The following is a 72089-nucleotide window of genomic DNA, read 5'->3' on the forward strand; positions in this document are numbered from 1 at the left end:
GATTGTATTTTGGACTTGTTGTATCATATTCTATATAAATAAAAGGCATTTGTTTTGGTTATTATACTTACTTGTATTGGTGCCAGATAAACTAAGTATAATAGCATCCTTGAGTAGAAGGTTCTCACCTATATCAATCGGTTAGTTGAACCGATAGTGAGATGATATAGGGAACACTATTCTTAATCATTCCTAGTCGAGTATTAACATTCAGGGATAATGTTAATGCAATAAGACTAGCATGTAGGTCAACTCGATGACTTGATCTCACAAGTCATGGATATAGAGATATCAAGTTGACACATGGGTATGCATTAGAGAATATATACTGAATGACCCGCCATGAGAAAGTATCATGGATCGTTATATGAGTGTCATATACTTTCTCATGTGGCTATTAGTATGACTACTAGTCCTTAGACCTGAAGTCACCATGGATCCCTACATAAGGAGTTATGTACTTTGGTTTCGTCAAACGTCACCCGTAACTGGGTGGACTATAAAGGCGATTACTGGGTATGTAACAAATTATGCAGAGGGATGTGAGTGATGTAGATGTGATTTATCCCTCCTATATGACGGGAGTGACATCGATATTCTTGATAGAGTGAGACCACGAAGTGTATGGCCATACCCAAATGAGTCAATATGAGATATTGAGCTCATTTGATTGAGTGAGTCTACTTGGAGTTCAAGATTTAGATTGGTCAGAGGATGACACGGTCTATGCCTCACATTGATCAATCTAGATGTCTAGGATAGAAGGACACTTGTCATATATTGTGAGGAGTCACAATTAGTAGTCACAAGGTGATATTGGATCTCAACATTCTTGTAACTTGGGTAGCAATGATGTATTGCTAGATGCCGCTCATTGCTTATGTTTTTAAAGGAGTTTAGAAACATTGCCAACGTTACAAGAACCTATTGGGTCACACACAAAGAACAAGTGGATGGAGATTAGGTTCATATGATGAACCAATTGGATTAGGTTCATATGATGCACCAAAGATTGGATTCAAATTAGACTTATTGAGTTAGACTCAATTAGATTCAATTGTTGAATGAGTTTAATTTAAATTTGATTCATTAAGTCAATTTATATTAATGAATTGAGATTCATTAAATTGAAATTGACTTGAATCAAAGGTTGGATTTGACTCAACAAGGAAGAGAATTGGTCAATTTGACTTGACCAAATGGAAATTGAAACATCAAGTTTGACTTGATGCATTGCCACATCATGAAGGTTGACTCATCCTACATGGCATGACTAACCTTGCCACATCATCTCCACCTCATGAGGTGTGCCACCTCATGGAGGTTACAACACCTCCCATTCCATTTAATGTGGCCGGCCACATTAAATGAGGGAGTTATGAGTGTGTGGCCGGCCACACTAAAGGGTGAGAATGTTTTCATTTAGTTGTATTGATGTGTGGTAATTGTCTCATCTTCTTCCTTGCTTCTTCCTTCTCTTCTCTTGTGGTTGCCGAGAGCTTTTGATGAAAAGAGAAGGTGGTTGAGTGGGTTCCAACACAAAGGAAGGGTGAAGGTCACAAAGGAGGATACTACTTCTTGAGTGTAAGAGATTCTTTTGCATCCTCTCTTTTTCTTCCTTTCAAATCCTACCCGGGAGCCTTAGAAAGTGCTAGCACACTTGGGGTGCTCTCCTCTCCATCCTTGAGTGTTAGAGAACACATCTTGTTCGTGTGGATATCACTAGAGAGTTGTCTACGTTGACAACTTCGAGATCCGGCGTACCTTGGACTTGCGGGATTGCGAGGGCACGCATCGAAGGTATATAACTCTTATCTACTGTAGATCTGGAGTGTGAAACTCGTATTCGTAGTTTTAGAAATTTTTCTTTGCACGGATCCGTTGGCTTTGGGGCTTTCGGGGTTTCTGCGACGCGAAAACACGGTTTTCGCGGCCCAAAAAACCCAACACATACTACAGCTATACGACTCAATTAATGGGACTAATTGTATAGCAATAGAAATGAAAGAATTCTATGAACAGAATCACCAATACGAAAAGTACAATTTCAGCAGAGCAAAAATTTAAACCATCTAAGCTTCCCTATCGCTCTAAATAGAATCTTAATAAAACTTTTTGTGAAATGTCCCAAGGCTTTCATTCATCATTCATCACACACCCATAGCACATATCCTTGTCGCCTTGCTTCACTATAGCTTTCCTTTTCCTTTATCTACAGTAAGAGGATATGCAACTATAAGCGGATGCTTAGTAAGCGCTGTCTACTCACAAAACTCAATGTGCATATGTAAATGCATCTACCACAAAACTAAAACTGAATGCTTAATAAAAAGCCAACCGAAATACTTAAAGAAAATCTGAAACTGAAATGCAACTACACATAGCTGTCTGCGTCCAGTAAGTTTCAAGAGAAACCAAATACAATATAAATTATAGAAGCCCTCTATCAAGCCCACAAACGGACACATTGAAACCAGAACACTACAACAAGATCTGAACCGAAATACTAAAGTTAACATGCATTTGGTGGTTGTTCTTGCTCATGGAAAAATACAAAAGCAATCTGTAATAGAAATGCTAAACTAGGCAACGAAGAGGTCTCAAACTGCATGTTACTGAAATAGTATCAAAAGATCCAACAACATGGTTAACATACAAGTTATTCCTACTAAAGAGTTCCACGAAAAAGCAAAGTTGCATGTCTAAATAATCTACTTAAGGTCTAATTGAACACTCCCGAACTAAGGCTGTTCATGTTTAATGCATAGCACCACAAAACTAACAGTAAGCTCCTCTGCTCGTGCTAAAGCCTGCTGGAATTAAAAAGAACCTATGCAAAGCTTGATCCATTTGTTCAAAACTTATACTTTTATACTTCAAAATAATGATAATTTCCTCTTGGGCCCATGCATAGTACCAAAGCGCGCTCCCTAATAGAGACTGGGGTGGCAAACTACTAGTCCTACGAGGGTGAAGACCTTGGTCTTACCAGGGCCGAGACCTCGGAACCGGTCACCTGGATTTGTTTAACGACAACCTCGGAAGTCGGGTACTAGCCTATTCAAGTAAAATACTTGTTACTTGTTAATACTTCTAATAAAAAGAATACTTCAGAATTTAAACAGTAAGCTCAAAAGGGTTGTTCGGATTCATGGCATAGCACAAACCGAACCAAGCAGTAAGGGCAAACCTAAAACTGAGATGCTACATACATATATATGTCATTTCTGTTCACCACAGTAACAATGAAACTAAGACCACCTGCTAAAAATCTAAACTATTTCATGCTCATTAAGGTCACAAACAGAAAAATCTAAATCAAAATCTGAAATACTAATTACAAGGCTGAGGAATCTAACCCGCATGCCTAACCTTTACAATTTATTTAGTTTCTTTTGAGATTCTCGGTAGCAAGCTCAAAAGCAACCCTCTTTACAGCATGCTTCAAAAATAAAGAAGGAGACAATGATCCGAGAGCTATTCCTACTGTAGGTGAGAAGCACTTACCTTTGTTCTTGGACTTACAACCGAAAATCGGCTTCTAGGGTTTCAGAGACTTGCAAATTTCGGCAACTTCTTCACGTCTACGCGTTCTCCTCGACAAGGTGATCGCGATGGTGTGGAAGGCTCTCGGAGATCACCCTGGGCCGGTCGCTGGAGAGAAGCCCTAGCTTCCTCTTTGGTTTTCGCCCAAGCAGGGGACGCCGCACGAAATCAGGGGAGGAGAAGTTTAAGTCACGAGAGAATAAAACCTAAACTTCTCTCTTAACTTATCCCTCTTTATACTTAAGATATTTCTGTTATCTACTACCGGTTAAGTTTACTTTCGCCGTTTATTTGATCAGCACGGTCCTGCTGGGTTCTTGGTCATCCGAAACAACTTAAGGCTTTGCTTAACTAGAGGTCTCCGGTTTGATCCTCGGCCCGACCCCTTTTTGCCTCAACTTTGTTTCTTTTGGTAAAAATACCAAACAAACTCCGAAAATTACATAAAAATACTCTAAAAATTTCTAAAAATCTCTAGAATATTTCTAAAGTATTTTTAATTATTCATAGTACTATTAGGACTTGTAATGAGGAAATTTGGGTTGTTACAATTCCCCATACCTTATAAAAAGTTCGTCCTCAAACTTAAAATAATTCTGGATATCTCTATCTCATACTGTCTTCACACTCCCAAGTAGTTTCCTCGTGCTTCTGATTTTGCCAAATGACCTTCACCAGTGGTATTTTTTTTATTCCTTAGTCTCTTAACTTCTCTGTCCACTATCTGTGTAGGTCTGCTATCATAGCTAAGATCCTCCTGGATCTGCACTGACTGAGGCTGAATCACTTGGCTAGGGTCGTGGAGGCACTTCTTTAGCATGGAGACATGAAATACATTGTATATTGCTGGCATGTCTTGCGGTAAGTCCAGCTTGTAAGCTACCTTCCCAATCCTCTCTGTGATCAGGTAGGGTCCTACGTAGCGAGGACTTAACTTGCCCTTTTTGCCAAATTTCATCACTCCCTTCATAGGAGTGACCTTGAGAAAGACTGAATCCCCTACTTGAAACTCAAGTGGCCTACGACGTGTGTCAGCATAACTTTTCTATCTGCTCTGGGCAGTCTCAATTCTCTGTCTGATCTTCTGGATAACCCGAGTGGTTCCATCTATCATCTCTGTCTGCCCGCCTAGTTCTGATTCCATCTCTTTTCTTTCTCCAGCCTCTAACCAGCATATGGGTGATCTACGCTTTCGGCCATATAGTGCCTCGTAAGGTGCCATCTTGATAGTGGCCTGGTAGCTATTGTTGTAGGCGAATTCAGCTAAGTATAGATACTTGCACCAACTGCCCTTAAAATCTAATGCACAAGCCCGGAGCATGTCTTCTAAAATCTGATTTACTCGCTCTGTCTGTCCATCAGTCTGGGGATGAAAGGCTGTGCTAAACTTGAGTTTGGTGCCTCATGCATTCTAAACACACTCCCAAAAATGGGAGGTGAAGCGCTCATCCCTATCAGAAACAATCGACTTCGAAACTCCATGAAGTCTGATCACTTCTTTAACATATAACTGTGCCAACTGCTCTATAGAGTGGGACACCTTGATGGCTAGAAAATGGGCAGACTTTGTCAACCTGTCCACTATCACCCATATCGCATCGTACCCATTAGTGGTCCTTGGAAGACCTGTTATAAAGTCCATGGATATTTCTTCCCACTTCCACTCTGGTATTGGGAGGGGTTGTAGGACTCCTCCTGATCTCTGGTGCTCTTGTTTAACTCTCTAGCATGTCAGGCAGGTACTGACATATTTTGCAACATCTCTCTTGAGTCCAGACCACCAGAATCTCTGTTTCAAATCTTGATACATCTTGGTGGAACCAGGGTGCATGGAGTATGGTGTACTATGAGCTTCTTCTAGAATCTTCTTTCTCAATTCCTCATCATTGGGGACACAAAGGCGGCTCCCCTGATAGAGGATTCCACTGTCTGATACCCGAAACTCTGAATTTTCTTCTTTTTGTATCCCTTGCTTGATCTTCTGGATATCTGGATCTTCACTTTGCTTTCTCTGTATATCCTCAAGCAGGGTTGACTCTAAGGTCAATGCAGAGAGTTGCCCATAAATAATTTCAACTCCAAAGTTTGACAATTCCTTCTGCAGTGGCAGTGCTAATGATGACAAGGGCATCAGGGTTGTACTGGATTTTTGGCTTAGTGCATCCGCCACTTTGTTAGCTTTACCTGGGTGGTAGAGGATTTCACAGTCATAATCTTTAACCAACTCTAGCCACCTGCATTGTCTCATGTTTAAGTCTTTCTGGGTAAAGAAATACTTCAAGCTCTGATGGTCGGTGAAGATTCTGCACTGAACTCCATACAAATAATGTAGCCAGAGTTTTAGTGCAAAGACCACAGTTGCCAGCTCAAGATCATAAGTGGGGTAGTTCTTCTCATAATCTTTGAGTTATCTGGAAGCATAGGCTATAACCTTCCCCTCTTGCATGAGAACAGCTCCGAGGCCCATCTTGGAAGCATCACTGTATATGTCAAAACTCTTGTCACTCTCTGGAACAGTCAGAATGGGAGCACTGGTCAGTCTTTTCTTCAATGCTTGGAAACATTGCTCACATTTGTCTGACCATTCAAACTTCTTGTTCTTCCTAGTTAGGGTTGTTAGTGGAGAGGCTATCTTGGAAAAGTCCTCCACGAATTTCCTGTAATACCCAGCTAAACCAAGGAAACTTTTGATCTCCCTGGCGTTCTTGGGTCTACACCAGTTGTTGACCGCCTCTATTTTGGCAGGATCCACCTGGATACCTTCTTTAGAAATGATGTGACCTAGAAACGCCACCTGCTCTAACCAGAACTTGCACTTTGAGAATTTAGCATAAAGCTATTTTTGCTGAAGGGTCTGCAGTACTATTCTCAAGTGCGTGTCATGCTCCTCTGGGGTTCTTGAATAAATTAGAATGTCGTCGATGAACATGATGACAAATTTGTCGAGGTATTCTCTGAACACTCTATTCATTAAGTCCATGAAGACCGCAGGTGTATTAGTCACACCAAAATGCATGACTACAAACTCGTAGTATCCATATTTGGTCCTGAAAGCTGTTCTAGGTATATCACTTTCTTTCACTTTCAATTGATGGTACCCAGAGCGCAGGTTTATCTTAGAGAACACTATTGCCCCCTTTAGCTGATCAAATAGATCATCTATTCTGGGAAGAGGGTACTTGTTCTTAACTGTTACTTTGTTCAGTGCTCTATAATCTATGCACATCCGCATAGATCCGTCTTTCTTCTTAACGAACAACACTAGAGCTCTCCATGGTGAATGACTAGGACGGATGAACCCTTTGTCAAGCAGCTCCTGGAGTTGTTCTTATAGCTCTTTCAGCTCTACTGGAAACATCCGGTACGGAGCTTTTGAAATTGAACTGGTGCCAGGAATCAACTCAATTTCGAACTCCACTTCTCTGTTGGGAGGTAGTCCAGGTAGCTCTTCTGGAAATACCTCTGGATACTCACAGACTACTCAAACGTCTTCCTGCTTGGGTCCTTTTTGTTCTTCTGTATTCACAATGTACGCAAGAAAACCAGCACATCCTTTAGCTAACATCTGGTGAGCTGTTAGAGAAGAGAGGAATTTCTGGGTCTTCCTCTTTGGGACTCTCGTGAACTCAAAGGATAGTTCACCTTCTGGACTGAAAATCGCTTTCCTTCTGCGGCAGTCCACTGAGGCACTATACTTGCTGAGGAAATCTATACCCAGAATAACGTCGAAATCCTGCATCGCAAGGACTACTAAATTAACATATAGCTCTCGGTCTGAAATTCTGACTGCTACAGCCCGAAGCCACTGGTTGGACTCCATGGCTTCTCCAGAAGGTAGGGTTGTCAAGAACTTGGAGTTCATGCTCTCTATAGGCACCTGAAATTCCTTGGCAAAGGGCACTGATATAAAAGAATGGGTCGCCCCAGTATCAAATAGTACCGTAGCTAAATGCTGAAAAATAACTACTTGACCTGTTACGACCGTGGAAGCACTAGCAGCTTCCTCTTTAGTGAGGGAGAATACTCTGGCACTGGCTGAAACTAGTGGGGCTTCCAACCTTCCTTGACTGAGCTGAGGTCCGTCTAGAATTGCAGGCATGTAGTGTAACTGAGGCTTGCTCCCGTATGGCGCTGCCTGTTGCTGAGGTGCTTTAAGCTTGTTAGGACATGCTTTAGCCAAATGTCCTTCTTGACCACACGAATAACATCCAGTCATACCCAAAAGATAGGATCCTGGATGTAGTCTCCCACATTTAAGACAGGGAGGGAACTTGGCCTGCTTGTCTACTGGACCTCCCTTTTGGCTGTCTCCTGTATTCCATCGTTTCCTTTTGTTATCCTTGCCCTTCCAGTTCTGCTTACTTGCATGTGGTTTCTGACTCCCTGTTGTCTTGTCCTCTATCTTGACTGGCTTGAGTTGCGTTTGTTGTGCCTTGATGCTGTTCAAATAGTGCTCAGCGACTAATGTCCTGCTGACCAGCTCTTCACCAGTCTGTAGCCGGTGAGTTCCACTACTCACATTAAGTGCTATTTCTGGTCTCAGCATTCGAAGCATCAGTCTGACTCATTCCTTCTCTGCACTCACTAACTCTGAGCAGAGCCGAGCTAGCCTGTTGAATATTTTGACTGCTTCTTCTACTGGCAGGTCACCTTGTCTGAATTCTATAAACTCCTCATAATGTTTATTGGTGATCCATTGGCGGAAGAATTCTTCGTAAAACTCTGTCTCAAAGTCAGCCCAACTCATCTGGTTGGCTGCTCTCTTGCTCTTAACTCCCTCCCACCACATACGAGCATCTCCAGATAGGCAGAAGGAGGCACACTTGACTTTCTTGACTTCTGGCCAGTCAAGAAGCTCCATTGTGCTCTCCAGTGTCTTGAACCAAGCCTGGGCATCACAGGGCTCAATCATGCCTGAGAAACTTTCTGGCTTCAACTTCAGCCACTGTATCAGGTATGCTTCTTGTCGTTTAGGTGTTGTGGCGCCTTCCAGGATAACTGGTGGAATCTCAACCACCACTGGGGTCTCCACATTGATAGTTGGGGGAGGGGGAGGAACTGGCTGCTGATTTGCCATCAGATTGGCGATTACTTGTTACTGCTCTGCTACTTGTCTCTGGAGTTGAGCAACAACTTCAGAGAGATTAGGCTCAGTTGTTCTGGGCTCTTTGTTCTCCTGAGCTCGGCCCTCAGTACGAGCGATACGGGGACGCTCTCTTCTTGCCATCTAGTTATGCAGTGAGAGAACTTGAAATTGTCCCTATACTCTCTAGACATATATATATAAACATAGGAAAACAAAAACAAGAACTTTTAGCTTACTTAAGCATATATAAGCAAATACTTCTAAGAATTTCTCTATACTGCATTTAATAAGGAAAGGCATAATAAATAAAAAGAATTTAAGTACTTTCTTACTTGAAGACGGCAAGGCTGATGCTGATGTGTGTGTGAAGCTGGAGAATGGGGACTGCTCTAATACCAACTGTAACGACCCCACCCTCCTCCTACTAGTCTGTGGGAGTGGTCGTTACTTAACTATAAACTTTACTTAACTAGTGTTGCTCACATGTTGGTAATAATACTTAGAACTTTCAGAAATTTGTTAAATATTGATTAGGCATGCAATTAAGTAGTAGCTGAAACATAAAGATGTAGATAGTTCATCTCAATGCTCTGATCGAAAAACCAAAGAGAGCAACTGAATACAAATCTGCACATGCATACTACAGCTATACAACTCAATTAATGGGACTAATTGTATAGCAATAGAAATGAAAGAATTCTATGAACAGAATCACCAATACGAAAAGTACAATTTCAGCAGAGCAAAAAATTTAAACCATCTAAGCTTCCCTATCGCTCTAAACAGAATCTTAATAAAACTTTTTGTGAAATGTCCCAAGGCTTCCATTCATCAGTCATCACACACCCATCGCACATCTCCTTGTCGCCTTCCTTCACTATAGCTTTCCTTTCCTTTATCTGCAGTAAGAGGAAATGCAACTATAAGCGGATGCTTAGTAAGCGCTGTCTACTCACAAAACTCAATGTGCATATGTAAATGCATCTACCACAAAACTAAAACTGAATGCTTAATAAAAAGCCAACCGAAATACTTAAAGAAAATCTAAAACTGAAATACAACTACACATAGTTGTCTGCGTCCAGTAAGTTTCAAGAGAAACCGAAAACTGCAATACCAAATTATAAAGTCGTTCCCCTCTATCAAGCCCACAAACGGACAAAACCTGCACTGCTACAAGAAAACTGTCCCCGCCTTTTTATAATCCAGCAAAGGATCTAAAGTTAACATGCATTTGGTGGTTGTTATTGCTCGTGGAAAAAATACAAAAGCAATCTGTAACAGAAATGCTAAACTAGGCAACGAAGAGGTCTCAAACTGCATGTTACAGAAATAGTATCAAAAGATCTAACAACATGGTTAACATACAAGTTGTTCCTACTAAAGAATTCCATGGAAAAGCAAAGCTGCATGTCTAAATAATCTACTTAAGGTCTAACTGAACACTCCCAAACTAAGGCTGTTCATGTTTAATGCATAGCACCACAAAACTAACAGTAAGCTCCTCTGCTCGTGCTAAAGCCTGTTGGAATTAAAAAGAAACTATGTAAATCTTGTTTCATTTGTTCAAAGCTTATAATTTTATACTTTAAAATAATGATAATTTCCTCTTGGGCCCAGGCATAGTACCAAAGCGCGCTCCCTAATAGAGACTGGGGTGGCGAACCACCAGTCCTACGAGGGTGAAGACCTTGGTCTTACCAGGGCCGAGACCTCGGAACCGGTCACCTGGATTTGTTTAACGACAACCTCGGAAGTCGGGTACTAGCCTCTTCAAGTAAAATACTTATTACTTGTTAATACTTCTAATAAAAAGAATACTTCAGAATTTAAACAGTAAGCTCAAAAGGGTTGTTCGGATTCATGGCATAGCACAAACCAAACCAAGCAGTAAGGGCAAACCTAAAACTGAGATGCTACATGCATATATGCCATTTCTGTTCACCACAGTAACAACGAAACTAAGACCACTTGCTAAAAATCTAAACTATTTCATGCTCATTAAGGTCACAAACAGAAAAATCTAAATCAAAATCTGAAATACTAATTACAAGGCTGAGGAATCTAACCCGCATGCCTAACCTTTACAATTTATTTAGTTTCTTTTGAGATTCTCAGTAGCAAGCTCAAAAGCAACCCTCTTTACAGCATGCTTCAAAAATAAAGAAGGAGACAATGATCCGAGAGCTGTACTGCAGGTGAGAAGCACTTACCTTTGTTCTTGGACTTTCAACCGAAAATCGGCTTCTAGGGTTTCGGAGACTTGCAAATTTCGACAACTTCTTCACGTCTACGCGTTCTCCTCGACAAGGTGATCGCAATGGTGTGGAAGGCTCTCGGGGATCACCCTGGGTCGGTTGCCAGAGAGAAGCCCTAGCTTCCTCTTTGGTTTTCGCCCAAGCAGGGGACGCCGCACGAAGTCAGGGGAGGAGAAGTTTAAGTCACGAGAGAATAAAACCTAAACTTCTCTCTTAACTTATCCCTCTTTATACTTAAGATATTTCTGTTATCTACTACCGCTTAAGTTTACTTTCGCCCTTTATTTGATCAGCACGGCCCTGCTGGGTTCTTGGTCATCCGAAACAACTTAAGGCTTTGCTTAACTAGAGGTCTCCGATTCGATCCTCGGGCCGGCCCCTTTTTGCCTCAACTTTGTTTCTTTTGGTAAAAAAACCAAACGAACTCCGAAAATTGTATAAAAATACTCTAAAATTTTTTAAAAATCTCTAGAATATTTCTAAAGAATTTCTAATTATTCATAAGTACTATTAGGTCTCATAATGAGGAAATTTGGGTTGTTACATGTTCTCTGGAGAAAGGTGGTCCGGGCGCCCGAAGGGGATCCGGGCGCCCAGAGGTGAATTCTATCCTGTTCACGGCTTTGATACGTGGAGCTCGCTGGTTGGGACTACCACGTCACACTAGAGCGCCCAGAAGGGATCCGGGGCGCCCCGAGCCTCCTATATAAGGAGGGTCAAATGCGGAGCTCAAATAACAACTCAGAACTCTCAGGCTGCTCTACTGTGCTCCTGCGAGGCCGCGAGGCTACTCCGACAAAGCACTGTCTTCAGTTTACTTCTTTTCAGTTTGTTGGTATTAATTTTTTATTAGCATTCCTATAATTCTTTATTGTAACATTCTTCGAATTGCTAATGAATTGCCCAACGAAAGTACCCTTGTGTGCGGGCCTTGGAGTAGGAGTCGCCAAAGGCTCCAAACCAAGTAAAATTGGTTCATGTGTTAGCATTGCATTGTTTTACTCTTCCGCTGCGTTTACTCGATGAATTTTTCGTAATCAATATTCACCCCCCCCCTCTATCGAAGGATCATGGTCCAACAGAATTCCTTGAGATCGCGCATCATGTCATAAACGGTAGGCATGGCCTGATGTTGATGTTGCAGCACATTTGGCAGAGAAGCCAAAATGTAACACCGTGCCATCTCATCTGCCCTGATCCATTTCTTATGATACTCAATCTTCTCTTCACTAGAATTGCTATTAGGCAGGCTTGGACAGATCTCAAAAAGTACGAACTTGTAATCTTCAGCAGTTAAGACAATGTCTAAGTTTCATTTCCAATCAATGTAATTGAGAGCAGTAAGTTTGATTTCTTTCAATATCACAGCAAGAGGATTGAAAGTCATTTGAAATCCTAAGAATCACAAAATATTTGGTCAAAATATTAGAATTTAAAATAATATTAATTCCTCAAACAATATCATTTAAATTCACCAACACCTCAAAACACCGTGAATTTTGTATGCCATGATAGTGTGGACGTATACAAATTCAAACATTTGTAAGAGGGGGTTTTACCCATTAATTTTATTATCTTGTCAACCTAACTTTATGACAAATAAAATTATTAGTTGGTTTTTCTTCAGTCACACAAATAATAGCAGTGACTCCGATGGGGAGGATACTATTAAATGCGCCTAAGTGTATACCATTACTTAATACTTAGTCCATTAAATAGGATTGTGCCCCTTCAGATGGAGAAGATCACACAAACCTAAATAATTTACTATAATCATCCATAGAGGAAGTTTGATCTAGTGATCCGTAAACAAGCTCATCCGATGTGGAGAAAGGCACTTAAAGCCAACACGCAAGTTTGAATGCATTACTTACAAACTAGTAATGGAGACCGTGGAATTTAAATAATTCATCTCCCACTTAGTTATTTAAAATGAGGAATTTTAATATGCACACACACACAACACATATAGACAGCATAAAAGGCAATAAATATGAAAAATAATTTTCCAACTATTATGCCCTCATCCATAGCTGTCCTCCGTGTGCCACCAACCCTAGCCGCCGCCAACGGATCATGTCGTTGCGTCTATCTTGCTTCCTTTTCCATTGTGCCTCTGGTCCTCAAATAGCACCATGCCTCGCAAGGATACGATCCACGACAAAAATAAAATTTTACATTTATCGATCACATATTCCACAAGGGAATGTACATGTAATCTAGATCGAACAGAATGTAAAATCCTAAAACTAATACAACTCCTGCTGTATTTAATAATTACAATCATGCACACACATAAAATGCCCTCGACATGCCCGAGGGTCCAATCACACACAAACACAATAGGGCCATAATAGTTGGAACTAGGATGTCTGTAATCACAGAGTTAATCTATTTGCACATCCTACTATTATCCTACCTAAATTTATGTATGAAAAGTGCATAATTTAACTGAAAACCAAACACACAGAGGCAAAAAACTAGCTTTGATACCAAATGTTGGGTGCTACTTGGAATTTCATTCTGTTTTCCATGTACAAAAATTTGTACAAGTACAGAACTTTTCCTAGCATCCCATGTGTTCTTCAAAAGTTAAACTTAGATTGCAAATGAAACTTAACATTATTAATCCAAGTTGAACTCATGTGTTCTTCAAAAGGTTAAACTTGGATTGCAAACGAAACTTAACATTATTAATCCAAGTTCAATCCATAAGTTCTTCAGAAGTTAAACCATATTACAGAAGTTGATTAAATATATATTTCAAGGATTGACTTCCAGGTCGTTGGCGAGGCACTTGGCCTTCTTAGTTATGGGATCATCCACCACTTCCAAGATAAAGCCTTTCAAAGAAATTGAATATTTAAACTCCTCACAGTAAACCCTAGGTTTAACTAAAGAGTCCTCAATCAAAGCACAAGATCGAAACACAAAATCGAAACACAAAATCGCTAGCCTCTTGTGTTGGTATTTCAGGATCCATACAAAGAAAAATTAAACTAGTTGCGGTGCGGAATAAAGAACTAGTTATACCTTTCTTTGTATCTAAAGACCTCTTGATCTTCTGCTGTATTCCTCTCCTCCTCTTGGGCATCGTGTGGGCGACAATCTACCAAGACGAAGACACCCGACCTTCTCCTTCTTTTCCAAGCTTTCGACCACCAAAGAATACAAAGTGAAGAGGCCTTCTCCTTCTTCTTCTTCTCCTCCAAGCAACCGGCCACAAGGTGAAGGTCCTTCTCCAAGTGCCGCCAGCCCTTATGAAGAGGAAAGGGAAAAGAGGGAAGAGCCGGCCACAAGAAAGTAGAAGAGGAGCCTTAGGTTATTTTTAGAGAGCATCCCCTCCTCCTCTTTTATAATCTTTGCTAGCGGCTAATAAGGAAAGTTTTAATAAAATTTCCTTTTATTTGCTATTGTAGATAGTTACAAAAAAAGGAAAGATTTTAACAAAATTAAAATCTCTCTTTTAAACTATTGTAAATAGTTATAAAAGGAAAGATTATAATAAAATTTTGTTTTAAACAAAATCTTCCTTTTATTCCTATAATGGTTGGTTACAAAAAAGGAAAGATTTTAACAAAATTAAAATCTCTCTTTTAACCATTGTAGATAACTACAAAAAAGGATGATTTTAACAAAATTAAAATCTCTCTTTTAACCATTGTAGATAATTACAAAAAGGAAAGATTTTAACAAAATTAAAATCTCTCTTTTAATCTATTGTAGAAAGTTATAAAAGGAAAGATTTTAACAAAATTTTGTTTTCAACAAAACTTCCTTTTCTCTTCTTGTATGGTCGGCCCCATGCTTGGGCACCAAGTATGGCTTGGCCGACCCACATCTTAGGCACCAAGAGGGCTTGGTCGGTCCCTTGCTTGGGCACCAAGCAAGGATGTGGTCGGCCCCTCATTTGGGTAAGAAGGAAAAACAAAACGGGTGAACGCGCGACTTTATAGAGGCTACAGCAGGGACTGAGAGGAGGAATTGGTTTTGGCCTCCCGATGAGCTTGAGCTTCCTGTATTCGACCCGAACACCCAACTTAAGTTCATCAATAATAACTTATACCACTAAAGAGTTATTATTGAACTACCGCACCAATCTCGTATTATATTATGGGCTCCTTCTTATCATGAGTGCATTAATCTCCATGTGTTTAAGATATCGAATGTTCATTAATTAAATGAGTTACTGACAACTCACTTAATTAATATCTAGCTCCAAGAGTAGTACCACTCAACTTCATTGTCATGTCGGACTAAGTCCACCTGCAAGGTTTACATGATAATCCTTATGAGCTCTTCAAGGGGACATCATCAACCTAGATAACTAGGACACAGTTTCCTTCTATAATCAACAACACACCATATAAATAATATTATTTCCCAACTTGTCGGGTCTATTGATTTAACAAATAAATCTCACCCGTTGATAAATCAAAGAAATAAATACTAAGTATATGTGCTTGTTATTATATCGGTATTAAGAGTACACATATCCATAATAACAGAGATTATGTTCTTTTATACAGTCAGTATAAAAGGAACAACCTAAAATGTTCCTGCTCAATACACACATAGTGTACTAGTGTACTTTTATAGTCAAGATAAACTAGTACCAAATTACACTACAACCATTCCAATGGTTTGTCCCAATCCATCTTGGTTGTGAGTTACTATTTATAATTTATAAGAAACTGATAACATGATCTTCTGTGTGACACCACACACCATGTTATCTACAATATAAATTAAATGGGCAACTGCATTTTACTAAATGTAGACATTTGACCAATGTGATTCTCATTTCAAAATAAATGTTCATACAAAAAGTTAGGTTTTAGTATACATCCTAACAGGCTCCTCTCCGTACCATTTTTCACGTTGCCTTGAAGTTTGTTTCCTCGACTCCACTCTGTTGCTCCTCGTCCAGCGGTCCCTCAAATGTCTTCCACACCATCCTTCACCGCATCAAGGATCCGAATCCTAGGATAAGCTTCCCAAACTCGGCCACACCAAGTTTCTCATGTGTTTCACTAAGTCCTGTATGACTCAAACACATATTAAATGCATATTAAAGTCTAACTTAAACTCTTTGATACACACATCAAAATCATGATTGTACCAATCAATCATAGGTCAATTGCACCAACAAGGTCATCCAAAGCAATCTAAAAGAAAAGAGATATAATCATAAGAGAGGTGGTGAGCAAGTAATTGACAAGGAGAGTATCCATTAGAGAGGGATTTGACTTGTGGAATCTTGAAGAGATTTTCGATTTGATGCGACTATGGAGGAAGACATGCCTGATATGGGGTCAATTACTAGGGTGGAGGTCAAAGTCAAGGTGGTCAATGCTCGGGTGCCAAAGGGCCGAGTGGAGGTCAATGGCAATGGTTGGTCGGACAATCATGCCCCGACCGTTGGGAGATAGGTCCGACCAGACCTCTAGTCTAGCTCGGAATGATGTGTAAAACAACCGACCCTCAATACGTAGCAGCAGGACGTCGAGGGAGGCAAGGTAGCTTGTCCGAACAGGGGGAGGCAGGTGCTACAAAGCCGTCATATAGAAGAGCCACTAAGGGTGATAAAGCGGAGGGGTCCCAACCGAGTGGCTACCCCGCTCGACCAAGTAGTGGGACCTGGCCATGGACGGAGTAGAATCTCATCCGAGCAGCTAACCTGCTCGACCAAGTAATTGGACCACTATAGCACCTCTCGACATCCTTTTGGGAAGTAGTGTCACTGACACAAGGCATGATCGACAGGCGGATCATACGATGAAAGTTTTTATTGTCTTGTCAGGGATATGCATGCCCTGCTAAGGTATGATGTCAAAGGTACTTTCCTAACAGACCCTTTCATGGGATGCATTAGAGAGCATGCCCATATCTCGAGAAGCGAACACGTCGCCGACCAGGGCTCTATATAAAGGGGGTCCATTACCGGCGGAGGTACGCGTTGTCTACTATTTACACATAGTTCTACAGTTGCTCCACTTTTCTCCACATTCTGGTGACTAACTTGAGCATCGGAAGGCCAACGCTGGGGATCCCTTCCCTGGCACGACATTGACGTTACTTGTTTTATAGAGTGGAGTGAGGTCTTCATCTGGTCAACGAAACCGCCACCTCCCTATCTTTCCAGCTCCCGCTTTCGGATAGGATCACGATTCATTCATGATTATTCTTCCAATGGCAAGCTATTATTTGATATCTTCTCCGATATTTTTCTCTGAGCATCACTGTGAGTTTTTCATTTTGTATGAAAGTGAATATCAAGATCTACTATAGGAGATCACTATGAGTTTTACAGATTTCATATTTCTATATTATTTATTGTTTGGAATCAACAATGGTATCAGAGCAATGAAGTTCTAAATTGGGTGAAACCCGTCATCTAGAAATCATGACTTTGTGTCGATTATTTCCTTCTGAGCCAGTGAGCCCCTCGCGATCGCCATAGGAACTGATGACTGCGAAGCACGCTAGCAACCACATCGTGCGGTGGCTGTGTTACATGTCAGAGACCGCGTTGGAAGGCCAACGATTGGCCATCGTGGTCGGCGACCTCATGTTTGTCGTGACAGAGAAAGAGTTTGTTTATTCGGTCAGCCTGGCTAGGTTGTTTCTGGTTACCCTGCCGGGTAGGTTAGTTTTGGAGGTGCTAGCTATTCTGGAGCCTCCACCTAAATTATTGATAATTTTATATATTTTTATTTAATTTATAGATTAGATTTAAGTTTTTAATTATATTTTAATTATGTTCTTTTAATGATTTATTTGTTTATTAATACAGTTTTTCATTTGGCTCCCCCTGGATCATAGCCTCGATATGGTCTATCAAGGTAATGTACTTGATCCTTGGGAACCCAATATTGACCAAGTCCAACTTGATTGACCAAGTTGGACTTGGGTACCCATGCTTGGACCACCTTTCTATTTGTTCTGTGTACAAGTGATAAATACGATATATACTTCTTTTTAGGCTTGAATCCAATTCCGGATCTGTTGTATACAGCCTTTTGTTTTCCAAGAAGCAGGTTAAGATTCTTGGAACCCAAAGTGATCCGTCCCAACGTGGTCTTCAAATCCTTGACTTGAATTTTCAGGTTGGAATTCTCTTCTCAAGCTTTTGGACTTGAGTTGAGGTTCCAGTCTGAACGAATTCAGACAAGGATTTGGAGTTGGTCACTTCTTTAAGGGTTGTTACCTCTTTCAGAAGTGACTTGATCCGAATGTTGGATTTTACTCATTTACGTAATAAATAATTGACCAAATTATTTAAACGTGGAATACTTACAGTGAGGTCAGGCCCTTCGGAAACGAATACGGATCCGTGACTTCTCTCGGACTCGGCTTCCGATTCGTCCTCACTTCCGGATTCGTTGGTGTAGTCCCGGGCTATCAACGCGAGAAAACTCGTCTATTCAAGTTCTTCGTCGTCAGACTCTTCTGAGGATGACTCGTCCCAGGTTGCCTTCAGGGCCTTCTTCCTTCTCGATTTCTTCGGATCCTTCTGGTTCAGACAGTTCGCCTTGATGTGCCCCTTCTGATTGCATCCATAGCACGTTACCGCGAATTTCACCTTTGAGCTTGGTTGGGCTTTTTTGGACTGGATGACTTTTCTGATATCCTTTTTGTTGAACCCTTTCTTTTTTCTATATAGTTTCTTCACCAGGTTGACAAGCTCGGTTGTGATTTCGTCATCGTCGTCGTCCGAAACTGGTTCTTCTCCTTCTGACTCTGGTTCGGTTCTGCACTTTGATTTAGTCTCGCGCACTCTACCTGCACCTGCAACCAAAGCCAAACCTTTCTCGGTCGGACGTGAGTTAACCTGTTCATGTAATTCAAACTCAACAAACAACTCATCTAATTTTATGGAAGAAAGGTCCTTAGAAACCTTGTAAGCATCTACCATGGATGCCCACAAGGTGTTCCTTGGAAAAGCGTTTAAGGCACACCTCAAAATATCCCAGTTCTCTACCTTCTGTCTGATTACGTGTAGACCGTTGAATAGGTCTTGTATCCGGGCGTGGAGTTGGGTAGCCGTCTCACCTTCCTGCAACTTAATATCATATAATTTATTGAATAATAAATCCCGTTTACTGACCTTGGTATCGGAGGTTCCTTCGTGCAGCTCGATCAGCTTCTCCCACAATTCCTTGGCGTTCGAAAAAGGGTCGATGCGGTTCAGCTCCTCCTTCGTCAGTCCGCATTGGAGGGTGCAGGTTGCCTTTGCATTGGCTTCTACCTTTTTGATGAGTGTCGGTTCCCAGTCCTCGTACGGTAGTAGCTTGCCGGTGGCATCAGTCGGTAGTTGGAGCCCGGTTTTGACGATCATCCAGGCTTCAAAATGAGTCTGGAGATACGCCTCCATTCGACCCTTCCAATATCCGAAATCGTTTTCGGAGAAGAGTGGGGGCGAACAGTGCTAAAACCTTCTTGGAAAGCCATTTAGATCTATCACAGAAAAAGACGAGAGAAACAATGTCCCAGGATTTGATCCTGGACTAGCAGTGCGATATTAAAATAATAAAAACGAACTTGAGTGGTGTTGCACCGACTTCGAGCAAAAACGATTCGAATAGTTAAAGAATTGGAATATAGCAACTATACTAATTCCAATTGACTCCGAAAAATTGAAAAACGCCATGAAAAAAATTACTTGATTGGTGGTTACACCAAATCAAAGCTACCCCGCTCTTATACCAACTGTTGAATTGAGATTATGCTAGAGGGGGGGTGAATATCACTCGTAGCTTATTCACATTTCGTAATTCGGGAATCATTCGAGAAAGCGCAGCGGAAATAATAAACCAAGCACACAGAAAAGATAAATGACACCAATATTTTACTTGGTTCGGAGCTTAGGGCGACTCCTACTCCAAGGCTCGCGATCGTTGATCGCTTTCTGTGAGCAAAATCTATATCGCGTAAAGATTTGTACAAAGATGTATTACAATAAGTGTAATGACAATAGAAGAATTATATCGACGACAGAATCGCAATCTCGGAGCTCAGGGTCGTCGGGGACTTGTGACAACACTTCAGGGTGTCTTTTGGAGCAACACGTTGTAGTAGAAGCACTTGTAATTCGTTTATCTAACTGCTACCTCGAGAGCTCCTTTTATACACTGCTAGAGGCGCCTCAATCACCATCCAAGGCACCTCCAAGCCTCCCGAGTCGCCCGTGTGGATCAGCACAGAACAGGTCGCACCTCATCAGCTCGAAGGCGCCTCCAAGCCACTCCAAGGCACCTCCAAGCTCTGGTCCAAGGTGCCTCCAGCTTCATCCGAGGCGCCTCCAGCACTGCTTCGCAGCTAGCTCCTGCTTTGCACCCGAGGCGCCTCCAAGCTCCATGGAGGCGCCTCGGACACTGTTCATCCGAGACAAACTTTGTGATTTTGGTGTCTGCAAATATGTTAGTCCCAAAATACCCTGCACCACAGAGTTAGCACATAACAATAGTAAGAATATGAAAGTGTGACAGTCTCCCGACTGTCTGGTTCTGATTTCATATTTCCAACCGGGAACCCTAGGTCGAACTGACGCCTACTGTTCCCTCTTCCGGGGAACGCGTCCTCACCTACTCCCCTCAGGAGAGATTACCTGATGCCAGTACGGTCCTCCAGACCTGACTGGGCTTTCCGCCTAGGGTTACCATCCCCTAGGACCTAGGGTTGCTGGCCCCTACGATTTTTCTCCGCCTAGGGTTACCACCTCCTAGGACCTAAGGTTTCCCCCCCTTAGGATTTTTCTCCACCTAGGGTTATCACTGTTGGTGCAACCTTAGGTCAAGGTTGACCTGGTTGACCTGACTCGAGTTGACCTGACTCGAGTTGTATTTTGATGTTTGACGAGAATAGAAAAGTTCTATTCTGATGTTTGACGAGAGTAGAAAAGTTGTATTCTGATGTTTGACAGAATACAAACTTGGGAGATTGTGGGTGCAATCTTTGGTCAAGGTTGACCTAGTTGACCCAAGGTGAGTCGACCTGATTCGGGAAATCCTGGTGAGTGAAGCCAAGTGAAAGTCCTGGTGAGTGAAGCCAGGCAAGGGAAGTCCTGGTGAGTGAAGCCAGGCAGTTGGAAAGTTCTGGTGAGTGAAGCCAGGCAAGGGAAATCCAGATAGGTCAAGGTTGACAAGACATCTGGTGAAAAGTCCAAGCAGGGAGCTTGGCACGAGAAAAGTCCAAGTATGGAGACTTGGCACGGAAAAGTCCAAGCAGGGAGCTTGGCACGAGAAAAGTCCAAGTATTGAGACTTGACACGGAAAAGTCCAAGTATGGAGACTTGGCACGGAAAAGTCCAAGCAGGGAGCTTGGCACGGGAAAAGTCCAAGTATGGAGACTTGACATGGGAAGTCGGAGAGGGCTTGGTAGCTCGTTCTCCGGACTAGGTCAGAGAGGGCTCGTTCGCTGGACCGGACGTAGAAGTCGGAGAGGGCTCGGTAGCTCGTTCTCCGGACTAGGTCAGAGAGGGCTTGGGAGCTCGTTCTCTGGACCGGATGAAGTCGGAGAGGGCTCGGTAGCTCGTTCTCTGGACTAAGTCAGAGAGGGCTCGGTCGCTTTGACCGGACGAAGTCGGAGAGGGCTCGGCACCTCGTTCTCCGGAGTAGCTCGTTCTCTCGACCGGACGAAGTCGGAGAGGGCTCAGCAGCTCGTTCTGGACTAGGTCGAGAGGGATCGGTAGCTCGTTCGGGACCGGTAGGGTTTAGGCCGAGTCTAACTCGGATCGATCCGGTGACCGATCGATGTTGATCGATGATTGGTTTTGGTGACCGATCGGTGCAGTGACCGATCGATAACCAAGCGGTGTGTTTACGTGGATTACTTGATCGGTCCGGTGACCGATCGGTAATCATCTGACGAAGAAGATCGGGAGAAGAAAGAGGGGGATCGGTCCGTGAGCGATGTCCCGATCGGTCCACAGACCGATCGAGATCAACTCAGTGAACATGCCGATCGGCGGGACCGATCAACATAGGTCCTGATCGGTCCCAAGACCGATCAGAGAAGGTCTGGACCGATCAGGGTGGAGCCTGATCGGTCCAGGCCCTAGCCGTTGCGACACAACGGCTAGTTTATGTGTCTTCTTCTTCGCAGGTTATATAACAGGTCGAGGGCTACAGGAGCTGCCTCTCTTTTCTTTCTGATCTTACTGCAATCAGAGCTTTGCTGAGCTCTCATCTTCCTGAAGCTTCGTGGAAGCTTCCTTCGGCTGGTTCCTGCTGTTGTAGGTGTTTCGTGAAGTTGCTGCTTCATCCAGTCAACGAGAAGGCAAGCTGTGTTTTTACATTCTTACTGCCTTTGTATTGTACTGTATCTTTGTACTCCTATCTTGCTGTTGCAAGAAGTTTGTGGCGAGGTTTCTCCACCCAGAAGGAGTTTCTATTAGCCAGTTTTCCGGGGTCTCATCCACCGACGAATTGATAGGCTTTGTCCACCTTACGGACACGCCGAGGAGTAGGAGTTGTTGGTTGCTACTCGGAAAACCTAGAGGTTCCACTGTACAAAAATTTTGTACAAAGGTCTGAACCTTTTCCTAGCTACCATGTGTTCTTTTAAATTAAATTTTGGATCGCCTGCGGAACTTAACACGTTTGATCCAAAACTTAATATATTTATTCTTTTAGGTTTTGACTTGGATCTCCTGCGGAACTTAACACGTTCGACCCAAGTCACCTTAAGTTATTAATTCCATTAAATATTAATTTCCATAATTGGTTCCCAGTACTGACGTGGCGAGGCACATGACCTTCTTGGATATGGGAGCAACCACCACCGACTAGACAAAACCTTTTATGGAAAGCTAATATTTAATTTCCTAAAATAACTTTAGGTTAACCGAAAAGAACAATCAAATCACAAGGAAAAGAAAAAACAAAAGAACACTATATCGAAAACAAATTCGAAACTCTAGAATCGTATGCCTCTTGTATTTAGTATTATTTCCAAAAATAACTAGTATGATGCGGAAAGAAAAAATACTAGTTATACCTTTTAGAAAAATCTCTTGATCTTCTACCGTATTCTTCTTCTAACCTCGGACGTTGTGTGGGCAACGATCTTCCGAGATGAGAACCACCTTTCCACCTTCCTTCTTTCTTCTAGATTTCGGCCACAATAAACTCCTCCAAGGATGAAGAATTTCGGCCACCACCAATGCTCCAAGGGATGCTAGAGACGAGGCTTGCTTTCTCTCCTTCTTCTCCTTCCTTGATCCGGCCACAAACAAAAGCTCCACCAAGAGATGAGTTTCGGCCAACAAGAGGAGAGGAGAGAAATAGGGCCGGCCACCAAAACCAAAGAGGAGAGGAAAGAAAAAGAATAGAAGTTTACCCCTTGAAGGCTCCTCTACCTCCTCTTTAAAAGTCTTTAAAAGAATAGAAGAATAAAAGTATTTAAGTTTCATACTTTATGACATGACATCATGACATTGGCACATGTTTTCACTTATGATATTATTTTATGCCATGTCATCATCTTTTGCATTTATAATCAATTAATTTGATTTAAGGACAAAAACATAATTTGATATGGAAATCAAATTATTGTTTAGAAAATGCATGAGAACTTAGATTAAGATGACCTAAACCATATCTCACATCAAAATTGACTTGGATGTGTTTGATACACCTTAGATGTGTGTGAGATATTAGGATCATGAGTTAGGATCAAGGTGCATAGTTCTTGTACCTAGATGAGCCTAATTCAAAATGGAAGATCATAGCGAAAGCTTGTGTACAAGTCATGTACATTTAGCCCTAAGATTATGGTTCTAAATTGAATAGTTTAAAATCATTTTAAAATTGATTTGAAAAACCTTGATGAAGCTTTTCTAGTGATAGCATTCATCATTGAGCAAGTTGATACAAAGTTGAGGTAAACTTGAACTATTTCAAAGTTTTTAAAATTTGTATCAAGATTTGAAAATGGAAGTTATTTTCATAGAAAACTATTTTTCCATGATAGTATATGTTATGAGGAATGTATCATCAAAATTTTATAATTTTTGGAATTTTCTGTAATTTTGTAGGGGTTTCTGAATTTCGGGAGGAAGAAATTCAGAAATCAGACATGTGTGACCGATCAGGAGGTTCCCTGATCGGTCCAGGGGATGCTGGATCGGTCACTGGACCGATCCAGGGAGATCCTGATCGGTCTGGTGACCGATCAGGCGTGCCAAATTCTGTCTGAAATTTTTGAAATTTCAGCTGGAAGTTGGTATTTTAGATTTCTAAAGGTTTGAAACTCTCCAAGACATTGTTGGTGCAATGGTCAAGGGGGAGTTGACCTTTAGGGGGAGTTTTACCTATTAGTCAAGGGGGAGTTGACTTTTAGGGGGAGTTTTTACTCTAAAGACTTGAGTGATATGGGATTATCACTAAGTTGATTGTTGACTTTAGTATCAAGGGGGAATTTAAGGGTTTCAATGAAAGGTATGAGACTTTCATTAGGAAGAAACTCTTGACCTTGATTCACTCTTTTTGATGTGTGTCAAAAAGGGGGAGAATGGGAGAATGTCCAAAGAATGTTCAAGGAAGAACATTAGAGTTTGGGGAGAATGTTCAAGGAAGAACATTGGAAAACCTAAGTTAGGTTATCAGGTTAACCTAACTTGATTATGGTTTTTGTCAAACATCAAAAAGGGGGAGATTGTTGGTGCAACCTTAGGTCAAGGTTGACCTGACTCGAGTTGACCTGACTCGAGTTGTATTTTGATGTTTGACGAGAATAGAAAAGTTCTATTCTGATGTTTGATGAGAGTAGAAAAGTTGTATTCTGATACAAACTTGGGAGATTGTGGGTGCAATCTTTGGTCAAGGTTGACCTAGTTGACCCAAGGTGAGTCGACCTGATTCGGGAAATCCTGGTGAGTGAAGCCAGGTGAAAGTCCTGGTGAGTGAAGCTAGGCAAGGGAAAGTCCTGGTGAGTGAAGCCAAGCAGTTGGAAAGTTCTGGTGAGTGAAGCCAGGCAAGGGAAATCCAGATAGGTCAAGGTTGACCAGACATCTGGTGAAAAGTCCAAGCAGGGAGCTTGGCACGGGAAAAGTCCAAGTATGGAGACTTGGCACGGAAAAGTCCAAGCAGGGAGCTTGGCACGGGAAAAGTCCAAGTATGGAGACTTGGCATGGGAAGTTGGAGAGGGCTTGGTAGCTCGTTCTCTGAACTAGGTCAGAGAGGGCTCGGGAGCTCGTTCTCTGGACCGGACGTGGAAGTCGGAGAGGGCTCGGTAGCTCGTTCTCCGGATTAGGTCAGAGAGGGCTCGGGAGCTTGTTCTCTGGATCGGATGAAGTCGGAGAGGGCTCGGTAGCTCGTTCTTCGGACTAAGTCAGAGAGGGCTCGGTAGCTCGTTCTCTGGACCGGACGAAGTCGGAGAGGGCTCGGCAGCTTGTTCTCCGGACTAGGTCAGAGAGGGCTCGGTAGCTCGTTCTCTGGACCGGACGAAGTCGGAGAGGGCTCGGCACTGTTCTCGGACTAGGTCGAGAGGGCTCGAGCTCGTTCTCGGGACCGGTAGGGTTTAGGGGAGCTCTAAACTGGATCGGTCCGTGACCGATCGATGTCTGTTGATCGATCGGTCCGGTGACCGATCGGGCGTGCTGATTTGCTGAATTACGGATCGGTCCGGTGGCCGTCGAATCATCTGAAGAAGATCGGGAGAAGAAGAGGGACAACAGATCCTAGACATTCACGAGAGCTCACGACGAGGATCGAGAGTTGGGCAACTCTATGAGCGTCTTGATCGGTGCCGGGACCGATCAAGATAGTCTGATCGGTCCCAAGACCGATCGAGAAGGTCTGACCGATCGGGTGGAGCTGATCGGTCCCCGATGCGACACAACGGCTAGTTTATGTGTCTTCTTCTTCGCAGGTTATATAACAAGTCGAGGGCTACAGGAGCTGCAGCTCTCTTTTCTTTCTGATCTTACTGCAATCAGAGCTTTGCTGAGCTCTCATCTTCCTGAAGCTTCGTAGAAGCTTCCTTCGGGTGGTTCCTGCTGTTGTAGGTGTTTCGTGAAGTTGCTTCTTCATCCAGTCGATGAGAAGGCAAGCTATGTTTTTACATTCTTACTGCCTTTGTATTGTGCTGTATCTTTGTACTCCTATCTTGCTGTTGCAAGAAGTTTGTGGCGAGGTTTCTCCACCCAGAAGGAGTTTCTATTAGCCGATTTTCCGGGGTCTCATCCACCAACGAATTGATAGACTTCGTCCACCTTACGGACACGCCGAGGAGTAGGAGTATCATCTCCGAACCTCGTTACATCATCGTGTTTGAGGTTTGATCTTCTCCACTTTCGTTTCTACATTGTATTTCCGCTGCGCTAACCTAAATTGTAGGAAGAAACGAAAATTTAGGGTCGGCTATTCACACCCCCCCTCTCTTGCCGCTATCTGAAGGTCCTAACAATCCCCCCCTAAGACCTAAGGTTCCCCCCCCCCCCCCCCTTAGGATTTTCCTCCACCTAGGGTTACCACCCCCTAGGGTTTTCCTCTTACCTAACCGCAGTTAGTACTTTTGCCTAAGAATACTTAGGACTTTTTTGCACGCTCAATCAAACATGTTAGATCACAAATAAGCTTAACTTTGAATTCCTTTGCCATTATCAAAACAAATGTTCGATTGTCAGATGCTTCCCACACCAACAGATTCCTCTTTGCCCCATTTATAACTCGATGGCACCTTCTGAGTTTTATAGCTGTTGTTCGGCTTTTATAGATACCATTCGACTTTTATAGTTGCTCGACTCTCCAATATCATTCTGCTCGAGTTTATAGTCGCCACTCGGCTATTTGTTATCGTCGATTCCTGGGTTTATAGCTCTTGCTTGGCTATTGTTGTCATCGACTCTCAGGTTTATAGCTGCTACTCAGCGGTTGTACAGGGTTTATAGTCGTCGCTCGACTATTGATACTAACTCTACCAGGGTTTATAGTCGCCACTCATCTTTTTAATTTTTTATTTCACAAGAATTTATAGTCACCGCTCGACTGCTAAATCGGGGTTTATAGTCACTGCTTGACTGGTTGAGTATCGAGGTTCAAGATTTTATAGTCATCTCTCGACTTTCTAATAACATTCTGCTCGGATTTATAGCAGTCGCTCAGCTATTGTTGTCGTCGACTCCTGGGTTTATAGTCACCACTCAACTGTTGTTGTCGACTCCCGATTTATAACCACCGCTCGACTGTTGTTGTCAACTTTACCGAGGTTTATAGCTATTGCTTGACTTTTTAATTTTTGTTTCACAAGAGTTTATAGTCGTCGCTCGGCTGTTGATTATTTGCTAACCTAGGATTTATAGTCTCCGCTCGACTTTAGTTGGTGTAGATTCTTGAGTTTATAGCCGCCGCTCGACTTTTTGACTTTTGTTTTGCAAGAGTTTATAGTCGCCGCTCGACTTTAGTTGGCATAGATACTTGGGTTTATAGTCGACACTCGACTGTTATTTTCTTGCTGACCCTGAGTTTATAGTTGTCACTCAACTATTAATATTTGCTTTACCCAGGTTTATAGTCGTCGCTTAGCTGTTGTCTTTTAGGCTCAAGGTTTTATAGTCACCGCTCGACTTTCTGGTGATGAAGCACAAGAGTTTATAGTCGCCGCTCGACTTTCTAGTGATGAAGCACAAGAGTTTATAGTCGCTGCTCGACTTTTATCTTAGCCGATCGACACAAGAATCTAGGACATTTTTCATTCATTATTTCCCTGCACTTACATAATAGATGCCTTTACAAGTGTATCTGAATTTAAACACGCACCTCCCACCAAGCCCTATAGAACTGGAGATGACTTGCACTCCAGGGCCACTCGAGCTTTCTCCTATCTTCATCTTGTAAATAGTGAACTTTCGAGCGAAGCTTCTGAATAACTTTATATGGTCCCCCCATGAAGCTTCTAGCTTGGTGACATCGTTGACCGACTTCTTGTTTTTCCCCCGAACGAACATATTTTTCGCTCGGTCTCTATAGCCGGCCTGCTCTCATGCTGCTGACGCCGCAGGTTAATTTACTTGGCGCTTGACCATCACTGGTTGTTGCTGCTCCACCATCTTAGCAGCTCGGGCTTGTATCAGCATGTCCAACTCCTCCTTTGTTAGTGTCATAGTCATGAGTCATCTAGCGTCTTCCATTTCCACGTCTCGGATACAAATTGTGTTCCCATGGACGACGCCAATATGATCCTGCCCGAAAATGGTGGAGACAACTAGCTAGGGATGTGGCTCAACGGTTGACCTTGTGAAAACTCCTTTCCGATTTATAAAACCAAGAATGTTAGTGCTAGACTAGGGAAGGGGTCCTCGGTATTGATCCTCCAACTCTCAAGTCAGTAATCGAAATACTAGAAAGGCAGTAAAGAACTATAGCAATAGCAAAAGATCTAGCACAAATAACGCATACCTCCGTCGATGTTTGAGCCCCCCTTTATATAGTGCTCAAGTAGTATATATGCATGCTTCTTAAGGCAGGTGCACATTTTCCTAACTGTCCTATGAAAATACACATTAGAAAAGTGTCTCTGACACCATTTCTTAACAGGGCGTGCAAATCCCTAATATGACAGTGGAAGCTTTTGTAGTACTATTTGTCTGTTGACCATGACTTGTTGTCAGCGGCACCAACACCAAGAAGGATACAATGAGCTAAGCAAGAGGTCTCACTATTTGGCCGAGCAGGGGAGCCGCTCGATTGGGATTCCCCGCCTGGTCAATCTCAACTATTCTTCTCCACGGTCACTCGGCTCTGTAGGTGGTTCCTTGCGTGACCGGCCATGCGGTTCGGTCGAACTAGCCTTTGCAGGGTTGTCATAGCTGAGCATCTAATGTCCTTTCTATAGTGGACTAGGCCAGATGAGCGATTTGCCCAGGTGAGCCTCCTGATCGAATGAACCCTTTTGGCCCACCCGGCTCGTTGTTGCTAGCTCGAACAACTTTGATGACCAGATGATTCTTTATCTTTAATCTTGATATTCATGTCGACTGTTGTTCTTGTCTTTAATTAATATTTGATAGGCTCCCTGTATTATCGCATCAGATGTTATTATGATTATTTGCCTTTCTTTATATTTGTAAAACTCCTTAATTATTTATATTATCAAAAAATCATCCTTCATTAAAAAAAATTATTAAAATATCGCTTCATTTGAAATTTGCTATCTAAAATATTCTTCGCTTCATGAGCAACTTTATCAAAATTGCATTACTTTAGAGTGGCTTCAGTACATGTGTCAAAAAATAGATCCGATCTGTGAATTCAATCCGAGTTAGTCTCAAAAGCATCGCGCTAGGATTGGCAGTTTTCATATTCGAAGTGAAATCAGATTAGAAGTTTTTAGATTGGTTTATATTTGGATCGAATTTTGATTAAGTTTGGATTGATGCAGATTGATTCATTCGAATTGGGGATTTAAGAGTTTTTTAAAGTTAAATTAAATTTTATTTTAAAAATGAGATATTTTATGTCTATAATAATAGAATGTTAGTATAATAATAATAAATTATTAAAATAAAAATAAAAAATTATAGAAATAGAAGGATTATTCAGATTAGTTGAATTATCTAAATTTGAATTTAGGATTTTTAATTGAGTTTGAATTCAGATTAGATTCAAATTATTTTTTTTTAATAATATTATGTTTTGATCCAACCCGAATCTTCGTTGAATTGACATCCCTACTTTAGTATGCCATATCATTTTTAAACAAAGATCATCCAATTTTAATTAAATCTATTTTAAAAGGGATAGAGATATTTTAAGTATCTTGTTATAAATCAAATCAATTAATTTGAAGACTATATCCGTTCTCTTTAAATGCTATATGCTACTAGGACATTCAGTGTCACAGTAGGGATTTATTATCATTTAGATATTCATGATTTGACATCTAATTATGAAATATTTATACGAATTTTTCTTTTAAATAGTGGTATAAATAAAAAATGTTGAACTTCTGGCTAGTCTTCACGTGCACTTCTCGATTTATCATGATGACTAATAAAAAATTTTTATGGGGTCAGATCGATCACCCTTAGGATGCGTTTAGTTGAAGGTTATCCTTGATAACCTTTGTTATCCATCGAAGTTTATCAACAAAAATACTATTTGGTTTAGGTAATTGATAATTCTAGAGTAATATTTCATGTCCGATACGTTAGTAAAAGAGGCATGCAACCCGAAATCGAAAAATCTCGAAAAATCAAAATTTTGCTTAATTATGGAGTTAACGAATTTTTTTTTATCAAAACTAGAAAAACGTAAAAAAAAAACGTAAAAAGATAGGAAAATGTAAAAAATATATATATAAAAATAAAAAATAAAAAACGTAAAAAAGTAAAAAATGTAAAAATTTTAAAAATATAAAAAAATAAAAAATAGAAGAAAATAGAAAAATAGAAAAAATAGAAAAAACATAAAAATAGAAAAAATAGGAAAACATAAAAATAGAAAGACGTAAAAAACTTTTAAAAATATATATTTTTTTAAAAAAAACTTTTAAAATTTAAAAAACATAAAAATAATAAAAAAATAAAAAATAAAAAATAAAGAGAAAAAGGGAAAAAACACATAAAGAAATAAAGGTGAAAAAGAAAAGTTAAAAGGTGAAAAAGAAGAGATAAAAAATATTAAAAAAAGGAAAAACATACCGTTTAAATAATAATAATAATAATATTATGTATAATTAGTTTTGTAATTGAGGGTAATATAGTAAACTATTAAGATAGATTATTTATTAAACTTTCAATAATAAATAAATTTTTATTACATTATTTATATTGAATCAAATAATATTTGATTATATTTTATTTTTTATAATTTTAATTATGTTAATTAAGATTATATATAATAATTTAAATTAAACACACCTTTAAATATAGCCAATGATACTAAATAGAATTATTATTTTTTTACATAGATAAATCCGGAACGTAAATGATTTTAATAATTAATTTTACAGGAGAGGACAAATATTGGTTTTTGCTTTTATTTTTCCATTTCAATAAAAAAAAATTGAAAATAAAAAAATACTTCGTATATCAAAACAATTCCGCTAACTTGGTTTTCCCTTCTCGACAGGCCTCGTTACCGGTTGCCACCTGACAATCGATATATCTCGTGGTCCCGTATCTTGTTACCCTAGTTTCCATCCGCCTCTGCCGAGGTAACTGCTGCCGCCCCTCGGCACTCAGGTTCGTAGCTCCTTCTTCACGGCCTCTTGTTCTCTCCTCTCTCTCCCTCCACCTGTCCTGCGCCTTCGCTTCACACTTGTGCTCCTCTCTGACACGGCATTCGATTTTGTGAACGAAATTGATAGCACAGTTTTAAGGATTTTTCCTCCTTATTTCTCCCTTGATAGGATTTAGATTGTAGTTCGTTATCTGTGTTTCCTCCTCCATTTTTAGCTATCTATGTTGGATATTTGTGTTTTCCCCATATGGGTGGACCGTGGGCCGATTTTGAAAATGCATGGCAATTCAATTTTCTCTATGCGAAGATTTGGGTTTTTCCATGCGAAATTGGTAGTTGGTTTGAGCAGATGAAAAAAAATGCCTTCTTTTGAGAAATTACTTGGAAGTCTCATGTAGAAGGATCCTCACTGGCAAATTTGTGTTCAATTTTTCTTAATGTAACACTATTTTGTTGCAATATGATCCTATTTCCTTCATCTGGCTTGTTATTCTTTGGTATTCACAGAATATATTGTGTTTCATGTAGAATTGAAGCCATGCGCCATAACTGACACAGACAATTTTCAACAGCAATTCAATGTTTCTATTACCCGCTTCTTGTGCCATACTAGAAGATTTTATTATGGGATGTGGATTCAACATACTAATTTATCTTATAACCATGAACCAGGACGTGATATGGATACAGAGGAAAATGCTATTGAAAAAGCTGCTGCTGAACGCCGTGAATGGCTAAAAACTCTTAAAATGGCCAAAGTGCTTCTAGAAACACCAGATGATGACACAAAAAAGCATGATAGAAATCTAGAAGATGCTGAGGAGACTGAAGAGGACGAGTAAGTCCTACTCGCCATTCATGACTTTGTTATTAGTATTATTCTGCTATAAGGATAAGTTATTTAGGGATCACAACCCTACAACATAGAACAAGAAATGTCTGGAGCAAATCATTAGGCCTCGTTAGTCTTCATTTGTTCAAACAGGGCATTCTGTTAGTAGGGAGCATGATAAACACTTTTTGACCCCTTTAGTGGTGCAATATATATTAAGGATTTGCTTATTCGTTTAGGAAATGATAAATTGTCAGAGCACAAATAGTTTATCATCCTATTGAACATAGTTGTGAAAAATGTGCGCCTAGCTGCTCCTAGGCGCAAGGTGCAGTCAGGCGTGCCATTTGCGCCTAGGCAGTGACCCAGGTGCAATACTTGAATGAAGCACTCGCCTTTTGAGAGGTAAGGTGCGCTGAATGTACAATTTTCCTCTCCTTATTGAGGTTTTACCTTGATGATAATGATATGATTGCAAAAGATGATGAAGGTTTTGATGATTTGAAATTTGTTTTTTCTTTAATTTGAAGTTTGATTTTGATATGAAGATAAACTATTTTAATATTTGTTTGTTAGTGAATTTTATTTTTACATTATTGTTTAATAGTTTATGAAATATTTGAATTTTAGTAGTGAAATATTTTAGCAGAAATTGTTTATATATATTTGAATTGTAAAAATTTATACCTAAAACGTCTTACTTCGGTAAGGCTTGCGTCTCACCTTGCGCCTAGCGCCTCAGGCCACACAACACCGATACACTTTTGGGCACCTCACGCCTTAAATAACTATGCTATTGAATAAGATCAGTTCAGTTACCACCATGACAATTTTATCATACAACACATGCACATGACACAATCTGTAACTATATGCTACCATAAAGCATGCAGAAAGATAAGATAAACAAACACACGTTATTGATAAATGTTTTTATTGAAAGCATTTAAAGACAAACTAACATTATACCAAAAGAAAATCAATGTGAAAAGAAAAGAGAAAAAATGAGGCCTCAAAAGATCAGTGTGAGAAATCCTATGATGGATGGATATGCCTTAGAATTGACACCTGTCTTCTCAATTCAACACCCTTTGTATTTGCCTCGGCAAACCGAGAGGCAAAAACAAATGGATGTCAGCTAAGGAAACAGGTGAGATTAATGTAACATAATGTATGTGTTGGGGAAACAATGCTTATATGTGATCAGATTCGACTAGGGTATTTTAAAGTGTTAGTAAGAATTTAAGTTAGGTTTTGTCCGTGTTACAACACATTGCATCAAGTGTACAGGGACTTGGAATAATGCATATGGATTTTGCAAAGCTGGTTAACAACATGGTCAAGTTGGTGTTTACTCAATGACTTGATGACCCAGAACAAGGTGGAGTTTTAAACATGGAGGATTAGATGACATAGAACAAGATCAAGGAGCGTGTGTATTTGATGGATCAAAGATATGACATGTGGTGAACTCTAGGCATGGAGCATTTAGTGGTTATAATTGAGATTGACAATCCAAAACAAGGTGAACTCATAGGCATGGAATATTGGATAGAGGAGTGAACTTAGGGAGCTTGGTGCATTTGATAAATCGAAGGCCTGGAATGAGATGAACTCTAGGCTATAAAGTGGACTCTAGGGCATGAAGCATTGGATATTGAGGCATGAAAGCTATTAAAGATTATTAGAGTAATTGTAGTCTTAGAGCTTTTATCTTTGGGGAACATCATTTTAGACAATGTGTTTAGCTAGTGATTTAATTGCAATTTGATGGAGAGTAATTTGTCCTAAGTCATGGCTTGCCGACTTAGTTCCGTCCTAGGACTTTCTGTAAACTATGATAGATGTAAGCCAAGTGAAGGAGGGACTATCGAGGATCCAATTGATTTCAATCAATTAGAGCATGTCAATCTACTATTGAATTGACTAATCGTGAGGGGTTTCGTAAAGAAAATGATTCTGTTTGAGCAACAATCAATTGAATATGATTCCAGTTGACTAAAGCATCGAATAGTTGACTGGAGGTGAATTCCAATTGAATGACAATATAGTCATTGAATTTCAATTGGTGGACTTTCTCCCTCTAGTCGATTAGAGGCGAATTAAATGGAGTCATTGGAAAGCTTGTTATATAAAGCTCTTGTGGAGCTTTAATCTTGACAAATTGTAGAAAAATTAATCTCTATTCTCTTGTGAACAAGTGCTTAAAAGTTTCCAAGGGCTTGAATCAAACTTGAAGACTTAGACTCAAGATCTCATTAATCTCTAGCTTTATTTTTAATCGTCTTTGAGAGAGGAGAAATCATTGTAATCATGTTGATTGGAAGAGACCATACTTGTCAAAAGTGCTCGCTTCGCTCGATTAAGTGCGAGGCGCAAGCTTCACGCTTTTGTGAACTCGGCAGTGCGACAAGTATAGGAAGCGTGCGCTTTGTGTAAAAGCGAAACGTTCGCTTTCGCGTGAAGCACAAAAATTTCCTATTTTGTTTGTTTTTTTTAAATAAGTTTAAAGCCCTAAACCTTTTTAATCTTCATCTGCTTCAAACGTTGCCTCTTCGTCTGCCTCTGCCGATCTGCTTCTTCGATCGCTTTGAAGGTAAGTGCTTTGTTTTTGTTATTTTTGCTCATCAGACTATGAATTTTTCCAACGCGCATCTCGCGAGTATCCCGCGCCACTTCCGGTGGCTTCGGATGCGTCGCGCTGTTGCAGGACGCTTCTGGTGCCGCCGGAGGCGTCCGATGACGCTTTCGGCACCTTGGGACGCGTCGTGGCAAGCTTCTGGCAGCATCGGAGGCGTCCTACGACGCCTCCGGCGGCGCCGGAAGTGTCCAACGCCTCCGGTGTCGTGGTCGCAATCGCGATCATGACGCTACTTTTTTTTTTTAGATTTATTAAATCAAATAATTCCTAACTTAAATGAGGGATTAAATGGGGTATTTCAAATAGATTTTTATAAAGCCTATTTAAATTATTCTAATAAAATATATAAAAATATATTTAAAATAAAAAATTAATAAATCTTATTAATTAACATAAATTAGATATAAAATTTCTATAAAATATATTTAAAATTAAGAAAACCTAATAAATTTTATTAATTACTATAAATCAGATTTAAAATTTATAAAAAATATATTTTAAATATAAAAAATCTGATTAATTTAAATAAATCAGATTTAAATATATAAAAAATATATTTAAAATTTAAAAAATTAAAATTTTTATTAATTCAAATAAATCAGTAAATCAGATTTAAAATTTAAATATATAAAAAATATATTTAAAATAAAAATCTAATAAATTTTATTAATTCATATAAATTAGTAAATCATAGTTAAATTTATAAATATTTATTTAAAATAAAAAATTCTAATAAATTTTATTAATTCATATAAATCAGATTTATATTCTATAATTAATTTTTTTTCCTGTTTTATATTTGTTTATTGATTGATTTCAGTGGTCTTGATTCTTAACCATGTCAACAATTCCATCAACTTGAAACGATATTGCTTGGAATTATGCAACATTTTCAGATCCTAAAATTCTAAATATTGTCAATTGCATTTTTTTTTGGTAAAATAACAAATGGTGGCATTTATCGATACAAGCTACGTTTAGTTGGGGGCAATAGAAAGAGGTTGAATGAACAGGCGTTGATGGTGAATGATTATATTTACAACAGACCACAAGTATTGAGCATGATGAGAGAGTTTACTGGACAGAGAGACATGGTAAGAACCACAAAGACACGTTTCGCAACTGTTTTTTTGACTTTAAAGCGGTTTTATATACAACAAGCAAACCTGAGAAAAATGTTTACATCTGAAAAGTGGGCAAATAGTCAATTTTCTAGAGAGGCTACATGAAAACGTGTAGCAGATGTGATATTGATGCATTCTTTTTTGGAAAAATATGATTTTTTTCATTAAAAGTTGGTGATCCATTGGTGAAAGTATTATAGCTGGTAGACGGTGAAAAAAAGGTCTCCTATGGGTTATATTTATGAGTCAATGGATAGGACCAAAGAAGCTATCACTGCATCATTTAACAATAATGAAGAGAAATATCGGAGCATTTTTGAATTTATTGACAAAAAATGGAATGTTCAACTCCATCAACCTTTGCACGTAGCCGGATATTTCTTGAATCCAGAGTGTTTTTACTCAAACCCACAGAAAATGATACAGAAGTGATGGAGGGTTTATACAAGTCCATATCTAGACTGGTGAGAGGTGAGGATTTACAAGATAGAATCACAAATCAATTGGAAAAATACAAGAAAGCAGGACTTTTTGGTTTGCCAATGGCTATCCGACAAAGAACTTTAAAATCACCAGGTAAATTTATAAATAATATATTGTTCAATATTAATATTGGATGGTAATAAAGTTAATCTTATAATTTATATGTTTTTGTATTTCAAGCTGATTGGTGGTCTTCTTATGGTGCATCAACGTCTGAATTAAAAACATTTGCAATGAAGATTTTAAACCTCATACTCTTCTTCAGGCTGTGAACGTAATTCGAGTATTTTTGAACATGTAAGTTGAAGTTTTTTTGTTCATTTAGGTAGTTGAGTTGCCTTTTAGTTGGATTGAACGACCATTTCTAGGTCATTAGTTATGAAACCACCTATGTTAGTACTGAAAAGAAAATCGCTATGAAGTATAAATTAGATTACCATCAGTATATTCTTTTTCGATAAAATCTAATATCAGGACTTGCATTTCATTTCTGCGCCAATAGTGGCTGCTCAAGTTCCATTTTCGGAGGCGTGGCTTGGAGACGTAGAAGTATGTAAAGAAATTAATAGAAATAAGGAGAGAGATGACAAGAGAACTCACAGATTCTATTAATTCGGTAGATTACACAAGACCACAAGACCCCAGTAGAGCTCGGGTTATGCCTGATGATCTGCAAGGGGAGGAGAGGAAGGGTTACTTATAGGCAGGGAAACGATGAATTGGGTGCTCATTGGGCCCCATTGTTATTCATCACTTTCCTTCCTGATAAGAACGAATCCTCTTTTTAGATCACGAATATTTTTCTTTAATTCGTGTTTGCACACTTGTCCATTAACATAGTACTACAAGCCTTTTTATAGGTTATGAATCTTTAGCTCGTGATCTTACAATGCATGCTTTATTGCTTTATTGGACTGGTGATGGGTCCACCACTTTCGCCTGTCTCTTAATGCAAGAAGTTTGCCATTCTTTGGATTGAGTCTTTTGTTAGGTTCTAGGCTGCTTCCAGCTGTTCATCAATTTGTTTTGTAGTAGGGTACCACTCTCTCCAGTAACTATCCCTGGTGCTCCTACTTTTGCATTCTTGTAGTTTTGCAGCGTGGAGATTTCTGAGTTGTTGTATGGCCAAGACGGCTTGCTCTGAGGCTTTCCTTTGGAGTTGTATAAGTTTCTCCATGATGTCGTCATGTTCAGCGAGTTGTATTCCTTGTCGTATTCATTGTCGTAGGTAGAGCAAGAGGCTTTTGTATCGTTCATCGAGCCTGTCAATGTTAATAATATATGGATCATTTGTTTCTGGGCCTCCTTGTTGGGCTTCCTCTCTACTTCTTGTAATGTCATGGCTACTAGGCCCAGCTTGTCTAGTGTCTCTGCCTGTTTCGGCCATTCTGCAAGAATAAGGGAATTAATTAATCTTGAAAGGGCATCGACAAGCTGATTATCCTTATCTTCAATATGTTCAAAACTAATGTTTATGCCCATTCTAGTGATGTAGTTGTGAAGGCTAGCCACCTGACTCGAGAGGGTTAATTTGTTGTGGATTTTCCAAAGAAACTAATGATTGCTAGGCAGTCTGTTCGAATGATTAACTCCTTTTTATCTAAGAAGTAGATTTTGAGGGCTTCAAGGGAATTCATGACAGCATAAATCTCTGCGTCTATTATGGATTTTGGGGGATTATATTTGCCACTAGCATAGGCATATATCTTTTCTGAGCTTCTTGGGTCATGTTTTTGTAGTTTCCATTTGCATATTCCACCCAGCCCTCCATTCAGCCGTCTACTTCTAGAAGAATAAAGCATTCTTCTAGGGGTACTTCAAGATCTGGTAGGTTCTTGACACTCCCCTTACTGCTTTTTACTAAGGCCCAGTCTTGGTCATTCATCCGTTTATTTCCCGTTGGGCTTATTTTTGCATATAGCGGACTTAGCATTTTGCCCAGGTTAGGAATGTAGTTCTTTGCATAATTTAATAGCCCTAACCAAGATCGCATTCCTTTGGTAGATTGTAACTCTTTTTTCTGGAAATCAGCAATCTTTGAAATGATATGGGGTTGTAGCTTTATTCGTCGTTCTCCGAGAATAGCCCTAAGGAATTCTATTTTTGTTACTGCTACCTTCATCTTTGTTGGACTTAGGATTAGTCCATTTCTTTGGCATATATTTAGCATAATTTTTAAGTGATGTGAATGTTCCTTTGAATTTTGAAAGAAAACCAGGATGTCATCAATATATATCGCAATGAAGTCTTCAAACAGTTGCCCATTTTTCTTTGGAAAATGGCAGGAGCATTTTTCAAACCGAATGGCATTATACCTGGGACCCAAAAAGCAGTCTATTCAATGGATTCTGGGTGCATGACTACTTGATGAAATCCGCTTTTGAGGTCGAATTTAGAATAGATTCTGCTATTGCTGACCTTCTTTAAGATGGTATTAATTCCGGGCATGCTGTATTGATATTTATGAGTGAGATCATTAAGGCGCTTGTAATTGAAAACCATGCGCTTCTTGCCTTTGATTTCTCTGTTTGTTTTTGGATCTATAGTTGTGCCGGAATTAATTATAATAGCGGTAGTTCTGTGACGGCTCTTGGTTGGACGAATTACCCCAATATTTAATAATGCCTTGACATGTTTGGAAAAAGCCTCCTACTGTGGGGTTAAATGCTTAAGTGGCCGATCCTCAATAATAAAGTTTGGATTTTTGATATCCAGATGACATACTACTTGGTTCTTGGACCAGTGTAAGAGAAGATTTTCCCCGATAAAGCCTTGTTCTTTAAGATCTTCTAATATAGAGTGGAAGTCTTCCTTGAATTCTTGCGAGGATTTTTCCGAATAATGAACCATTTCCCGTATCTGGATATATTCTTCTTCTTCAAGTTCTAGTTCTTCGATGGCTGTTGCAGATGTTATTGAGGGCAAAGTATTAATTATAGTAAGATTTTTATAGAAAGTTACAATGTTATCCTCGATGCGTACTCCACCATGCATTGCCCTGATAAAGTTGCAACCCATAATCATTTGTATGTTGTCGCCCAAGATCATAGGGAAACTATATGTGTAGGGAATTCTCAATATGTTTTCCCCAATATACATTCTTCCTTGTCTCAGCTTTTGTCTGACAGTTTGCTGGGAATTTATACCGCTGAATTGTAAAATGAATGTGTTTTCTTCTAATGCTTCTTTAGGGACCGAATTTTGGTCAACACAGCACGTGGTTGCTCCCGTGTCAAGAATAGCTTTGAGTGAGAACCTGGGAATACCAGAAATTTCTATTTCAATAGTTAGGTTGTAAAGCATGTTCTTTACTAACCTTGATCCCCTGACTTATTGAGCAGTTGTTATTTTGCTTATGGTTTCTTCATATAACATACTGACAACCTCGTCATTGGTATCATCTTCAATTTCTAATGCCGCTTTTCCCTTTTCCATGGATGCCAAGTCTTCCTTTATGTGTTTCTCTAGCAATAGCTCCTCATATAGTGTTTTGTAGTATTTGCTTCCTTTTGTAGCCGCTCTATTTCTCCCTGACACTATGTAATATAGTACTGCTGCTCTTGTATGAGGTTTTGAGGGAAGAAAGGTGCTGGTGCAGCCGGTGCTACTGGAACCTCTTTATTGAAATAATAAGGGCCACATAAGTTACATACAGTGATAAGACACTCAGGGCAGTGAAGCCTTGCCCTTTTTACCGTGGCTCTCTTGCAGCAGGTACAGTTAGTCGGCTGTGGGGGGTAGATTGGCTCATTTGAGTGTCAGTTATGCAGGCAATTCAGTTGTTCTTCTGTTACCTTTACCTGCGGTCTGTACCCTCCATCCACCTGTTCTAACATAAACATAGATTCAGTATAGTTTAAGGTTTGGATTGACCTATGTAATTCCCCAAGGTCATCTTCTCCTTCTGAGATACTAAATATAGCGCCACTTTAAGCTTCTCCTTCTTGGACAGACATAATGTTATAGTCATCCGGAATTTCTAGCTGTTCAAATACAGCTACCCTCTTTATGTTTCTTTTGTCATTAGGGCATTCTCTGGCAAAATGGTCTTCTTGCCCGCAGAGGTAGCATTTGCATTTCTTGTCTCTAAGCAAGTGTTTTCTCTTTTCTATTCTAGCATGTGAATCATGGGGTTTACCTTTGTATGTTCGGCTTCTTCGAACCCCGTATTTTCGCTATTCCTGCCCTCGATAGTACCCTGGAATGGGTATTTGACTGTAGAATGATAAATTCTTCAAAGATCTTTTGAAGGCTGCTTCTTTGCATTCCTGTTCAAGAAATTTGTAAGCAAATAATATTCTTGGGAATACTCCAATGGTGAGACCTGAGTATTTTTCATCAAAAGATGCTTTAATTCTACTGCCTAAATTACTCGGCATTTTAAACCAAAATTTTTCTGAGAGTTCTACTCCGGTATATAGTGTTCCAATTTTTGATGCTAATCTCATGTAATCATTCATATATTTGACAATGTTCTTAACATTGTCAAGGAGAGTTTTTCTAAGTCTCTGTATGTAGCATCCTGAATAGTAGTTGATCCCTGGGTAGGGTCTTCGGAGGAAAATACCCCTCATTTGTGAGAGAATGTTCAGTGTTCCTTCTTGTCCGTCCGCAATATTAATTAAGGCATCATACTCATTTGGGTATGTCATCCTCCATTGGATCCATGCCAGTTTTTCTGTTTCACCAAGTAGATTTTTCATATATACTCTGCTTTGTCTTTTGGGTCGGTAAAACCTTGAATTGCAACATGGTTCTTGGTGATAGATTCCCATCTAGAGAATACATCATGGAACAGTCCCAAATTTTTTGGAATAACAAAAATAGCTCCTCCCTGCTATTGTGCTGAAGGGTCCACATTTCATCATTGGGTTCTCGCTTAAACCTTATGTTGGTGGTTGGTCTTTGTTCCGTGATAGGCCTAGATGGGCCTTGTTCGTTTCGGGCTGCTGGTGGGTATCCTGGTGGCCCCATCATTGTTTCCTGCGGTGGATTATATGGAGAGGTTATTGCCGCGCTTGTTGTGGAATAAACTTGTTGACTGTCTTCCACTAGTCTTCTGAGGCTCGGGTAGTCCATTTCTGTATCAAGGCCTACAGCTACAGCTTCTGTATTAAGGCCTGTGTTAAGGCCTACAGCTACAACAATAATATCAGGGAGACGTTTGGCTGATAAAGAAACTACATAAAAAAACCTTGCTGATTCTTCTTTCTGATGTCACTATGCTCAAATGCCAAGAATGTAATGTACATCATCAGATTCGTGTATTGCCTTGTACATCATTTCTCTCTACTGATATGCATGCTATAGGTAATAAGAGTCACATGGATGAGGGGTGTTAAGGTAGATGTACAAATATATAAGGATAAAATAGGATAAAAAATATGAATATTAGAGCGAAAGTCGGAGTTGTACCTATTAAAGGAGAACTTTGAGAGATACATTTAAGGTTGTATGAGCATGTACTTAGGCAATTAATAAATGTCTCAGTTAGGCAATGTGAGACCATGATAAATGCAGACATTAATAAAGAAAGAAGATCATAGAAGAATTGATTAGCAATGATAAAATAGGATAACATTTATTTAAATATAGTAGAGGATATACTAGGAGATCTAGCCCAATAGAATAGGAGGACCCATATAGTGGATTCCACTTAATGAGATAAAGCCTTAGTTTCATCCAAATAAGCTATTCCACTGTTTCATGCCTTGCAGTTTTATATTCATATTCGAGATTTATATTTCAACATCATTAACATTTTCATTAGCTGGCGTTTGTTTGCTGTATTTTTATTTTTATGTTTTACTACACAATTTATTTTAGTTTTGTGACAAGATATCTTGTTTTCATAGGATCAGAATTCTCTCATCTCCGGTTTAAAGATTTACTTCTGTAATTATATTCTTGATAGGGTCCCAAGTATGAAGTTCAGAAACTACCTTCCTCACGACAAGCAATTGCAAGAGGGCAAGTTAACTCCAGTTGTGCTACTGAAATTTGAAGATCCAATTGTTGCTGCACCTTTAGCACCTGAGAAAATCGAGGTACTATGATAGCAAACTAGATTTCATCAGAAGACTAAAGTTGCTTGTATTTCAAGAGTGTTGATCAAATCTTTTCACTGTTTAGGATCCTTTTCTAAATATCGCCCCAAAGAAACCTAACTGGGATCTGCGACGAGATGTACAGAAGAAACTGGACAAGCTTGAGAAGCGAACGCAGAAAGCTTTATATGAGCTCGCGAGTAAGTGATTGGGTATATATTGATGGATTACTTGTGCTACGCCCCCATGCTTATATGATTTTGTTCTTCTTTGATTCAGAAGAGCAAGAAAACTAAGTAATCTCGGCTGGTGAAGACTGATATGACAATTTACTGCATTCCAGTAGATTGCATAGATAATGGGCGAAGTTAGGAGTGAATGGAATAGCAGTGACGAGTATTTTGAAGTTCGTATGTTAGAAATTTGATTCTCGATAGTTGGGAAGTGTAATGTTACTTTTAAACTATATATTTATATATATATAGTTTTGATATCATGTGCATTTCATCTTGAATTTGGATTTGAGACTTTTTTTTTAATGCTTAATACTATAGTTTAATCTTTAAATCTTAAAAGCAAAAGTTGATTGGTATAATCGACATAGTCAAAAGTTTTAAAAAAAATTTAAAAAAATAACATTTCGCATGCTACTAGAGGTGTTCACGGTTGTCATTTTTATTTTCATATATGTATCTTTTAAGGCTAAAGAAGTACTTGTTTTTATTTTTAAAATTTTTAAGTTTAGGGTTTAAGGTTTGGTATTTAGGATATAGTATTAATTATGTGTAATTATTTTTTATTTTTTAAAAAAATTTAGGATTTAAGTATAGTATTCAGGATGTGTAATTTTTTTAGCATCAGATTTAGGGTTTATAATTTATAATATAGCATTAATTTTGTAATTTTTTATTTTAAGTTTAGGATTTAAGATTTGGGGTATAATATTTAGGTTGCGTAATCCTTTTTAACATTTTGTTTAGGGTTTAGTGTTTATGATTTAATATTTAGGGTGCATATGTTTTTTAGAGTTTAAAGTTTAGAGTTAAAGATATAGTGTGTGATGCACAGGATATTAGTATTTTATATATTATGTAGTGAATCTTATTTCGTGTACACCTAATTTTTGGTTTAAATTTAATTTTTAAATATTATAATTTAACTTTTAAATTTTAAAATGGTATACCTATGAGTTAAAAATAGTAAATAAAAAAAATTAAAGAAAAATCGCACAGATCCCATCATTTGTTCTGTCACTGACTGTACAACACCTAATAATACTTCTAACAAGGAAAGTATGACTTAACATACCAGGGATGACTTGACTTATTCCTATCAGAGGATATGAATTTATGTTTTCTGAATTTATACCTCACACTACAACAATAGTCCGACTTAATTACCAGAATGCCTCCTTAATTGAACACTAGAAATAATAATTGATGATGTTGATTTTTATCCGGTCATTGATAAAAGATGAACGATAAACTTTGTCGAAAACAAGTTTATAACATATGCCTATAATAAATTTTTAATATTGTCATTCCAACAACCCAGTAGGTACGTGGCAGTACCCAAAATGTTCTCTTTAAAACTAGAGTATCTATTTTGGAAACCTACCAGTCTTAAACAACCTCCTACTTTTTCCGATGGTAGAAAAGGCTTGGTGATCAATGAATCAATTTCAGACTTAGTTTTAATAAAAACTCCCAGTATCTGTAACATAGGACGAACCATAAATATAAGAGTTCGGTGTTTGATTAATATTCATGGATATGAATTCATCTTACACATTTTTTTTTTTATAGTGGAGCCACTAATTTCACTATTGACAAAGTTACCATTTTCTTCATTTTACCTCCAACACTTATTAAAACTACTACTTCAATATCTAATTCGATGACAAAAAACTCTCATACACAGTTTGTTACCAACATTCATTTATGATTCTTTAATTACTGTGACACTTTTAGCTCTCCTCTTCCTTTGTCCAAATTATGGATTAAACCTCTCCTTCACCCTAACATCCACTTAATCTTAGAACTTAATTTCCTTATTACTCTTGACCGTGCTTTATTATTTACTAGACTATTAATAGATGTTATTAGGTGTTCCATATATAGTCATGTTATGCTAGCCCTTGCATAACAAACCTCTATATATATATATATATATATATATATATATATATATATATAAAAGAAATCTATACTGAAAAATATATTGGCCAAAAGACATAAGAATTGTTTTCTTTCCATTCAAATATTTTATTCAGCATCCTATCCTCCATCAATACTATTATAAGAAAAATGAAGAATGTCCCTCGGATGGGTCTAGTGACTAGTACATGAGGTATTGCCACAATAAGAAAAATAAAGAATGGTTGCAAAAAAACAAAGATAGCCCTGCACCTTCTATTGAACCATCAACTTTACCCCCTTCATGGGGACAGCTGAAGAAGCTAACTCATAATAATATGATGAAAATTTAAAAGCTTACTTTTGACAGCACTAACTATCACTATGACATGACCAACACTAAAGCAGATGCTCCTTATCTTTAGTCACAAAAGAAGATGCCCTAGCTTCTCCACCGAAAAGATTCATTCTTATTTGATGACTCAATTTAGTTGGATACTTTTCCTCCTTTTCTCCCGAAGCATGCATGCTTCCTTTTCTATAACCCCGAGGCCTGCATACTTCAAGCATCGTTGATTGCCCACACTTGAAGCATCCTCCATAGCTCTTTCCCCTCAGTCTGTACTTATAAGTCAATGTGTATATTTGTAATTTCCTAGCTTAGATGTTTGTAATTTCCTAATTTGTATGGTTTCCTATAATATCCCTATGACAACTTAATAAAATTTCTATTTCTTAACCACAATTTAGAAATCGAGTGGAAATAAATTTTCGTGCTACACTATTTTCTCAAGTACTCGGGCAAGAGTCTATTCCAATTAGGATGAAGTAGAAATGGCTATCCTAGAGCAGAAAAATCCTTCTTATAGAGGTTTTTACTCATTAAACAAAGCTTGAAGCCGCTAGAAAAAAATTAGACCCTAATTTCGTCATCGACACTATATTTGAAGATGGAAAAATTCAACCAGAAAAGACTTATTATATGGCAACCATTGAATATGAGTCTAGTGGTAACTACTTCCAAAGTTCTTCCAAAATGGGTTATAATCCTTTAATAGAAAACTTTGATGACATATTACTTACTCCAACTAAAAAGACACTACAAAGGCTAATGGATTATCAATAACTTGAAATCCTTCAAGCCAAAGTTGGAAAAACTTTAGAAAACATCTTTTATAGGAAGAACAATCTATCAGACACTGCAACAAAAACCCTCATAGACATCGGTAGAACAACAACGATTTTAAGCAAAAATCGATGTCTTTGAGTATTTTACACCGGTTTTTTCAAAAACTGGTGTCTATGAGCGCAGATTTTCGTTCATAGACATCGGTTTTTTTAGCCGATGTCTATGAACGTCTTTTTTTCGTTAATAGACACCGATTTTAACATCGGTTTTTAAAACCCGATGTCTATGAGAAATAAAATAATTTAGTTTTCCCCCCAATACTTAGCCAAAATTTGTAACACTTCACTCTTCCCTCCAAACCTAAATCTATATCGCACCGTCCTTCCCCTTCCTAGATCGACGCCCCTTCCTCTCACTACAAGAAAAAAAAGTCTATTGTGACATTTTCTATATGACACTTATTAAAAAATATCATTATAAATATTTTATAATGACATTCTTTACCATTAATTATTTTTTTATAAAAATTATCATATTAAACTTTGTATGGTGACATATTTTATAAATGTCATTATTTTATAAACATATTAACCTAAACTTTCCTTCCCACTCGATCATTATTTCTTCCATCTCCTTTCCTTTCCTCTATCACCGCTAGGTTTCCTCTCTCCCACCCCTTCTTTCCTTTCGTATTTGCAGCGCACCAGGTTCTTCCCTCTTCACAGTAAGCAAGGAGTTCAAAGGTAACCCTATATCTTATTTCTTCCCTCTCCGCAGCACCGTGCGTAACCTCGCCAGGCGATGAGAGGATGCTTTAGGTGCGACCACACTCAAGGGGGTCGCAGCCTCTCTAGACCACTAGTTTACTAGCAGTCGATTTGCGAATGGCTACACGCGAGGGGGTCGATGCCTCACGAGGCAGCCCGTTCACAAACGGTTGCACACGAGGGGGTCTAAGCAGTGGCCTGTAGCGAGGCAACGACATCGTTATCTGCTTCTGAAACTCTCGTGTTTTTCCATCTCCATATACTGGTAAGCTTTTCAAGAAGATGGAATTGCACAAGCTAGCAGATATGCTACTGAGGATTCAATTAAGTCATGGCTTAATGAATTACTTTGCTTGGATGTTGCAAGTTACATTCCAAATATCACTATGTTAGTATTCTTGATGAAAAGTAAATAATTGTTTTTCAGGTCATTCTCTAAATGATCTTTTATTTGTCTAGACTTCCACATCCAAGTGAATGTGCCCTTTACTATGTCAATCGAGATATACTTTTCTAATATCACAAGGAGAGTGAGATATGTTTATAGGTACTTTTATTTGGTTAAATTTGTGCTATTTTTTCATTTATATTACAGGGCATGATTTCCCTTTATGCTGCTTCTCACTACAAAAAGTCACCTAATGACTTACAAGTTACAATTGATGGTTAATGCTCCATCCCATTACTTGTTTGTGTTAGTTTGTATTTTATTTCTTAGCTGTAGTTACAAAAAACAAATTGGACTCCTGGATTTAGTAGCAATCTTGACCATACTTATTAAGTTGGGTATACCAATGAGATGTTCTATATGTTCAAGCATTGAACTCATTTATTGTTTATGTCAATTTTCAGGTTTGTCTCTCCATTGTGGAATTCAATGATATTTTTTCTCCTCATAGAGAGAAGACTACACTTGAGCATGAGCCTAGCTTGTAAGTACATGTACAAGTTATAGGAATTGCTATATAGGCTTCAAATTGACTCCTTTTTTTCTTGAAGTCTGTACTATTCCCATTCATTCTTTTCTTTCATTTCATTTGTTTTCCTCTGTATTGTTGAAGGATAGTTCTTGATAGATATGATTATTCTCTTGAGGAAATTTGTTTTTTTACTTCATAAGTCTAAAACATGTTATTATTAGCTTTATGTACCATGTCATGCTTATTTACTACATGCAAATCGAAGTTTGAGAACTCATGTTGCACAAAAGCTTCAATTTAAATAAACTTTGGAAATTTCTGTTGGTAGTCATCCATAAAACGTTTACATGGTTTGATATGATTTTTAGGTGTAACAACTCTGCCAGCTTCAAAAATCATGCCATATTCCTTTTTAATTTCTTTTGAGAAAGAAAAGAATTATTTGGAAAAAAGGTCTTGTTATTTGATGTTTTTCGTTTGTGTTTGCAAGCTTTATTGGTTCTTTGCCTTGAAGGTTAAAGATTGTAAGATACTTTTTTTGGAAAGGTATGTTTGCCATGACAAATCTTTTGTGGAGTCATTTATATTTTTTATAGCAGTTACTTGTTTTGATTTTATGTGCTGGGAATCAGAAAATGTATAGTAAGTTTTTAATGGACATCTAGAAGGATTTTCATCTTCTAAATGATAGTCAATGTTTCTTTTTTTTCAATCATTAATTGTCATTCTAGTCTGTATTAATCAGTCTTCTATAGCATATTCAGGATTAGAATATGGATGTTCTCAATCTGATAATTCACCATCTAAGAAGCAACAATCAAAATACAAGCTTACTTTTATCGACCTATTAACATGGCCCAAGATTGACTTTGTTAACACTTTTCCAAACACTGGAAGCATCTACCTCACCATCCACCATATCCAAGCTTACTTTGTTAACACTTTTCCAAGCTTACTTCTATGCGTGCAGTCACGTCATGCCGTATGGATACACAGCTGGAATTAATTAAACAAAATATACTCTGTTTACACTTTGAACATGCTAGCTTTTATCTTAACTACATATCTAAGTTCTTCAACATAATGTTGCCTTGGCCTTGAGGTAGGCTCCACGAGAATGTACAAGATAATTATTGAACTATTATTACTTTGTAGGTTCATGCATGACTGAAATTTGCTCATGTTGTTATAGCTAGCACTATAGATTGCTTATCGTCAGATTAGTCAATATAGTCAATCGACTAATCTAGCAGTTCTAGTCCAATGACTTTGTATTCCTAGGAAGTCAGGATTTCACTTGAAGCATGATCAGTCATATCACCTATGTATAACCTTAGTGTTCTCACCATCTCTTCACTGCTATAGGACAGTCATTTCATGATGTTTGCTTGTGCAGAAACTACTGAATCAGTCATATCATCTATGTATAAGCTATTCATTTTCTTGGAATTATTTACCAAAGACTTGATGGATGTTTCTATCTTCTAATATGTAAATTTGCTATTTTGTGATGCGACGTTAGCTAAGTATGGATTTTTTTTCCCTCTGATACCATATTAGTCCCCTTACAATTATTGTACCAGTTCCTAATATATCATTCTTTCACATGGTCTACTTTTCATGTTTGCCATGTTTTGTGGTGGCTCTTATCTTTCAAGGAAATTTCATGCCGTTTGACAACATATAATTATAAGAGACTGTTATCATATCTAATTTAACTATCATTTCATTCTTGATGAGCCAAGGAAATCAAATCGGTTGCAAGGAATAGCAGTACAAAATCTAAGATATATAAAATTTCAGACATATTTGATTTCATTTTTTAATTAGTCAAGACCTTACCCAACTCTTCATCACAGCATAGTCAATTTCATTCTTGTTGTCATTGGGCAACATGTGTATTCATTGTGGTATTTTTGTGTGAACATTTCAGACTGGCAAACTGCTGAAGGAGGCAGATAAAGAAATTGGTCATCAGAAAACGATTACCTCCCTATCAAAATCTGCAGATGACTCTCATTTTCTAACAGGTTCATCAGATAAGTTTGCCAAGGTGACAACCACTTTTATCTAGAGTTTTTTTATCTCACACTTCAATTTTTTGTTTACTTCATAAATTTCATTTATCTCACACTGTTACATCTATGCCGAATTTAGAAGAATTAGTGTTGTTTGTACGTTTCGACTCCACTTTTTCTTTGTCCATTCTATCGCAATCAATAAAATCTTAGAAATATGAAAGGAGTTTTATGTGCTGGTGTATGCATAAGGTTTACTTTATTTATCCATCACCTTTTTGAGCAATTCTTGTTCTTTTCTTCTTATACTCGCCCATCAGAGTAGTCTGAGGATTGAATTTTGTTACTTAATGAGGGCATTTCTAGGATGTAGTTCTGCTGCAGATAAATATCTGGAATTTCTTAAGATGACCTGGGGACAAGTTCTTGTTCTTTGTTTGGTGAATTAGTGTATTTTTCTTTGATCATATTTTAAGTGTTGCAAATTTGTTGTTTCAGAAGTTCCAGGTACTGAAGTTTTGGTATCTGTTTATATTTTGGGTTAAGTTTCTAATATGTATATATGTATTTTTCCAAAAAAAATCTGAAAGACATCTAAAGATTCTTGTCAAAAGTTTAGTTTTTTTCTGTAGTTATTAATTCCTGTCAAAGTTTTGACCATTGAACTGTGGTAAAGGAAATAATAAAAGAGTTATTTTGAGAACTTGCAAGATGCATATATACACTAATTATATTTCTTTGTGTAGTTTTCACTGGATTTTGACTATCATTAATGTTGAGAAGGAGATTAGAAGGAGCAAATTACTTGGTGGATAGAGAATGCCTCAATTGACAATATGGTGGTTCGCAGAATCTAGAGTGTGGACAATCTGTTAAGGTTGTCTTTAATCAGATTTCGATTGTGCTACTAGAGATTCATAAATGAATATTTGCCAATCTAATCAGATGGTTTGGCTTAAGAATAAGATCAGCAATAGCCAACCAAAGTCTAGTAAAAATGCCCTCAAAAGTAACTAGAGTGGACGAAAAGAGGGAATTAGAATTGGAGAAAGAGATGGAGATTATTAAGGATATCAATGTATATACTAGTCTCTTTCTCTCTTTCCTAACAACTTAGCTTTTAGGATAAATAGTCAGCCAATCAAATTTGAGAGAAAAAGAGAGGAGAACCTTCACTAGTGCAATTGGTGACCATGCACCACTCTTGTTGTCCGTTGTGCTGTAAGGCAGAGTTGACGGATGTAAGTGAGATATGTTAGGATCTTTATGTTCTTGAATTTGGGATCGTTTCCAAGGTTTTTCTGAAGTAAAATTGCTGCTTAGGATCTCAGCGTCCTATCATAATCGATGTTTCTGAGTTTTGTGACCTAGTGCCCTATGATTACAGTAATTGGCTAGTTTGCATCAAGAAAATTCCCTGCTCTTGATAAGAAAGAAGACCATTAAATAGCTTCCTGATTGTGAATACTTCATTACTTGTAAATTAACCAGATATACACTTTTCAGTTGATCTGTTACAGTAAAAGCCAGTAATAGAAACTACTTAACCATCCAAATCTTCTGTACAGAGATTTAGACCCCCATCTTCATGCACATGGCTAACTGTACTGATGATGCAACATAGAAACAGGTAATTTGCTGCAGTTCCACTTAATTAACACTTTCACTGCATATCAACCCACCTTGTGTTTGTCTGCTTCATTGATTGCGTGGTGATGGTGAATTTTATAGCTTTTGCTCCTTATTTTATTATGTCTATTAGCCATGTGCATACAAAGGGCACAATTGCATTCTTGCTTATGAGATTTGGAAGATGGCAGCAGAGGTAGTACAATAAATAGTATATCTCTTCATTTGTTTGTTAACTATGAACATTTTCTTTGTTCTTCTATGCTTCCTTCACTGGATTTGTTGTGTAGTCATATTTCTTTGTTCAACCATTATCATGCCTAGTAATTTGTTGTATGATGCTATCGGTTCTTATCAATCTCTACACTTTAATTAGAAGGAGAAAATTATCTATGTTATATTCTAAGCAACATATACTAAGTGTCATATATGAAAGTTTTAGATTTTACAATGATTTTTTTGTGCTAAATTGCATATGTATATGTGTATTGGTGTGTATGCGGATGCGCGCAATTATCCTTCAATGAATTAAGCATTATGAACAATAGTCTTCCACAACAACCTTTAAAAACTCAGTATTCTATTTTATTTGATACATGTATATATTTGTTTTAGTTATTTGACATATGGTGGATTATTGGGTCCTGATCATGAATTAACTTTGTATAAAGTATTGTAGATTATCTTTGTTGCAAGTATCAATTAGAAAGGGACTTTCTTTGGTTTAGATATTTTGCATTCCAAATTTAGTTTATTGGTAGTTCTCATTGCAAAATCAGACTGAAAAGCTTTCAAAAATGCTTGATTTGAAGTGTTAGAAGGATAGAGATCAGAAAAACTAGACTGGCCTCGTTAGAGCTAGAGTAGATATTTGGAAAAAAAATAAATAAATCAAAATTGCATCTTTACCATTTTCAGCTTTCGAAATTGCATCTTTACCATTTCCAGCTTTCAAAATTGCATCTTTACTAATATATTATTTATGTGTTTTTACAGTTTACAAATCTCAAGTACTCCAGAGTTGAAATTGATGAAGTGCGGTTTGAGTGGGCTGAATGCATGCTAGATTACATTTGAAGTGCGGTTCTACCTTGATGTGTTGTTAAAAGAATGTTCTACCTTGATTCTGATATCTATTAGCTTTTGATATAAAAAGAATGTTTGGGTATTTTATGGATACTGTTATTATTTATGTAATTTGTGAATATTTGTGTATTTTATGGATACTGTTGAATGAAGAATATTTGTGTAATTTGTGAATATTTGTGTATTTTTTTTTGTTACTGTCGGTTTTTCATTCTTTCGGAAATCAAATTTGTGCTGTTAAAAAATACTCATATTACATATTACATCGGTATTCCATCGCTGCAAAACCGGTGTTATTAACTAATATTACATCGGTCGTATACCGCTGCCAAAACTTGTGTTATTAACATATAATATTACATCAGTTTTACACCGTTGATGAAACAGTGTCGTTAAGTGATACTACACCGGTTAATAACCGATTCGAACACCGGTGTCGTTAAGTGATACTATACCGGTTTTAACCTGATATCTAAAATGGCAGACCTTTTACATCGACTTCATAGACATCGATCGAAAATGTAATAGACATCGGTGGAAAATCGATGTCTATGAGGATTTTTGTTGTAGCTAGAGCATATTTCAACTTAATTATATTCGAACTCTTGGAGAAAATTCTACTTTTCAGAACTTTGTAGAATTATGTGAAGCCCTTAAATAGTTGTATAATAATCCTACTCCTAGTATTCATATTGTCTAAGTAGAAGAATAAAACTATAGATTACAATGAGTAAAGGTTTTCCTCAATGTGACACTCTAGACACATTAGTACTAGGATGCCGGTGTCAACTTTCTTATACTTTTCAAAAGGCTAATATTCATTTTGAAGAATTAAAAAAAAGAAGCAAGATTAATAATGTTTAGTTTACAATATATCCAATCTCTTTTCCAATATTTAGTGGTATTTTCTCCAATAATTTTTAATTTTTCTAGTTTAGAAATTAAGGAATTTAAGTCTCCTTGCGTGTTAATCAAGGTTAGTAAATAAGTAGGATTTATGAAGTCATATGGTACTTCACTTTCCTAGTCTGAAAGATCAATAAAATCTTTCGGGCTGTTACAACCAACTTCAACTTCTAATACGAAACACAAGCATAAAAATATTTATGACTATCAAACTATGAAGTTCAGAAATCAAGAACTTCAGTAGTTCTCTAAAAAAGAAGATACTTTCCAATTTGAGCTTAGATCACAATTGGATCACATTCAATGATGTCTAATAGACGATGTTTGGAACATCCCTACAACTCTGGGAATTTCTAACCACAAAATATCCATTATAAATACACTTTTTAATGACAATTGTCATGAAGATTGTTACAAAATATCAGACAAAGACCAACTTCTTAACAAAATTTAGAATTCAAATAGTATTCCAAATTTGATATAAAATTTAGATTTTGGCAAGTTAGCATGCATCCAAACTCCATAGAATGTATTGTATTCTCTTGTCCCGAAGGTCACTTTGAATGGTTAGTAATGTCATTTGGACTTAAGATAGCTTCTTAAATCTTTCAAAGAAAGATGGATAATATATTCATAGGAGTCTCATCTTTTACTTGTATCTATATAGATGTTGTATTAGCATTCTCCAAAACCAAGGAAGAATACTATACACATCTTCATAAGATATTTAACTTATTTGATAAATATAGGTTAATAGTTTCCCGAAAGAAGATAAAACTAGCTAGTAATTATATAGATTTTCTTGGAACTTAAATTGTACAAGGAAAAATTTCCCTCCAAGCTTATATCTCCACCAAAATACTTGAATTTCTAGACAAAATGGAAGATATAAAAATCCTTAGATTTTTTCTGAGACATTTGAATTATGCAAGACCATACCTTAAGAATATTGGAAAAATAAGTGATCCACTGTATAATAAAACTTCGGCTACCGGACAAAGATACTTTAACCACCAGGATATTGATATAGAAAAATAGATCAAAACTATGGTAAAACAACTTCCAGGCCTTACTTTACCCCTTGATTCTAATTATTTAGTCATAGAAACATATGATTGTGAATTAGGATGAGACGTTGCATTATTTATAAAAAGTTCTAAATATGATCTTAAAACATTTAAATCTCTATGTAGATATCCATTAGGAAAATACAAAGAAAAAAGACACCACACTTCTTTGTATTATGAAATTTTAGCAGTGACTTACTATCTTGAATCTTTTATACTATTTATCTATAGTAAGGTAAAAATTGCGATAAGAACAGTTTGTGAAGCAATTATCTAATACAATCAAGAAATTAAGGGAACCAGAAAAGATTAGGTTAAAAAAAATAGATTAAGTTTGTCGATATAATTTTCAATAGAGGATTAAAAATAAATTAGGAACATATAAAAGACACCAATAACTCTCTAGCTGATATATATCTGATTGTGCTTCTATTAAATCAAGGTTTGTACATCCTACCAACCTGGCTTCTTTGCTATAGATGTTTTTCCTAATTAGATAGGTAGAGGATAAATGTCTTGGTTTATTGCATGCAAAACATGTTATAGTATTTCTTTGGTTTGAATCTTCTAATATGTTTCTCTTTATTTAAATAAGGCTTATTTTCTTTGATATGGTGTTCACCTCCCTGTGCACGATTCATGTGCGACTCTCAGCACTTCGGGACGTCCGAATCATTTTTGGGTGCCCCACACAATACAAAAATATTCAAGGCTAATGATGGAATATTCCGTTGTAGTTCCGTCAGTAAAGTGGTTTAGGGATGGATCAGAATTACGATGGAAAATAGCTTGTTGGAAGTTGATTCATCAGAAACGATATTACCGATGGAATTTAGGGTCCGTCGGTAATCAGTGACGAAACGAAAACTCTATTTCCAAAGGTAGAATTTACTATGAAACTTTTTTTTTCTGTTGTAACCTTTACCGACAAAAATACTGTTTCTGTCGATAATAACAAATGAAATTACAGACGGAAATAGATTTTTCATCAATAATTCCGTCGACAATTTCATTTGTTATTACTGACGAAAATAGTATTTCCATTGGTAAACTTTTAATATTTACCGACGAAAATAATGTTTCTATAGGTAAAAAGTTTCGATATTTGCTAACAGAATACTGATTCCCTCGGTATTCCATCGCTAATATAAAAAAAAAATCTAGAAACCATTTATATTCACTATCTACCCTATTTACAATTTTCATATATACAAGAATCATCGTAGATGATGACATTTTATACATTTACATCCATTTCACACAAGCCACACATAAAAATATATTTCATACATCTTAACAATCCATCACAAACACAAATAAACTAACATTTATACAAAAAAATATACTAAATTATAAAAACACTATAGAAAGAATCTAAATATCCAACAATCACAAGGATCTAAAACAGACAAAATATAAATAAATCATAATAATAAATAAAACTAAACTATCCAAATATTCATGAATACATCATATAGTAATAGAAAACATATAGAAAGTCAAATACGAAGATTTATATCAGATTTATGTATAATTAAAAATTTTACATATACATATAACTAATTTTGATACTTGGATAGAAATGAGCAAATGATGATGATTATCAATATGTCAATAGGCTAGGACTCCTGAAACATATAGTAATATAATAATTAAAAATGAGCATATTAGAATATCAAAATAAAATAAATATATTTTACTTGGATAAATAAAAAATTAAGTTATAGTTGAACAAATATCTGAAATAGCTAATCACCATGATTTGATGGGTCTTGAGTCTCTTGTGACTCAAAACTATGTGGTGTCTGGGTCTGAGTGAAATTAGCCATGACCACTCATATATGGGCCATGAGAGCCTCATGATCAGCTCTTCTCCGTTCGTCCTCGACTCTCCTTTGCTCATCAACAACCTTTCTCCTTTGCTCCGCAGTGGCTATTCACTGATTGATCCTCTTATCTATTTAGGTAATATGAGTGCATAGTTCTTGATTTTTTCGTCTTAAAGACTACACCTTAGTAGAAAAAGAGGAAGAACTATCACAATCCCTAGGAGTCCTCAAACTGTTAAATGTAACTTTGGCTTGGGAGCCAAGGACGTAGAGGATAGAGTTTTTTGAGTTAGATTTTGAGGGATGTCCTAAGGCAATCACCTTATGATTTTTACTATTTATTTTATAAATATAGATTTACTATTTGAGTGCATATTATATGTTTGAATAATCTTAAACTCAGTTACTGAATGTCTGCAATATAATTCATAGCATGAGAGAATTTATCATTGGATCACATCTTGTGATTATCTCTACATGTACAATTATGAACATATTAGAATTTCCTTAGTTATCTAATTTATGCATTTAGACATCATCAATTCTATAAAACTAGCATGGATTATACTCCATAGTTCGGCTAAGAAGCTGTTTCTCACTAGCTTGAGATATTGGAATGTCGAGAGTTAAACGTAGATGCTAATTATGGTAACTATGTTGGGTTGCAAGGTTGCAAACATAGTTCCACATTAAAAACACATGGGAAAGATCATGATTTTATATAAAAAAGATATCTCCATTGGTATGAGGCCTTTTGGGTAGAGTCCAAGAGCAAAATCATGAGGGCTTAGGCTCAAAGTGGATAATATCATACCATTGTGAAGATATCTAAATTCTTTTCTATCCAACAATTGATATCAGAGTGATGCCACTCTTCATCGGACTAACTACCAGAAGAAGCACAAGCCAGAGTCATTATCCAAGATTGAACCATGTGGGTGAAACCTTGAACGAAGTAGGGGAGACCCTGAGTAAGTCAAGAGTGACCCGATGCTTAAGGGGGACCCTGTGGTCCTTTGTTTGGGGGGGGGGGGGATTGTTGGGTTGCAAGGTTTCAAACATAGCCCCACATTGAAAACACATGGAAAAGATTATGAGTTTATAAGAAAAAGATATCTCCATTGGTATGAGGCCTTTTGGGTAGAGCCCAAGAGCAAAACCTTTAGGGCTTAGGCCCAAAGTGGACAATATCATATCATTATAGAGATATCTAAATTCTTTTTGATCCAACGGCTAGTTTATTAGAGTGACTTGCTGTAAGACTTTATATGGTTCTCTACATATATGGATATGTTTGTGAAGTTCTGTGCAAGTTTCCTTCAACTTGAGGTATAGAAGTTATCTTAGTCATGAAAACTTATACTTTGACATCTTAAGTAAGCATATCTTAGAGGTGTGGACCCGAGATGATTAGGTATAAATCAAAGTATCCGAAGGTATTTGGATAGCCCACAGAGGATTCACCTCTCCTTGCGAGGAGACGTATACCCTATGGTCACTCGTTAGGATTATTACTCAAAGTCTTTGGCCAAAGCATCATATGTTAAGAGTATGACTCTTGTATACATGTATGAGTAATTTGAATCCACAGAATGAGGAAGTATTACTTGGCCTAGGTGTGACGTAGTCAGCCTAGTGGGGGGAGGGGGGGGGGGGGGGGGGGAACACATAGACTATGTCCTGAATCAAGTAGGTATAAGACTAGTGAAAGGAATGAGACACGACTCACTATAGCTGTTGAAGGGTTCAAAATTAGTCCTGAGATCAACTATGATTTTTTGATTAATTGGAGATTATGATGTACTATTTGGTGTCACTCATGATCGTTCCATAATTAAGTTATTAATTATGGATGACCAAGATAAACTGGGAGCCTATTAGGTGGCACACACTATGAGTCTCTAAAATACGTTAAACAAATTAGAGAATAGGATTCTCATATTAATAAATAAATATTTGGTTGGACCATACATAAGACAAATATGAAAATATTTGTCGGAACGGAAGCGTAGATGTGCCACATCTTTTATAAAAGAGTTGGACCCTATTTAGTTTAGTCATGAACCAATTTAGTTTACCATGAACTAATTTGATTTAGTTGTGAACCAAACCAAGGCGTTAATGAGCTAATTTTTAGTTAAGGCATAATGGGTTGGATTTGAGCTTTCTAATCTAACTCATTAAAGAGGATTATATATTGATATGGTTAAGAGAGAGTTAATACACAATTCATTATTGCTTGATTAGGTTTTGAAAACCTAAACCCAATACCTCTCTGTCTCTCCCTCTCTCTCTCTCTTGCTGTCGACCACAACAAGAGGTTCTCCTCTTATTACCGTGAGTTACTCAAAGAAAGAAGATCTTCCTTTTGCTTCTTCTTTATCTTCTTGATCCTTCTCCTTTGATTATCACTAGTACCTTCTAAAGGTGAAGTTTGTTCTCTTGGAGTGTCTTGAAGAGTTCAACATGGATACGAATAGAGGCGATGTTTGATAATGTTGTAAAAGGTTGATGTCCTTCTTGTTACAGGTCATCCGTAAGGTATACCTAGAATAATTATTATTCAATTTTATTTTATTTTATGATCTTATCTTTGCGATTGTATCTTGTATGTGTGTGGTATGTGTGATGTAATAAATTAGTTTATTTATTGTTAAGTATTTCGCTATGTATGTTTATGAAATGTGTTTTTAACACACACCGTATCGGACATATCTCATCAGTGGTATCAGAGTCTGATCATGCTTTGACATGATCATAAAATTATTTTATGATTCATAATTAATTTTGGAATTTTTATAGAATTATTAAGAATGTTCTATTTTAGGAAGTTTTCTAAATTGTTAGGAAATTTTACTTTTAGAAAGTTTCTGAAATAATTTTGAAAAAATAAATTTAGAAATATTCTGTTAATTTAGAAATTATTATTTCTAGAATTTTCTAAAATTTTAAAAAATATTCTATTTTTGAAAATTTTCTTAATTTGTTAGGTAATACCAAATTTAGAAAGATTTCTAAATTCTTTAAAAATCTACATTTTAGATATTCGGAATTAAATTATAGAAATTATCTTTTCTGAAATTTTTAGATTTATTAAAATATTCCTTTTTTAGAATTATGGTTGTTAATTATGGTGTACTACTAGGTGTCACTCATGATCGTTCCATAATTAAGTTATTAATTATGGATGGTGAAGATAAACTGGGAACATATTGGGTGACATGAAATACGAGTCTTTAAAAGACGTTAAACAAGTTAGAGAATAGAATTCTCAAGTTAATAGATAAATGTTTGGTTGGACCATACATAAGATAAATATAAAAATATTTGTTCGAACGGAAGTGCGGATGGACCACATCTTTTATCAAAGGGTTAGTTTAGTCATGAACCAATTTTGTTTAGCCATGAACTAATTTGATTTAGTTGTGAATCAAATCAAGGGGTTAATGAGCTAATTTTTGGTTAAAGCATAATAGGTTGGATTTGAGCTTTCTAATCCAACTCATTAAAGAGGATTATATATTGCTATGCTTAAGAGAGAGTTAATACACAATTCATTATTGGCTTGATTAGGTTTTGAAAACCTAAACCCAATACCTCTCTCTCTCTCTCTCTCTCTCCCTCTCTCTTACCATCGACCACAACAAGAGGTTCTCCTCTTATTGTTGTGAGTTACCTAAAGGAAGAAGATCTTTCTTTTGCTTCTTCTTCCTCTTCTTGATCCTTGTCCTTTGATCATCGCTAGTACCTTCTGAAGGTGAAGTTTGTTCTCTTGGAGTTGTCTTGAAGCGCTCGGCGTGGGTACGAATAGAGGTGAGGTTCGATAACGTCGTAAAAGGTTGATGTCCTTCCCATTACAAGTCATCCGTAAGGTATACCTGGAATAATTGTTATTTAATTTTATGATATTGTCTGCGCGATTGTATCTTGCATGTGTGTGGTGTGTGATGTAATAAATTAGTTTATTTATCGTTAAGTCTTTCGTTGTGTATGTTTATGAAAGGTGTTTTTAACATACACCATATTGGGCATATCTCATCAGTGGTATCAGAGCCTAATCATGCTTTGACATGATCATAAAATTATTTTATGATTCATAATTCTGTTATAATTAATTTTAAATTTTTTCTAAAATTATTAAGATTTTTCTATTTTGGAACTTTCTTAAATTGTTAGGAAATTCCACTTTTAGAAAGTTTTTGAAATAATTTTAAAAATTTAATTTAGAAATATTATGTTAATTTAGAAATTATTATTTTTAGATTTTTTTTAAAATTTAAAAAATATTATATTTTTAGAAAATTTCTTAATTTGTTAGGTAATACCAAATTTAGAAAGATTATGAAATTCTTTAAAAATCTAGATCTAAGATATTCTGAATTAAATTATAGGAATTATCTTTTCTAGAATTTTTGGATTTATTAAAATATTCCTTTTTTAGAAAGTTTCCTAAATTATTAGGAAATATCAAATTTGCAAAGATTTGAAAAATCATAAAAAAAAAATCTAGATTTGAATTATTATGTAATAAATTAAGAAATATTAATTATTTATTTCCTAAGTTGTTAGAAAATTAATTTAAAATTTTGTTTCTAAAATAATTAAATATTTGTAATTGATAGAAAGATTCTAAATAAGATATGTTAATTAAATTTAGAAATTGATTTCCTAATTTGATTAAATAAATATTAATTTATTAAAATCATATTTATGACATATTTTTATTTCCAAATAAAATTATAACATATTTAAATTTATGCCATGTTTATGCCATATTGTATGTCATGTAGATACATTAATTATGACATGATTAGATTTTACCATGTGTACGATGTGATTAAATCTTGTCGTATGTGTGATGTGTCATGTTATACCATACGTGCGATGTGTCATGTCATCATTTATGTCATGCATGTAATGTTTTGTAGATAGAATATTTGCATGATATAGATGAGACTAAATCCCTTACACAATATTAAAACCTACTCCTTTCGTTAAGATGGTAAGAACTAGTGTTTAAGTTCTTGTTTGAGTTATTGTCCAAAGTCAAGCTCAACTTGAAATTAAATATGTTCAAACCATAGAGATGCAATCTCATGATTAACAGGTTGATTTTAAAATTGAAACGTTGATTTGTTGTGCTAAAGCCATGATCAATGTGGATAGAAGTGAAGTTGGATAACATGAATTTGATAAATACTTGTTAATGTGTTAATAACCCGATGTTTATGCGAAAATCAATTAGTTGCTAGCATAATATGATAGGCGATATGCAATTGGTAAACTTGTTACCTACCGTTATAGCTAAGAATGGCTTGTTGGCCAAAGTCAATGTTATTCTTATCTATGGTAGATATCAACCCACTTGGAAAAAGCCTACCATCTTCCAAATTCAAAATAAGGGTATTTGAATTTGATAAATATGCGGGTTTTTTTATATATAGATTGTTTACATAAATAACATCATGTCTCTAATACATTCTCATTTTTATATTTTAGGTTAATTATTTAATTATGACTTTTGTTAATCTGTGTTCAATTTTAGACTCGAACAAATTGACTGGGCTAAACTTCTTGGATTGCTTTCGAAGTTTGAGAATTGTTCTCAAAGCTGAGAAGTTAGCTTATGTCCTTGATGAATCTCTTCCCATAAGTCTTGATGTCGATGCAACTGCGAACCAATTGTTGGCCCATCAGAAATATAAGAATGATTGTGTATTTACAAGTTGCATCATGGTAGCCGGTATGACTCTTGAACTACAGAAAAAGCATGAGCATTTGGATGCTTATGATATTATCTATCATCTTCGTGAGCTATTTGATGAGTAAGCTAGATCTGAAAGGTTCAAGGTCTCCAAGCTTCTCTTTTACTCAAAGATACAAGAGGGTTCGTTTGTAGTATAATTTGTACTGAAGATGAATAGCTATATAGAGTGTTTAGCATCACTCAGTTTTGCGATGGATCATGAGTTAAGTATTGACTTAATTCTACATAGTTTGTTGAAAAGTCATTCACAATTTATGATGAACTGTCGATGAACAATTTAGAGCCAACCATCTTCGAGATGATCAATACGCTTAAGACTATGGAGTCTTTTGTTAAAGGTGAAAAAAAACTATGATGTTTTTAGACTCCTCCAAGAAAGGTTCTAAGAGAAAGCCAAAACATCAGGCTAAAAGAAAGAGCAAAAAGTCCAAGATAGTGGAACCAGCACAAAAGGGCTCATGCCATCATTGTGGCAAGATGGAACACTAGTGAAGAAACTACAAGAATTATCTTGAGTCCATGAAGAAGAATAAGGCATTTGATGCCCCATCCTCTTCAGGTATTTTTATTATTGATTGTCATATTATTTCCTCAAACACTTGGATATTGGATACTGGGTGTGACTCACATATATATAATGATATACAAGGACTAAGGAATAGCAGAAGACTCGTCAAGGGAGAATCAAGTCTGTCAGTTGGGAATGGAGCAAAAGTTACTATAGTCACCATCGGAACATACTTGTTAAAGCTTCCTAGTGGACTTATATTAGAACTGGATAATTGTTATTTTGTTCTTGCATTAATAAAGAACATTGTTTCTATTTCTTACCTAAATAAAAAAGGTTTTCATTTGAATTTTAGTAATAATTATTGTTATATAACTTTGAATGACATTCTTTATGGTACTGGAACTTTATGCAATGACATCTACATGCTAGATATATCTGGTGACATATTTAGTGTTGAAATGAGCAATAAATGTGCTCGAATAAATAATCAATTAATCTCTTACTTGTGACATTATCACCTTAGTCATATAAGCAAGAAACGCATGTCTGAATTACAAAAGATTACAGTTCTCAAATCATTTGAATTAGATACATTTGATACATGTGATTCATGTTTAAAAGGCAAGATGAAAAGTTACCTTTTTTTGGAAAGGGTGAACGAGTTGATGAGTTACTTGGGCTCATACATATTGATGTATGTGGACCAATGTGAACTCATTGTGGCAAAAGGCGAATACGCTAGCCCCCAACGCCCCCACCAACCCGTCCCAGGGCCAACACGGAGGAGGTAAATCACGGGCGGCTACTAGCCTTTGGAATAGTGATTAACACATAAGGGAGGCATTTACCTCAGCTTTGCCGAGATTCGAACCCCAGACCTCATTGTGGTAATGGACCAATGTCAACTCATGCACTAGGAGGTTATAGCTACTTCATTACTTTCATTGATGGCCACTCTCGTTATGGGTATGTGTATTTAATGAAATAGAAGTCTGATGCCTTTGAAAAGTTTAAAGAATTTAGAAGTGAAGTAGAAAAATAACTTGGTAAAAGTATTAAGATACTTTGATCCAATTGAGGTGGTGAGTATTTAAGCCAAGAGTTTCAAGATTATCTAAGGGTCAATGGTATATTATTTCAATGAACTCAACCTTATACGCCACAAGACAATGGTGTATTAGAAAGGCATAACCGAACCTTGTTAGACATGGTTAGATCAATGATGGATCATACAAATCTTCCCAAAATCTTTTGGGGTTATACACACATGACAGCTGTTTACTTGCTAAATAGAGTCTCGACGAAGGCAATCTCAACTACTCCATATGAGGTATGGACTAGTAAGAAATCCCTCAGATCTTACTTGAAGATATGGGGATGTCCTGCTTATGTGAAGAGGACTGTATCAGACAAGTTGGATGCTAAATCTAATATGTGTTTATTTATTAGATACCCTAAGGAAATTAAGGGTTACCAATTTTATCACCTCTTGGAACAAAAAGTATTTGTTTCAAGGCATGTTGCATTCCTAGAGAAAGAGTTTCTCTTGCAAGAAGCAAGTGGGAGTATAGTTTAACTTGATGAAGTTTAAGAGACTCCAATAGAAACTAATGAGATGCCTAATCAAGAACCACAATCAATTATGATACAACCTCCTCGTAGATCAGGTAGGACACATAATATTCCTAAGAGATATGGATCTCTTGTAAGAGAATCGAATGATATGTTACTCATTGAGGATGAAGAACCTACTGATTATGAAAAAGCTCTGAATAGTTCAGAGAATGATCAGTGGCTTACATCCATGAAGTTGGAAATGAATTCCATGTGCAAAAACTAAGTTTGGAATTTGGTAGACCCACCTGAAGGCATTATGCATATAGAGTGCAAGTGATTTTCAAGAAGAAAACTAACATGGATGACAATGTAATTACCTACAAGGCAAGGTTGGTGGTGAAAGGCTATCATCAAAGGCAAAACATTGACTATGACAAAATCTTATCACCTGTAGCTATGCATAAATCCATTTGGATACTCCTGGCCATATCAACTCATCATGATTATAAAATATGGCAAATGGATGTAAAAATAACTTTTCTTAATAGAAACCTGCTCGAGGACGTGTATATGATACAACCAAAGATTTCACATCTATTAACAAGAATAAAGTATACAAGCTTTAATGATCTATTTATAAACTAAAATAAGCATCCAAGAGTTAGAATATCTGTTTTGATGAGGCAATCAAAGAGTTTGATTTCTCACAAAATTTAGACAAACCTTGTGTGTATCAAAAGGTTAGCGAGAGTATAGTCGTATTCCTAATATTATATGTTGATGGCATATTGCTTATAGGAAATGATATGCTAGTTCTAAAGTCAGTTAAAGTTTGGTTGTCCACAATATTCTCGATGAAAGACATGGAGAAGCAACTTACATCCTAGGGATGAAGATCTATAGAGATAGACCAAAAATATTACTTGGTCTCTCATAGTTGACATATATGGATAGAGTGCTAAAACAGTTTAACATGTTTGAATCCAAGAAAGATATCATAACTATGAAGTATGGAATTCACCTTTCGAAGTCTATATACCCACACATAGAAGACGAGAGGATTTGCATCATATGTGGGTATGCGGATGCCAGTTTCTAGGCGGACAAGGATGACTCCAAGTCCCAGTCTAGATTCATATTCATATTAAATGGAGGTATAGTTAGTTGGAAGAGTTTCAAGCAAGATACTGTTGTAGATTCTACCTGTGAGGCTGAATACATTGCATCCTTGGAAGCAGCGAAAGAAGCAGTTTGGATCAAGAATTCATTACCAAACTTGGTGTGGTTCCATCCACTATTGAAGCATTATCTGTTTACTGTGACAACACTGGAGCCATTATTCAAGAAAAGAAACCTAGGTCTCATCAGCAATCCAAGCATGTGCTTTGGCACTATCATCTGATCAAGAATATCATTACTAGGAAAAAAATACAACTCAAGAAAATTCCCACTAAAAGGAACCTAGCGGATCCTTTGACAAAGGCTCTACCACAAAGAAAGTTTGACAGTCACATCCAGGCTTACGATTTAGGATACTGTGGCAATTGGCATAAGGCCAAGTGGGAGTGTTAGATTTTAAGGGATGTCCTAAGGCAATCACCTTATACTTTTTACTATTTATTTGATAAATATAGATTCACTATTTGAGTACATATTATATGTTTAAATAGCCTTAAACTCATTTACTGAATGTTCGCAATACAATTCATAACATGAGAGAATTTGTGATTGGATCATAACTTGTGATTATTTCTATATGTGTAATTATGAATGTATTGGAATTTGTTTAGTCGTCGAATTGGTACATTCGGACATCATCAATTTTGTTGGCGTAGTGGAGCTAGCAAGAGGAGGTGAATTGCCAATGTGAAAATCAAACAAGCCTTTCCTAATCTTTCAACTCGGATTAGTAGCAGTAGCACAATTATAATAAAAATAAATGAACAACTTTAAAAGAAAAGAGGCAAAAGAGATACTTGGTTACAACCTAGGTGGTTGTTAATCCAAGGCAAATAAAAACACTAAAAAGAATTCCTTCGTTGAAAGCGGAGACCCTCTTACACTCGTTGAATGCTCAGAAAGTTACTAAGAAATGAATATTAGAGTTGTTGATTATTTCCTAAGTCCAGGGGTCTTTTTATAGCACCGGAAAAAAAGTTATCCGCAGCTTGAAGGAGGTCTAAGGCACCTTCCATCGAATAGAGTTTTATCCGCCGAGGATAAAACGTTATCCTCAGCTAACGGTTAGCGAAAGCGCCTTCAAAGGCTCGAAGACACCTTCATACTATTCATCGAAGGCACCTTCCAGCCATGGAAGGTGCCTTCCACAGAGAAATTCAGCTCAAAGCTGATCTCTTCACGTAGTTCTTCGCATAGGTGATTCTTTGGCTAACCGGAGTTGAGCTCACTTGAACCCAACTCTGACCTTCTCCTTGAACAAGCTTCCTTCCCATCTTGTCATCCCTCGAACACCGTGCACGTCCTTCTCGTCCGCCGGTGTACTCTTCAGTAGCATCTCGTCATTCGAATGCACCGAGCCCGCCGACTCCCTTCCCGTGCCATCCTTCTCACTAGCTGCGGCTTCCGCTCAACTTCTTGTGTTCCTAAGCTCCTGCACACTTAGACACAAGAATCAAATACAACATGATCTAACTGAACTTGGTTGACCATATCAAAACTACCCCCGGGTACTAACAATCTCCCCCGTTTTAATGTGCATTAGCCCAAGTTCAAGTTAGGGTTAAAAATGTAATGAAATAATATAGTAAAAAAATGAATTAAACAAGTTAATTGCAAAATCAATACAAGGATAAAAATTATAGGAATTATCCTAACTCCCCCTTAATCCCCTTAACTTATTTCTCCCCCTTTGATCACATAAAAAAATAGAGAAAATTTAGAAAAAAATAAAGTAAACTATTAGAAAAATATTCTTATCGATTTTGAAAAATTCTGAAAAGTTTTGTCAACCTCAACCAAATAGTGTTAGATTAGTATAAAAATTTACACGAAGAAATACTTTGTATTTGAAAAGAAATAAATTATTTTAGTACAGAAACTAATTTTTAAAAATAAATCTTTAAAAATATTTTTTCAACTCTAAAAGTTTTATTATTTTTCTTGGATGTATGAAACACATTGTTTAATGGCAGAAAAATAAAATTTTCAAAATTTCTATTTTTTTTTGAATTTTTAATATTAACAATTATCATTTTAAAAAATAATTTATAATAAATTAGACATTATTTGAAAATTTTTTAAAATATTTTTAAGTATAGAGGATATTATGTTTTATCACAAAAAAATAAGATTTTTAAAATTTAAGTCTGTAAAATAAATTTAAATTTCAAGATATGGTATTTAAAAATAGTTTTTAAAAAATAACTCAACAGTAAATAAAATTTAAAATAATTTTTTTTGTAGATTAAATCATCAGATAGCATAGAAAAACTTTTCAACTCGAAATACGAATAGAAAAACTTTTTTAAAAAATATTTTTCTAATTGAAACAATTTCTATCCTAATAATTTAAAAAAATAGAATTTAATTAAAAAGGATTTTAAAACCCAATATAGGTTCTTGCCTACTGGATTACTAAAAATTTGGGAGATACATAATTTTTAGAAATTTTCTTAATTTATCCCTGGTGATTTTTAATGTGCCAGTTGATTCTACCATAATTTCTAAATTTTGGTTTTTTTAAAATCATTTGAACATACATGGTCATTTTTCAAGTTTTTGATTTCTATTTTCAATTTTTTATTTTCTATCTTTAAATTATCAAATATATCTAAGGGGCATGAATTTGCTAAGTTTAATTTTAACCTACTATTCTCTCTTTCTAATTGTACTATATTCTTAGATAACATTTTGATAAATTCAAAAGATTGCTTGGGAGATAGCGCATGTACCTCACTTACCTCATGTTCTGATGCTCCTCCTTCATTACAACTTTCTTTTGAAGATCTTCGCCGTTTGTCAATGCTCATCTCTGAGGAACTTTCAACATCCCTTTGGTGGTCTGCCATTAGAGCTAGTTCGGCGTAAGCTTTGATCTCGGATTCGGAGGACGACGATTGATCCCATGTGGCCTTCAAATTCTTGTGCTTTGATCTTGTTGGTCTTTTGCCCTTCTCCTTCTCCTTCTTCTTCAATTCGGGGCAGTTATTCTTGATATGCCCTTCTCCTTGGCAGTTGTAGCATTGAACCTTTCTTTTGCTTTGAAAGTACTTTTTCGTCTACAACTTATTAAATATATTAGATTTAATAAACCTGTTAAATTTTCTTACCAATAATGCTACTTCATCTTCGTCGATTGATTCTTTGGAGTCTAGATCTGGTTCACCTTTCTGGTTGGCCTTCAGAGCTATGTTATGGGCTGTCTTTTCTTCTTTATTTTGTAAGTCTACACATCTTGATTCATGAAGTTAAAAAATGGGAAAAAAAATTTCTAATGAACTAACTTCGAGGTCTTTAGATATATAAAATGAGCCGACTATAGATGTCCACTTGGTGTCCTAGGAAATGCATTTAAAGCGTACCTTAATGAATCTCAGTTCGTTACCTTTTCTTCGAGATTCATGAGTCCGGTGATGAGTTCTTTAATCCTCGAATGTATATGTGCAATTGTTTCACCTTCTTCCATCTAGAGGTTCGTTAGTTGGTTTTGGAGCAGGTCCTGTCTCACGAGCTTTGCTTCAGATGTTTCTTCGTGTAGCTCCAAGAACTTCTCCCAAAGTTCCTTTACTAATTCATAATCTCCGATCTGATTGACTTCCTTGGGTGGAAGTACATTGACCTGGTAGAACTCGGCTCATCCATTTTCTACGAAGTCTGCTTTCTCCTTCTTAATTAGTCCATTGGTATTCTTATTTTCATTTCCTTGTGGGTCTTTGGGAGATACAAAACCATATTTAATAATTAAAAGAAATTCAAAGTCTATTTTAAAGAATACCTCCATGTGTTTCTTTCATATCGTAAATTCTCCCTCTAACTTTGGTGGATAGATGCTCGATCCGGCCATCGTCTCGGTGCTTCAGTTGGCGGTTAGTTCTTCTGAGGTGTTCTGACTCTGATACCACTTGTTGGCACAGCGGGGTTAACAAGAGGGGTTGCCTTTGTGAAAATCAAATAAGCCTTTCCCAATCTTTCAACTCGGATTAGTAGCAGTAACACAATTATAATAAAAATAAATGAACAACTTTAAAAGAAAAGAGGTAAAAGAGTTACTTGGTTACAACCTAGCTGGTTGTTAATCTAATGAAAATAAAAGCATTAAAAAAAAATCTCCTTCGGTGAAGGAGGAGAAGCCTCTTAGACTCGTTGAACGCTTAGAAAGTTGCTAAAAATGAATACTAGAGTTGTTGATTATTTCATATGTCCAGGGGTCTTTTTATAGCCCTAGGAAAAAGTTATCCATAGATTGAAGGCGCGTCCAATGAGGTACAAGGTGTCGTCCATCGGATAGAGTTTTATCCTTGGCTAACGGCTAGCGAAGGCGCCTTCCAGAGGGCAACTCAGCTCAAAGTTGATCTCTTCGCGTAGGTGATTCTCTGACTAACTAGAGTTGAGCTCACCCAAACCCAACTTCGACCTTCTCCTCGAGCAGGATTCCTTCCTGGCTTCTTGTCCCTCTAATGTCGCACAAGTCCTTCTCGTCCATTGGTGTACTCTTCCGTAGCATCTCGTCCTTCAAACGCACCGAGTTCGTCGACTCCCTTCCCGTGCCATCTTTCTTGCTAGCTGTGTCGTCCACTCGACTTGTGTTCCTAAGCTCCTGCACACTTAGGCACAAGGACCAAACACAATAGGACCTAACTAAAATTGGTTAACCACATCAAAACTACCCCTGGGGTACTAACAAATTATGTAAGATTAGCATGGGTTATACTCCTTGGTTTGGCCAAGAAGCTCCTTCTCACTAGCCGGAGACATTGGGATGCCGAGAGTTAAACATGAATGCTAGTTATGTTAACTAGTTCATTGGAGTGACTTTCTATAAGACTTCATATGGTTCTCTACATATATGGATATGTCTATAGAGTTCTTACTGCAGCTCGAGTGTAAATTTCCTTCGACTTGAGGTATACAAGTCATCTTGGTCATGGAGACTTATACTTTGACATCTTAAGTAAGCATCTCTTGGAGGTGTGGACCCAAGATGATTGCGTATAAATTAAAGTGCCCGAAGGTGTTTGGATAGCCCATAGAGGATTCACCGCTCATTGCGAGGAGACGTATACCCTATGGCCACTCGTTAGGATTATTACTCAAAGTCTTTGACCAAAACATCACATGTTAAGAGTATGAGACTTTTGTACACATGTACGAGTAATTTGAATATACAAAATGAGAAATTATTACTTGAGCTAGGTGTGACATAGTCAGCCTAGTAGGGGCAAACACATAAACCATGTCCTAAACCAAGTGAGTATCAGACAAGTGAAAGGAATGAAGTACGACTCACTATAGCTGTTAAAATTATGGACGACCAAAATAAACTGAGAACCTATTGGGCCACATGCACTACGAGCCTCTAAAAGACGTAAAATAAGTTAGAGAATATGATTCTCAAATCAAGAGATAAATGTTTGGTTTGACCATACATAAGACAAATATAGAAATATTTGTCAGAACAGAAGCACAGATGAGCCACATCTCTTATGAAAGAGTTGGACCCTATTTGGTTTAGTCATGAACCAATTTAGTTTATCCATGAACTAATTTGATTTAGTTGTGAACCAAACCAAGGGTTAATGGGCTATTTTTAGTTAAGGCATAATGGGTTGTATTTGTATTTGTGAACCATTAATTGCATTATAATATCATTAGTTAATGATTCCCCAACAATAGTTGTGCTAGATGATGAACTACCAGAGACCCACTTGGTTCATACAAATAAGGCTTTTCGTGATAATACTAATTGTAGTAATTTGATACAAAATCATTTCTACATATATGTACTTTCATGGTGTCGTTATCATGGAATGCTCTATTTCTACATTTGGAATGATTATACGGATACTATAATTCAACACCATTTATACATTTTGAATGACTCTTAAGCAAAGTTCATAAACTGATCAACTTCAATAATAAAATTATCGCTAATAAATTCTTTTTCTAATCGATTGTACATCCAAACTTTATTCATAGACATTATTACCTAATGAGAATACAATTTCATACAATTTGTTATAAAGTATATGAGTTTACTAAAATAAGAAACTATACTATCTTTCATATTCCAACCAAAGATAATGAAGCCTAAAATTATGTCAGATGTATATATATCAACAATAAAATAACAAAATTACTATATCATGTTATATCTAAAAATGAGTAGTCTAGCCGGAGAAGAGCGGTAAATGGAATAACCTACAAAACAAAAAACAGTTTGCTAAAATTAATCACAAAAGATGACAAGTTAGGACAAATTCATGGCAGGATCAAGCTGGCACTCAGATAAGTTGTCGGTCGCATGCTGACGGGTGACCATGCAGGCAGCTGCAGCGAAGCTCGCAACACAGTCGCCAGCTGCATGCTAGTGGCTGGCACAGCCGGTTGCACTTGAGATGGCGGTTGACACAGTCGCCAGCACGTGAGGGCATAATCGCCAACACGGGTGCTGGCCGACTGCCAGTTGCTACCGATGTCGGGAAGAGGGAGAGAGGGGGAGGAGAGAACTCATCGAAAATCACCAGAGAAGATCGGGAATGGGGATTGTGCGTGTGAGGAAATAATCAAGGTGGTGCCCTAGAAATTTATAGACTACTGACAAAATTATTTCCATAAAAAATCCATCGGTAATCCCTAATATTACTGACGAAATATATGTTCCATCGGTAAACACTAATGGAATCCACATTTTGTTGATAATACCAAATAGGTATTACCGATTCTATTGGTGTTTAACAGCAGAACACATATTCCATTGAGAATCCTGTCGGTAAGGCTAGGGGTTTTGAGTTATGAATAGCTCTACTGATGGAAATAATATTTCGTCAGTAATTTTCGAAGAAATATTATTTTCGTCGATAATTTCATCACTATTCTATGATATTTTTGTAGTTGCATGGGTTGGCCCTCCCTATCACGCATAGAGTTGTGCACGAGGTGGGCATGATTACTTGCCCGTGTATATGTCGAGTTGATATGGTGTCCGACTCGCCGTCTGAGTCATTCGTTCGCAACTAAGAGGTCGGGATATCATAAGTGATTCGAGCACCCTGAGTGCATTCACTTTAGGATGCTTCGATCACTTCTAAGCGCTCCGACCTCTCGGTCGGGAGCAAATAGTGCGAATGATGAGTCAGGTATCATATCAACTCCCCCCTCCCTTCATATATATATATATATATATATATATATATATATATATATATAATCTTTCAAATTGGTTACGGCTTACAATTTTGTTATAATTTGATTTATAGTGATTGATGGTTTAAAATTATTATTTTTTATTTTAAAAATATTTTAAAAATATAAAAAAGAGTTATATATTATAAGTTATAAAGAAATGTAATTGGATTATTTTTTTTAATCTTTATTATCTTATGCAGT

General features: G+C 37.1%; 1 protein-coding gene and 1 long non-coding RNA gene across 5 annotated transcripts; both read left to right on the plus strand.

Moving 5' to 3' along the window:
* The first annotated feature begins 30926 nt into the window (after positions 1-30926).
* Positions 30927-42699, plus strand: LOC121974986 (coiled-coil domain-containing protein 12-like). Of its 2 annotated transcripts, XM_042526314.1 has the most exons (6): positions 30980-31078; positions 31605-31657; positions 31749-31914; positions 42071-42203; positions 42289-42403; positions 42483-42699. In XM_042526314.1, the coding sequence occupies exons 3-6, from the start codon at positions 31757-31759 to the stop codon at positions 42497-42499; spliced, it is 423 nt and encodes a 140-aa protein (XP_042382248.1). In that variant the 5' UTR covers positions 30980-31078; positions 31605-31657; positions 31749-31756; the 3' UTR covers positions 42500-42699. The 2 variants fall into 2 exon arrangements, with proteins under 2 accessions (XP_042382247.1, XP_042382248.1); XM_042526313.1 differs by lacking the exon at positions 31605-31657 and having other exon boundaries at positions 30927-31078.
* A 3379-nt stretch (positions 42700-46078) lies between these two features.
* On the plus strand, positions 46079-51862 carry LOC121974987. 3 transcript variants are annotated; one of them, XR_006110176.1, is made up of 5 exons: positions 46079-46781; positions 47087-47166; positions 49088-49207; positions 50741-50802; positions 51798-51856. It is a non-coding gene; the product is annotated as an uncharacterized LOC121974987 (long non-coding RNA). The 3 variants fall into 3 exon arrangements; XR_006110177.1 differs by lacking the exon at positions 50741-50802 and having other exon boundaries at positions 51798-51862; XR_006110178.1 differs by lacking the exon at positions 51798-51856 and having other exon boundaries at positions 46079-46899; positions 50741-51789.
* Positions 51863-72089: the final 20227 nt, after the last annotated feature.

Source organism: Zingiber officinale, chromosome 4B (genome assembly GCF_018446385.1).
Source record: "Zingiber officinale cultivar Zhangliang chromosome 4B, Zo_v1.1, whole genome shotgun sequence".
In the NCBI taxonomy this organism is placed as follows: Eukaryota; Viridiplantae; Streptophyta; class Magnoliopsida; order Zingiberales; family Zingiberaceae; genus Zingiber; species Zingiber officinale.

Excerpts from the sequence above, each read along its gene's own strand:
- LOC121974986 (XM_042526313.1), top strand. The coding sequence starts at position 31,757 with ATGGATACAGAGGAAAATGCTATTGAAAAAGCTGCTGCTGAACGCCGT. Across the intron at positions 31,915-42,070 it reads GAGGAGACTGAAGAGGACGA|GGTCCCAAGTATGAAGTTCA; the intron begins GTAAGTCCTACT and ends TATTCTTGATAG. Across the intron at positions 42,204-42,288 it reads TAGCACCTGAGAAAATCGAG|GATCCTTTTCTAAATATCGC; the intron begins GTACTATGATAG and ends TTCACTGTTTAG.